This window comes from Malurus melanocephalus, unplaced genomic scaffold, assembly GCF_030028575.1.
Source record: "Malurus melanocephalus ecotype Western Australia unplaced genomic scaffold, MMel_1.1 scaffold_308, whole genome shotgun sequence".
In the NCBI taxonomy this organism is placed as follows: Eukaryota; Metazoa; Chordata; class Aves; order Passeriformes; family Maluridae; genus Malurus; species Malurus melanocephalus.
In genome coordinates this window covers 863,863-926,980 of record NW_026623540.1, presented here as the reverse complement: position 1 = coordinate 926,980, position 63,118 = coordinate 863,863, and the positions used below count along the sequence as shown (strand labels likewise).

Here is a 63,118-nt window from a genome sequence, read left to right as displayed (position 1 = left end):
CACCCAGTGCCATTCTTAGTAGTGTGTAGTAATAAATCTATCTTGCAACTTAAGTTATGCAGCCTGTCTGACTCTTTGTGGAGTACATAGGTATCTTTCTTCCAATTATGTTTRTCTCAAAGCCATAAATTTTTGTGTTAATTGGGTTTTTTTGCTCTCCCTTCTCCCTCTTCGGTGGGGGGGGAAAGGAGGGAACGTCGTGGGCACAGTTCAAACCACGACATCAGTATACAAAGAAAGGAATAAAACTATTCTTGAAAGTGGAAGTACAGCCACAGTCAATGATTTGGGAAGGAAGAAGTGTCTCTACCTATCAAGCCCCAGTGTCTCCAACAAAAAGCAATTGAGGCCAAAGACTCAATAGCCTTGGTTATGCACTGGAACTTTAAGCCAAGCTTGAAATTGTACTGATGGACAGCAGTAAAATGACTTCTGGATGGGAGAGCTTGGAGGAGTACAACAGTGCTGTCTGTCAGTGAGCTGCTTTTCTGTTTCATGAGAGTGGTATGAGCATGCCCTCATCTATGAGGGAACAGAGTCTCCAGGTTTCAAAATCTTCAATTCCATTTTATGTCAGGGTAACTTCTGTCACTTCTACTCCCCTGTCCACCAGGACAGGCGACAGTAGGGTTGTAATAGAACCCACGCCGTTGCTCCAGATCAAAGAGCCAGGAATAGTCACTGCTGCTTGTGCTGCAGTGACCAGGCTCAGGCACATGGGGGATCATCTGTCCCAGCGCAATGCTGGCTTGGAGTAGAACAGGTCAGCTGTCCATCAGACAAGATGCCTGTTCATAATTTTGAAGGAATCTGATGAATCGGTAAGAGAATTCCATCTTGCACCGTGAGCAAAGTGCTGGTATTTTTTACTTGCTTTGAACAAAACTCTGCCACCAGAGTTTACAAAGCTGCAGGATGGTATCCATACAGAATCTTCATCTCAGTGCAGGGGTTATTTATGTCTAAGATTCTGAAGGCTAAATCTCTGTGTGAAAGAGAAACAGTAAGAAGTGAGACAGTGTTTATATTATATAGATGGCACTGCCAAATCTACTTTCACTGGTCATGTCTCACTGATGACCCTAAAACAGCAACAAACAAAATAAATTAATATTGGAAATCTTTACCTAGGAATTATCTGGAGTTTTCATTCTAATAGTTAAGTTAAGTTCTGTGACTCTAGGTAGAACCTAAAATACTCTAAAATGTAGAAAAGAGAGAACACAGAACCAACCCCTGCTGATTATAACTAGGTACCTCATGTTCTGCTGAAACTGTGTTCAGGAGAGTATAATTGAAATAAAAGCAATGGCCTGATGACCTTGACTTACACCGTTTACAAAGAAAAGTAGAAAAGCATATTTTTCCTGGTTACAATAATGTAGAAGGGGAAACAACCAAAACAAGAAGAGTTAATTAAGCAAGAAAGCAGCATAGAATATAAATTGACTGGGACTGTAATGCAGCCTGGAAATGAATAATAGTCTTGAAAACTGCATCTACTCGAATGTGTGACTTTTAAATAATACATGTCTTCATGAATGAATTAACAGTTTTTTGAAAGGAATATTTGATTTTCTTGACATGTTAAGCCAGTGAGTATAGAAAGATGGAGAATTTCACAGAAGGCTGCCAGCATGAGGGGGTACAGGGTTTTATTTCTCCTCAATTACAAAGGAGTTTGGAGTGGAAAGTGTCAGATGTGCCTCCACTCTGGGGAAACTGAGACAGTTGTGAGCTGGGATGAGATTCCCAGATGGGGACAAAGGTACAACACTGGGTGTCACTATGCTTAGTCTCACCACAATTCTTTAAAGTTACTCTGCTCTTGAGGATTGAATGCAATGTATTTTTCCAAAGCACTAATATATCCTTTTGATATTGATTTATAGTCCTACTGTCCCAGCACTCTCTAAATAAACAATTTAGAGTATCTGTGTAGAGAAAAATTTAATGTATTATTTATAGGTAGGGGATCTTTATCACTTTCTTTGACTTTTCACTGAGGGATATAAACATATTGCCTAATATTAGGCATCTAATATTAGTTTCTGATATCAGAAGCTCCGTCAGAGAATGAGAGCACTTAGATTTGTCCTGATTTGCCCTTTGGAAGGATCTCTGTTGCCACACTGACTGTACTGAGATTTAAGATGACTGACCTCCTCACTGGGACACCCAAATGCCAAAAGTTAGGTAAATGTATGCAGAGATCATTGAGGTTTCGTAGCTTTGATAAYATAAGGAAATTTGTGGGTTTTGACACAGGCCTGATGATCCATCAGAAGCAAAAGCCAGAAGGTTTAGTTAGCCTTGCAGGGCTCTTCTAGTAAATTTATAAGGTCCAAAATGCATTTGCTTCTCCTAATTGTCCCATCTTAACACAAATCAAGCATTTGGTTTCCATCTGAAAGCAAATTTCAGCAGCTTTCATATTTTCAGCTTATATTTATAGGTAATGATCTTACATTCCTTTGTTCCTTTTTATCAGTTCTATAGCTTCAGTAGGTCCTTTCCTTCCTGCTATTTATCCCTTTAGTTCACTTATGGATAGCAAAAGGTACTCTTCTTTTTTTCATTTGCCAAACTGACTAGCAGTTACATTTTTACTTGTTCTGATACAGGCAAACATAAAGTATGTATGTTGATTTCTGAAGTAAAGAGAATTTGCCTAACTGTGGAAGGTAAGTTGGAGAGAACACTGTAGTGTTATGAGCTGAGATGCAGCAACATGCTGATGCAGATCAGCCAGCCAGCTAAGGTGAATTTTACTTGTATTTTGTATACCTGTCTGTGGATGTGAGTGCTAGCAAGAGATGGAGAAAGAGTAGATACCAAAAGGTGTAGTTATATTTTCATAGATTTTGAGTAGCCATAGTCAATCATGAGCTATAGTCTCTAGGCTGTTTAATTTAAATGGAAGCATCTTAATACACTGGGTTTTTCATTAAAAATTTAAGTGTCAGATAGAGTATATTGGTTCAAGTGTATTTTAAGTGCTTTGCAACTTTGTGAAAACAAAGTTTTCATCAAATATAGATTTCTGAAGGTTTCAATCACTAGAAAAGACCATATTCAATCTTCACTATTTACATAATTTGTTACTGGTACTTTTGTAACTTTCTAATTTTCCTAGTTGTCATCTTTCTTGATCTTCTAAAGTAAAGGCACACAGTAGCCATATTCATATCATTTATGAATGCAGGCATTGTCTGATCCTATTCAAGGTACTGTCATTATTTTTTCCATTCCCATTGTACATTCTAATTCAACTTCAAAAAGAATATTTAGTTTAACCTCTGCTTGAAGGAATGAAACAGAGATCACCTTGATATCAAAACAAAGGAGGTCATATTCAAACAGACTTCAACGGGACCTGCCTGGAAGTTTAAAGTACTCGAGTGGCAGGTGCTGGATAATGAGTCCAGAAACAAAGCACAGTAACTTCCCCAGGGAGCCTGTTAATTTCCTCCTTAATTAAATCTGTTTACCAGATTGAATAAGTTAATTGCAAACCATTCTAAAGCATTATCAAACTGTTGACTTCCTTGAGCATGCCTTTCCTCCATAGATTTCAACAGACTCGCCGAGTATTCTAAGTTGGAAGGGACCCATAAGAATAATTTTAAGTGAATGGCCTCGATTACGGGCACGTGGGTCGGACAGAGTGCTCACCCACGCTCAGGTCTCAGTGACAATTGTTTGATGTGACAAAGGGTGCGTCTTGTCCCCGTTAGATGGACAGAAGCCTGTGCCCAAAGTGACAGGAGTCCCCCTAAGCGGGTGAACTGAGCGTTAGGAGGCTGAGTGTGGCAGCCACCCCGTGCGCTGATTGCTCCCCTCATTTTTCCCTCAGCCTCTGGGCATTCCCTGACTCCCGCACTCCGGCGGTGTCGGGACGGAGCTGCAGCGGCGCGGAGCGAGCAGCAGATGGCGCCACCGCCGCCCGCCCGCCCCGCGGCCGCTCCGGCTCTCCCGGCCCCGGAAGCAGACTCGGCTCGGCTGCTCCCGGCCCGGAGATCCCTCCCTCGGCTTGGCCTGGGCGGGGAGTGCCGGGGCACAGCGGCCTGGGCCGGCTCTGCGGCTCCGCTGGCCTCACCATGGCGGCGGCGGCTGCAGCGGCAGCGCCCTCGGCCCCGCCGAAGAAGATCGTGGCGCCCACCGTGTCGCAGATCAACGCGGAGTATGTGACACAGGTAGGGTCGGCGGGGCCGGCGGGGAGCCGGGGCTCGAAGGTGTTTAAATAGCCTTCGTAGGCTCTGGGTGATGGGGAAAGGGTCTTGTTTGGTCGTAATTGAAGAGAGAGGTAATGCTTCTGTAATGTACGAGAGAGCATTCCCCCACGCTTCCGGGCCGGCGAGCTTTGAAAATCTGCGCTCCAGAATGCATCGGCGCAATACGCGGTGCACTGCTACAAGGCGTGCTKGAACGTGTGAAAAGCTGCCGAGAGTTCCTTGTTGCTGAAAGTTTTAACTGATTTTCTACACGTTGTCTTTTTTTCCCCCCTCCTTTCTTCTTGGAAATCTGCTTTCCCTCCTTTCCAGAGCATGAAGAAGTTTGAATAAAGTTGCCATAGGAAGCTCTTGTCATCATCACCCAGGAGTTTTGGTGAAGTGATCGCTGCAAAAAAGCCTTAAAATGCTACACTTTTATATATTGGTTCTAGTTACTTGCAGATTTCTCAAAGAAGCATAATCACTTGCCATTTGGGATTTGCAGTTCCTTGAAAGATAATACTTTGTTTTTGATGGATTTCTTGGACATAATTTAAGAATAGAAAATGTTTGTTATATAGTCTGTACATCTGAAATTTTTTCCAGAGGATTTAATTTCTGTTGGAGGAGCTTTAGGGGTAAAAACTTTAAATGGTTTATAAGCCTTTCTGTTAGAAAACAGTTTTGTTACTTGTAGTTAGCATGGATGGAAATTGAGCAAGATTCTAATGACATAAAGTTTGAGGATGGACTGTACAGGAGAGCTCTTGTATAATTACATAAAAATGTATGTATTTACCCTTTCTTTCTTTTTTCTTGTGCAGTTGGCAAATAAATACTGGGCTCCACATGTGAAGAAAACATTGTCTTTTGATGTAAAGGTAATTACTTCAGCAATTTTGTTGGGATGTAARTGAGGRTGTAAATGATGATTTCTYGATGTGCCAATGTTCGGTGTTGCTTATTTTATATGAGAACATAGGAGACAGCTTGGAAGGTCTACMGTTCCTTGAGACACTGTAATTTATTATGTATTTGTAGTTTATAAATGTGGGTACCTTTGAGAAGGTGTGCTGTAGCAGTGCAGTTATTTTGTATGCTATTTGTTCACTTTATTTTGGTCAAGAATTTACGAGGGCAGAAGACTTTTGAGCATCTCCTTTGAGGTTAAAAGATGGCCAAAAGATGCCAGTATTACTGTGTCCTTTCTAAAATTTTCTTTGGTGAGCTTTGATCAGACAACTTTATGGCCATTTTGGTCGATATTTGCATTTTGTATGTTTAAAATTTGGCATGGTGTGTTTGCTCTTGTGTGCTGCAGGGTACGTAAATGTTACGTTTCTTTTCCTTGTGGATGTTTGCCTAAATATCCCTGTTTGGCCTCAGTTTATTCAGTCTTTTTGTATTATTTGTGATAGAATTCGTCTTTCATTGTTAGAACTAGGATGTACATAAACAGCTGAACGACAACCCTGTGACATGATGTCAGTGTGCCTATTGCAACTGAAAGTGCACATTCTTTCATTCTCTTGGAGAAACTTGTTAAAAGTATTTTAATAGCAGTTAGCAGAGAGTAATTAATTCAGAGTAAGATGTCTTAATGCATCGTAATAACTTCAGTGGGTATGTAAAATTCTCTTAAAATTTTTTTCAATAGGTCATTGAAGATGTATATACAAAAGAAATTGTCAGGTCAAAGTAAGTATACCAGTTGCTTTCTCTTATTTACCACCTTTCCAACATTATCCTTATTTGAATTGTTTCTGATATTTGTTAGAATGCTTTAGAACTCATCTATATGTTGGAAGCAGATGAAAATTACACAAATGCATTTAAGTAATTAATGATTATGGTATTTCAAAGTCTGAATGTGGTAACAAGAGAGTTCCTAAATCCATAACCTGAAATATGACAGTTGGGCTTAATATTGTTCAGTTTCTTTATCTGGTGGTCTGCTGAGTTTTGTGTTGGTTTTGTTGTGATGGTTATAGAAGGCTGATCCCTTCTTTTATCACTAAGAAATGTAAAGGAAAAAAACTGTTGAGGAATGTGCTGCCTCTAGCTTTCTTCTCTTTTCTGGTTGCTGTTACCAGGTTCATGAAGGGAAAGTCTAGTTTCARTAAGTTGTACTGTCAAATGGGGAAGTCAGAGAATCTAAGATGAACTGCATTCTGCAGCTCTGTATACAGAAGTGTTGTAACTGTAGCGGAGCGTTTTGGAGAAGTTTGAGCTCTGCAGAGAATTCTCTGTATTTTTCCTGTATGAAAGCAATCTAAGAATTTGTCTTATGGAAACAAAACAAACTTCCATTTCCAGTCACTAAGAAAAAATACCACTGTGAACAGATTAAATATATAATTGTAGTTTTCCAAGAGTTTTCACTCTCAGCTTCTAGCAGTTTGTATCTTCAAGGCTATTGGAAGTGATGTCTTCATATTTAAAAGATCTACATAAATYGTTTAAAAATGTGATTTTAATTGCTTTTAATTGCTCTAGAACTTTAGCTTCCACAGTGTTACAACAGTTGCTTCTGCATTCAAGTGGTTGCTATTGCGAGGAAATGTCAGGACAGAAATATTCCTGGGTGTTTGTATAAGTTTCCTTATATAATGAAATAAGGAAAAATGTAGTCATTTTCCTGCAACTCAGATGTGTGTGGGAGGCTTTCTTTCTTGTGTTAATTGATTACTTTTTCCTTTTTAGGTTTGCGATTAGAAAGATAATGCTTCTTGAATTCAGGTAAGCTAATGGGAGGGAAATTTGGAGTTATTTTTCATAGAAACCCGTAAGGATGAAAATCAAATGCAGGGCAGTAAGACAGTTTGARGGTAGTGTCTTTGTTCATACTTTGTAAGGGCTTGAAATGTGTACTGAGGAAAATTAAGTGAGGAGAGTTTAATTTAAAGAGGAAATAATTCCATAAACGAAAGTATCATCTCAGGGTGTCTTGGTTTATAATTCTCAGTTTYTAGTCTATGTGGAGCACTGAGAAAAAGGGTGGTTGAAATAAGTRAAAAACGTGGGTCTGTAATTTGAAATGTGTCATTAAGCCTTAAATGAGAACTCACAGAAATTGGTGAAGTTTTTGGATTAAATYTCTTACTATGGGGTTAAAAATTAATTGTGCTTCAGCAGCATTGTTAACATTTTATTCTAATGAGACAAATGGAAATCTGCTTAAACAGTAATTTACCACTTCTTCAGACTTCCCTGGAAGAGCTTAGAGTAGTCTAAAGTTATGTAAATTAAATGTTTGCAATATGTAATTGCACAAACCCACAATATTTAATGTTCTGTTTAGTTCCTTTGTCTCTCAAATCTGAAGGAAGTACAAGGAGATTTTCTTTTTTTGAGGTAGATTCTTCGTTTCAAAAAGGCTCAAGTACATAAGTTAGTACCAGTAGTACAAAAGTAGGACAGACTTCCCTCAATTTTTTTCTTCTTAATTAGAAAAAGCTTCGACGAGATAATGTAAATTATGTAGATTATGGTTTAGGGTCTGACACTAACAAATGGCATGCAGTGGACTTGTGGAATTTGTATGTCAGCAAGAGCACAGGAGTTAGAGGTTCCTTTCCTTTCTGTGAACATTTAGAATATCATCAGCCTCTAATGTAACTGTAGTCCTTTCTGATCTGTAGCCTCATCTACAGCCATTTGTCCTGTAAGTAATTTTCTTTTCTTCCTTTGCCCTTCACCCCCAACTTCCCCCACTTTATCTCTTAAGCTCTTCTGTCTTGACCTTACTGAGTTTTTCCTGTCCTTCATTCTTTTATGTATGTTTACCTCTCTTGGGGACATAATAGTATTAAAACATATTGAAGTCTGTTGAAATTCCTATGTTGTATGGARTTCTATGGATTTTTGGGGGGTATTTCTCCTTCCATTGGCAAATCCAAGCTGTTGCGTAGCAGTATGTATTTCATCTTGTATATGCTTATGAATTTGGCTCAGCTCCATCTAAAGGTGTGCATTCTGGCTGAGCCCCTGGAAAGGGTAAATCCCACTCTGTTACTGAGCCTTTAGCTCCTGGTTACATACAAGTTCTCCCTGCCTTTTTGTTCCATCCTCTCTGGYACTTGTCTTTTTTGAAAGTATTGAATTAGCTTACTGTGAGACATCACAAGAGTTAGCTGGAAAAAATAAATAGGTAAAACTAAGCTGTCTCATGAAGTCTAAAAGAGAGTTAGAGCAAACATTGAGAGGAAGGAATGGATGAGCAGTTTGTTCAGGAAGAAACRAAATGTTTCTGCTTTCTGGTGGCAGTTGATAAAATAATATGCAGTGCAAGATTGGATTTAGAGGTTGCCTGCTCAGATGTAACTGTCTYGCATAGGAAATTAGAGAGGGACTGTCCAAATAGCCTCTCATCTCTTAAGGTCTAGTATATAGGTTATTCAGTAATACAGATACAGTTTTACAGTGGTGTCATTTACATCTTATACTTGGAAATGTTGAATATGACATTCTTTGGACATGTGAAGTTTTTTCTTTTTCGTTGTTTTGGAAAATCCATATGAGTTGTGTTGTGACATTGTATCGAGCTGTGGCTGCTTCTTGCAATTGAAAACCTGCTGCAGAATGTGTCTTCCTGATAAAAAACCGCATCTGTCTCTTGTAGCAGCTAGTGAGTCTAACAAGTTTTGCTTCAGTGACCTAGATGAGAGGTAACTTGAGGAACTACTCACAAACTATGAAGATGGCTTTAAGAGAAGGAGGAAAAAAAACAACCCTGTGAATAACTGCTCTTTTAAATGAGTGACAGATTATGTGGGTGGCTGCAACTAATGAAATACTCTTTGTCTCTTCACAGTCAGTACCTTGAAAATTACCTATGGATGAATTATTCTCCAGAGGTGTCCAGTAAGGCATATTTAATGTCAATCTGCTGTATGGTGAATGAGAAGTTCAGAGAGAATGTCCCTGCGTGGGAGGTAACTGATTTCAATTACAGCTAGAATTGACTTTGATCTGCAAGTTGCAGCTTTTACAGTATGCTCACTTACAGTGACAGAAGGTAGAGGAGCCTGTAGTGTTAAAAGGAAATGGTGCCTCAACTGGAATATCTCATATGGTGTATTAAACTTTGTGTTCTCTTTTGGAGAAAGGAATGGATAGGTGAAAATTACTTGGTTCCTTCTGGTGGGGAAGGCCTTGGTTCTGCTGTGAGATACTGAACATTATCACCAGCATTTGTTTTTTTGGTACTTGACTTTTTTGGCACTAAATACTTAGGTATTTACAGAGAAGCTCTTGCTCCGATATTGAAAGGAAAAAAAGGATTTATTTATCTGTATATAAAAGAAGGCACTACTGGAAGTCTAACTTATTATCCTGTAGTGTCTTAAAATATGTGCATATAATTTTCTACCTTTTTTGCTTTATATACTAAAATATTGTCTTACTTTTCTTTTTGTGTGTACTGTTTGGTTGGGTTTTTTGTTTGGGGTTTTTGTTGTTTTTTTGGTAATAATACGTTTAGAAATTATTTAATATTTCTACAGACARTGCAGGTTTCACAGGCTGTCTCCACAAGGTGGTACACCTCCCTTATTTCGGGAGCACACTTATTTTGATGTGGGTGCCATTACTTGAGTGCTGACAAAGCACAAAKGATTAATAACTTGCTCGTATTATGTCTGTGTGTTTTTCTCCCAGCATATGTACTAGATGTAATGAGAGGTGCATGTTACGTTCCATTCAGCTTAGTAAATTATTTGGTACATGAGTGCCTCTTAAAAGGAGCTATTTGATGAACATTTAGTTTATATTTTTCCTGTTGAGGTAGCTGAATGGAAGTTCCAGGACTATATTTAATCTCTGGTGTTTTTTACCTGGTCATTTTTTGCAGATCACTTGTAGCTGTCATAGTTTATCTTCTGCGTGGGACATTTTACAGTATTTTTGTGCAGTCACCAGTTGAACATTCCCACAACACTTCACTCATGCTTCTTGTTCAGTTTGTCCTGTGCATCACCTATTAGACTAGACAGAAGGTATAGTGGGAGGATCCCTTGTTAGGAGGATATCATTAGTCTGTTTTCACTTGTGCTGTCTGGTCAGAATAAATGAAAATGAAAAAAACTAATCCCTTCTTTTATAGATTTAAATGGATTTAGAGAACTTAAGCTATGTTAYGTGAACGAAGATTATTTGCATCAACCTGACTCAAAATTACCTTCCTCTTCTACTTCTAGACATTCAAAAAAAGGCCAGAACATTTTCCTTTCTTTTTCAAACGCATACTGGAAGCATTGCTGGTTGAAAATGAGAGTGAGTACTCTCTGCATGAACAGACAGTCCTGCTGCTTTTCCTTGATCACTGCTTCAACAGTTTGGTATGTTAAAAGTAATTGTTAGAAGTAAAATATTTCCAATGTGTTTATGCTGTTCTGTGTTAATAGCAGTTTAGTTTGAGCAWTTTTTTCTTATGAGGCAGATGAAGCAAAATTTTGATTTAAGGAGAAGACAATACTTGAGGGCTTTTACTCTCTGTTTAGGCTCTTTTGTTTTTCTCATCACGGTTGCTTTTCTCTGACACAAAAACTTGAAATTGGAGGATTGGCTCTTAGRCAATTTAAAGACAAGATTTAATATAAATTATGTATTAAAAATAGYACTTTAAAAAGTATGTATTTATATTTGAAAAAGTGCTTTTTATTTAAAAGCAGATTAGTTACTACTGTGCTCTTTTTAGTTTGCCTAGGAAATAAGACAAAAATTATTTCCATTAATTATTGAGRAAGACAGTGGGGCTTTTTTCACTTTCGAAACCAGCTTTAGATACAGTTTCTATCTGCAGTCCTCCTGAGTTAGTTTTAAGAAAGCATTGGACCGATTTGTGTTCTCAGTCTATAGTTAAAAYAGAGTTAAAGATCCTAAATAGCAAGCAGAAGGATTTACAATTATCTGTTACATGAAGCAGTGCTCTCTAACCGGTCTTGCCTCTGGGCTTTTTCCTTACTTACATTGCACATGGGATGTATTATTCAGAATCAGGGTCTGCACAAATAATAAAAATTGTCTTTCAGACAAAATAAATTTGAAAGTGTATTATTTGRTTTTGGAATTAGGAATGATTTTGAGAGCCAGTAACCAGTAACCATCTTGAACTTTATGTGTATAGTTTATTGAGATAGTGCTTTTCTGTAGTGGCCATGGTACAAATGCATCTTCATTTAAAATATTTTGATGGTGACTATGGAATCCTTCTTGTGGAGCACATTTCTAATGTAACATGAAGGGGAAGCTGGTGAAAATGTGCCTGTAAAAGCACACTGTTATTAGAAGTTATTAGATTCTTTGTGAAAAGCTGAATGGAATAGTCACAGTAGTGTTTTAAGTGAAGAGCACTTGTCTCAAGAGTGCTTAGAATGGAGTATTTGTCCATGAAGACATACTTAAGATATTAATGGAAATTTTTCAGTAGTTCAGGAAAGAAGGAAAACTTCGTGGGTCCGGATCACAGGCAGAGTTGGAGAGAGCATATTTGAGCCAACATGGAGAAAATTATTTATTTCAGTAATGGGAAGAGTGTAGATGGAGTGAGAGAGATTAAAAACAAGTAGAGAAAGCACAGTAGGGAACATGGGTTCAAGAATAGGAACTAACTGAAGAAGGAACATCAGTTCTCAACAGCTTTTGTGCTAAAAATACTTGCATGGATGGGGCCCATGGTGAAGTATTCAGAACTGACAGACTCCATGAAAAGAACCTAAAATACAAAGGTGTTGCTATAGTGCAATTTCCAGTTAGGAAAGTGAGAAATCTAGTAGAACAATATAGATACTTTTGTCAGATGGGAATGTACATTGATGTATTTTGTAAGACAGGCATGTCAGAAAACATAAGAATTCTTATAAAATTTTTTTCATCTGTAACTTTCTAACAGGAAGTGGATTTGATCAGAGGTCAGGTGCAGCAGCTCATTTCCTTACCGATGTGGATGGCTCTACAACCTGTGAGTGTAACACTGGGAGAGCAATTTTCTAGGCATTATCCAAGTCATGTAAATTCTTAAGTAATACTGTTAAGGAAATCTAATATTTGCAGCCTTGCTGTGGGATTATATTTTTGTGTGCTTTGCTTTGTTAAATTCTTCCTTGTGTGTTGCAAATGTCTATGTAATAGTGATTTTAATGTAATTTTTCATAAAACTGAGCTTTGTTGTTTATAGCTTCTTCAAGCTATAATTTGTAGACAAGGCCATAAGCCCACAGGGAGCAATGGAGCTGACATCTAGTCATGGCTGGACTCTCTCTAGCATTATAATGTTTTTATTTTACAGTGATGCTTACTGAGAATAGACAGAGACAGCTCTTTATTTCAGTTTGTTATATATTTTAATAAACCTTAAATAAATTAATTAAAATACCTTTTAATAAAAATACTAGACTGTGGTTTTATCTTATGGAAACAAGGCTCCTTGGTGACTGAATWACATTCTAACATTTCAGAATCGACTGGAGCAAGAGCTGAAAAAGACACCGAAACTAAGAAAGTTCTGGAATCTAATTAAGAAAAATGATGCAAAAATGGATGAAGAGTCAAGAATGCAGTATGTTACAGAAATACTTTCCTTATAGCATTCMTTGGGGTTCAGCTAAAGTAAATAATTTCAATTAAACAAGTGTTTTTTAGAAAACCTATGGTAGGTAAGGATTGTTCATATATGATTTCCTGAAAACTGTTTCAGTTTTCAGTAGTCATGCAAAATACTGAYAGAGAATTTCGTATTTTGATACTGCATTTGTGATATCAAATCTTAGACCTATAGGATGAAAGCATAAAAGTATATTCGTGTAGCTACTCACTTTTTTTCATGACCTTTAGCAAATGTTTAGCTCTTAGGCATATAGCTTATGCAAATATTTGAATAAATCTGTGTCTATCTCACCAAAATTAAATATTCCAATACCTTTGTGTTGAAAAGTGGTAAGGTGTAGCAGAGACACATTTCTCTTTGATACAATAAGAAGCATGGGTTGTTAATAAGTTTCTGTGCMCAAAAATGTTGCCTGCTAATCTGTCTGCCTGAGTGCAGAAAGAAAAGTTATCATCTAAACWGTTTAGGTGTGTTTCAAAGCAACCTACTACCACTGTATAAACTTTCAAACAGCTAGCTTTGTATTAGTGAAAGCTACAATATACTTCTAGTCTGCATTTAAGGAGTAATAATTCCTTTGTCATATGTCCAATTTTAGAGCATATCGAGAGAGAAGATTTCTTTCACAGCTCATTCAGAAATTCATTTCTGTTCTAAAGTCAATACCTGTCTCAGGTAATTGTGATTCTTATGTTACTTTGTTATCTGGTAATCTGTGTTGAAATCTTTTCTGTTGCTGAAGCAGCTAGTCCTTAAGGTATCAGCCTGGGGTTGGGGCTTTTCGTGAAACCTGTGCCTGTCTGCATGGATTTCATATCAAAATTAKTACTCAAATCTGTATATGCTTTAAAAATGAAACAGTAAAAAGCTACTTTAAATCTCCTTCTGTTCAGTATGTACTTAGTAAAAACAGTATTTCTGGGAACTGATRTTCTTTGTGTGCTTAGAGCCTTAAAGCATTAAAGAATTTCATACATACTTAGATGGTTTGTTAAATAGGTGGTATAAATGCATACCATAAGGCTCTGTCTGTTCATAGTGTTGATTTACAGTAAGAACAAAAGCCTAAGTGAAGTAAAATTCTCTAAGATTTGACTGCTTTTGATTTATATGCCATTGTGACAAGCAAAATTATCTGCTTGCCTGATTTAGAAGGGAAAAGTGTTTGTACAGGAAGGTGTTAGCCTTTTAACAGAAAAGGGTTATTATGCTCTAAGCACAGCACGATTTGGGTGAAATCACTTCCCAGAGTTCTGCATTTGCTGTTACACTCTTGGCAAACTTCAACTCTTACCTAAGGGCTCTAAGGGTAAATTTTGTGTAATGTGACTTCCTCAGAAGGGATGCCTATCCCCTCTGTTTTCCTAATGATGCTAGACCTACTTTAATAAGAATTACTTAAACAGTTCTTTGGAGTCTGTAAGAATTAGAGAGTCATTAAAGGAGACTTAGTGTGTTTTTTGACATGATTCTGACGGCCCCTTAGTAGTCACCACTGAGTACCTTTGAATATGGTCAAGGCCTTTTGCACACTTCTTAATTATAGCTTTTAAAAATGTATTTTTTGAGTACCTGGCATTAAAAGTTCATAAGAAACTTAATGGGCCATTGATATCTCATGGAAGTGAGCATATTTGCGTGTTACATTCCAGGTTTTTCAAAGTTGATAAAATCACTCTTGAAATTCTGGTTCTGTTACTCTTTCRTTGCTAATCTGAAGAATTTTGGATGTAAGAAAGGATTGTTTCAGAAAGAGAAGAATGTTTTAATTAGCTTTTAAGAAGATTAATACTATTCGATTTGTAGCATTTATTTAATTTTTAAAGAATTGTTCAAGTGTAAATATATTGTGATGTGGACGAATTAATTTTTTTTTTTTTAATCTAGGTCCTATTTCTATGGACAAAGTTCATTATTGCGAGAGATTTATTGAACTCATGCTAGATCTTGAGGTAAGTTATTATTCAGCCAGTTTTCAGGTGTACTTTTCTAGGTTTTAAGTGCATAAAGTAATTATTACAGCCTTATGCCAAATAGGAGGTGGTTATGTCACAGCTGTGCATGTGATTGCTTAATAGTGGTTTTTTGTAGCAGTGCATCTATATTGGGAACTGACCAGCAATGTTGACAAGCCAGGTGAATTCTTAGACAAAGCTAGGATCCTAAAGTGCTCAKTGAAGGGGATTTAACATTTAATAGTGGCAGTTGGTGAAAATGTATGATGCTTTAATCTGGTAGGAGTAATTCAGAATTATTCTTCCYAGTACATAACAGGTCACTTGTATCTTTCATGTTACAGGGTTAAGTCCCAGAAAGCAGCAGTAGTTTTGAAATGCAAGCTATTCCTGTTGATTGGAATTCATTATTTAGAAATACCAGGTCTGTTAYAGAGTAATGAGAGGTGGAGCAAGATTTTCTGAAATTTTTAAGCATATGCCGAGGAAGTGAGACAATTGTAGTCCCTACAGTACCAGTATTAAAAGTAAAAGRCATTAATGTAAAATTTCTTGCATGAGTTGATACTTATTTAGAGTAACTTCAGATTCAGAAAGCATTCTGAAATAAAACAGAGTTTTCTGAAACAGTATCACAGGGAACTTTAAAATGGCTTCATGTTGAATTTCTGCAGGCTAATTCTGTTAAATCACATAAGTAGTGTGTGTAGTTGCTTGTAGTTGCAGAAGAATGAATAATTTAAATAAGAGCTTGCTTTCTCATGTGCGTGATACACTCTTGCAAGAGAAGATATGTTGGAAGGTGAACTAAAGTCTGACTTAGAAGGCCGAGAAGCAGTATATGTTTAATATTGGTTCTCTGTAGGTATTACAGAAAGGTTAGAATTCAGACAGGTAATAAAGCCTGTTTAAGTGACTGGAACAAGCAAATAAGAAATWAGCTGTAAATCCAAGTCTTTTTGCCTTTGTAGCATGTACTGTGTTAATGGGTTCTTTTTACTTGTGTTGAAGACTTTTTTAGAATATTACTGTTTCATATTACAGTGCTAYGCTGCCATCAAAACTGGTGATTTGGTAATTGGAAAGTAATGATTCCATGGAGAGKTCTTACAATTTTATGAGTTTGTTTTTGTAATTATTGTGCAAAGCAATCAACGTTTTCTACTACAGATTATTTTATTTTCTTCATCTTAGTTCTAAACACCATGCTGATGTTTTTTTGGCTTTCTAAATTCAGTCTGTAGAGAGCAACTAATTTTTCTCTTAARTTGTTGTGGTGTATTACCATATGCTGTTCAAAAGTTGCTTCGTACATTAGGTTAAGCTATTTACATTGAGAAGAAAGATCTCTGTTTTGTTGTTATTGAGGATTTGGAAAACACTTAAGTCTTTCACAAAGAGAAGATGCCATATCATATTTAGAAGAAACAGTTGGCAAGTTTGAGGAAGACAAGCTTAAAATTAGTGAAATCAGTGTACAGAACAGACATTTAAAGCARTGCTGAAGCAGTTTGACATGTCATTTGTAGCACACAGTCATTATGTAGACATTAAGTAGCAGCATAATTGCTTTATTTAATTTATTATTTTACTGGCAGGATGAATTGTTGCTAATGGCAAGTTTGTACCATGCTCTCAGTTACATAAAAGACTTTAGTTCATAGCAGCTTACCTGCATAAACCTAGTGTCTTGGCATACATAAATGTTGCTTTAATACCTCTGTTAGGGTATTAGATGTGCAAATAACTGCAGAAGTTTATCTTAATATGCCTTCTTGAAATGGAAAAGTCTAAGAGGCCAGGATTTCTTAAATTTTGAAGAGTTGCTTGTATTAACATGAGGTTATKTACCACAGGCTTTGCTTCCCACACGGCGCTGGTTTAATACAGTGTTGGATGACTCCCATCTTGTTGTTCACTGTTACCTGTCTAGTCTTGCTAAAAGAGAGAAGGAGGGTCATCTCTTCTGCCAGGTGAGATACAAAGTTCTTGAAAATAACTTTTTTGTTCCCTTTGTTTCTGACTGCTGCACTTGTGTTGTTTTATATTTGTTTAAGATAGGCTTTTCTTTGGATGCAAACTAGATTTTGATTTAAATCTTTCACGCAATAGTTCTTTCTTTACCTATGTTTATGACTGCTSTTACATTTCATGGAATCATAGGATGGCTTAGGTTGGAAGGGACCTTAAAGAATATCCAATTTCACCCCTTCTGCTGYGGACAGAGGTACCTTTGACTAGACCAGGTTATTCAGAGTCTCCAGTTACTGTGCCTCACAAACCTCAAAGTAAAAAAATTCATCCTAATGTCTAACCTAAACATGCTGTCCTTCAGTTTAAGGCCATTCCCGCTTCTTCTGTCACTACATGTCCTATGAAAAGTTCTTCTCCAGCTTTCTTGTGCTCCCTGTAAGTACTGTAAATGCTGCTGTAACCTCTCTCTGGAGCCTTCTCTTCTCCAAGCTGAACAGTCCTGACTCTCAGCCTGTTTTTGCCAAAGAGGTGTTTCAGACCTGTAGTCAACTTCTCTGGACTTGTTCCAACAAGTCTATGGGGWTTTTTGTGTTGGAGACCYCAGAGCTGGACACAGCACTCCAGGTGGGGTCTCACAAGAGCAGAGTAGTATTTCTGTTTCTGTTTTTGGRAAGCTCTTAAAAGTAAAAGCTAGAAAGCAGTGCAGCTTCTGGCACTCTTTACCACACACATAGTAGAAGTTGTCACCAGTACATTCTTCTCATGTTTACTTTGACTTCAGTCTATCCTGCWGTGCAGCTATTTTTCACTCCTGTCCTTCAGTTTACTCACTTRTAGCTAGTGTATTGTTTTCTTATGGCAGGATCTGAAGATCTGTCCCCTTTCCTTCATCTCAACTGCTTTTCCTGCTGCTTACTATCTCCCCTCTCTGGCACTTGCTCATTTTCTCTGAGGGTTAGTATTGATGGAACACAAAGCCAGCAGCACATCTGAATAGTTTTCTTTCTCCAAGTTAAATAATCCCATTTAAAGGTAGGATGAATTTCAGAGCTGCCATCAGAGAGGTAGAAGGGTGCGACACCTCTCCCCTTTGTTAGTATGCCAAGCCATAAATTGGGTTCAGTGACCCAACCTTTGGCTAGATCACCTTACTGTGATTAGTTTCAGTTTCAAGTGCTGGTGTATAAAGGAACCATAGTTTGTGGTCCATAGTGTAATTTCAATGGCTTGTGGATCAGAAACCTAAAAACTGTTCTATGCTGCGTATAAACTTTAGATACCGCTCCTTAGTCCATTTCTTTTAGAACTTTGAGGAGTTCTCGTTTGTGCATTTGACCTCTATAATTGTGGTTTTGTTTGTAGTGTCTCTTACTGTTAATCCACTAATTTATGTTGATAATGCCTCAGCTTTTAGATATGCTCAAATTCTACACTGGGTTTGAAATCAATGATCAGACTGGAAATGCTTTGACAGAGAATGAGATGACCACAATTCACTATGATAGAATTACGTCTCTACAGGTAAGCAGATGATGAAGTGCTTATGGGAGACAGAGGATTTGCGTCTGGAAKAGGTGTGAAGTTATTTCCCAAATCAAACCCCTTATTTTCCCTATTGAGTTACAGGAATAGTTTTAGCTTGACTGGCTGTATCGTTTTGAAGACATGTAAAGCTTCTGTGTGGTGGGTGTAKCTATGACTGAATAATATGCTCCAGCAAAACATCAGGACTTGAAGTTACCAAAATGAGCTGTTCCTGTTAAGTCTGTTGATAAGGGAAAGCAGAATTCTTAGAGAGCCTGTGATGWTGCAGTAGGTGGCAGCATTTCCTCAAGATTAGTGTGCTTGTGTGCCAGCAGTGGTCCCTTGAATGAAAGAGACAAAGTAAATTCACACACGTTTTTCAGAGTTGTTCCAATCAGTTTCAACAGAACAATTCAAGGAAGCATAGTTAAATTAAACTTGTTCCTTGCTTTTCTCAGTTGCCTGCAGAGTTACATATCTGCTCTCTTATGTTTTATGTTAATGACAGCAAATGCTGATAGAAGGCTCTGTAAGAAAGATACTGTGTCAGAAATCCAGRAGTAAGCAATAGATGTTAAGAAAAATGGAGATTTAATCTGTTGTATTTCTTGTATTTCTGTTCTGGTAGGGTCTGTAGAGTGGTATGTGTTACGAATTGTAAGAAGCTATGCCTTTGTTTAAATATTTAAGCTGTTATGAAATTGTTCCATTATTACGCTCACATCTTGTTTTCATGCGTGGGTCTTTTGTAGAGAGCAGCATTTGCACATTTTCCAGRGTTATATGACTTTGCACTCTCAAATGTAGCTGCAGTAGACACTCGTGAAGCACTGGTGAAGTTATTTGGACCCCTTAGGTAAGTTATCAAATTGAATTCATTTGTTCTCCATATGATTTAATTTAACAAATTTCCAGCCTTTTTTTTTCTTTCTGAGCTCTCGTATGTGTTCTCACATGACTTACCAGTTTCTTCTAACTTATGGTGCCTTTACATATGCTAAAATAGGGAGACAGGGAGAGTTTGGGTCCACCAGTAGTGAAAAATAACTATGTTTTTCTTTTATTCTAATGAATGTGAGAAGGTACTAGTTTTTTGGAAAATAAGCTAGCTGCTTAAAGTCGTAGCAGTAATTAACTTGCAGTGGTTGACCCTTAACTTGTTTAGTTTATGGTTTTCCAGTCTTTCTGTAGAATTACAAGATAAATCATGGAAGCATGCCACTGTATTACTGTATGTATTGTAAATGCTGTGAATAAAAAGAATCTGCAGCAAGTGCTCGCTTTCGGGTTGTCAGTGTGATTGAGGCTTCCCCTTTCGCTGTGCAGCTCCAACGTTCTCCACCAGGTGGCGTCGTACCTGTGCCTGCTCCCGCCCCTGGCCGAGGGGGAGGACACGAGCCACGAAAAGGAGTTTCTGCTGGAATTACTGGTAAAAACATGGTTAATGCTGCTTGTACTCTTTCTGTTGAAAACTCAAGGCATAGCCACATTCAGCAACTACACTGCAGTAAAGTAGCCATTTAAGACATTTTGCTGAACCACCTGTGAACYATAGCAGTGTTATAGCAGTCGATGGCATATTAAGATGGGGCTTAAATCCATATAGATTAAGTATTTGAAAATGCCTGTTCATAAATATAGTTTCTCTGAGAAGCTACTGTTTGGTGTAATTGTAAAGGTCAGTAAGAAGAGTCTTGGCAATAGTTTTGAGTTCTTTTCAAAAAGAAGCTTTTTGCTCTTTATTTAGTCACCTTTTTGTCCCATTTAAAACAAAAAAAATCTACAGAAATAGCTCTAGATATTCAGTACTTATTTGGGCCTCAAACCAATTGAAATACTATTTGATGCACATCATGTTTTTTGGGATAGTCAAGGTATACCAATATCACTGAAGGCTTCTAATGTGATATCAGTATTCGAATAGCATAGCTGATTTTTAATAGCTCTTTCATAAGCTTGTTTTGTGGTTGTCAAATTCTTAAAAAATTGTTCATCCAATTTTCTGTGGTTTAGAGGGTAGYGATATGATGCCATATGGATGCCATGGTCAAAACAGACAGTTGGAATTTTCTGTCAGGAGAAAGAAGCTTGTTCAGATAACATATTATAGTACTGGRTAGATTTTTTTGTGTCCCAAAGAGGGAATTAAGAGTAACTGTTATTGAATGACTGAATATTTTCTGTTCTGTTGTGCCATTTTTGGTGTGCTGAATAGCCAAATGATTGTTTGATTTGATCACTAGTGTTGGACTATGACTATGACCMCTAGCTGGACGATGTATTTGTTCATCTTCATATTCACTGTGTGTATTTAGTCATACTAAAATATTTAGTTAAAAAATATTGATGGAGAAAATGCAAGTGACCACTAATAGTCTCGTGAATTAATTTGTATGTTTCAAAAATAGTTGTATTGTTCCTTTTTGTTGTAGAGAAGTTTGAAATGCCTCCTTTCCTTAGGTTTCCCGTCATGAGCGACGAATATCTCAAATTCAGCAACTCAACCAGATGCCCCTCTATCCCACTGAGAAGATTATTTGGGATGAAAACATTGTACCAACTGAATATTACTCTGGAGAAGGTATGATTAGTAGTTCAGTAAAGGCTGAACAGAGCAGTAAATGCTGCAATAAAAAAAAGGCATTCTGATGTATTATCTTTATTCTGTCCTAGAAACTTGCACACTGTACTTCGGCATCTTCCAGTATCTTAGAGTAAGATCGAGGGAGTTTTTTGAGTTATGAATCAGGAACTCTTGAGGTTAAGTTGTTAGCAGATATACGGTGGACTTAAAGAAAAACCCAAAAATCTATTTTTATACAAAGGTGTTTATTTGCTTCTGGAAAACAGATGTGCTGTACTACCAGCCGAGGCACAGGTAGGTTGGAAAAAAGTGAAAAAAGCTGGAAACAGTAACAGAAAAGCTTTTGTCTGTGCTTTGCACTAAAGGATGTTCAAGAAGGCCTTTCTAAAAAGGGCRGGGAAAGAGTGTTAAGAGAAGGAAATTACTAAATTGAGAACCTAATGTGCTCATGATCAAGGAAGCAAACTGCTGGTATTRCAAACAGGAATCATGTGGTTTTAAAGTTTGCAATATACAGCACATGTATTTTTGTCTAGCTACTTTTTTAAACTGTTGCTTTAATGTAGATCATGAGAAATTTTATTAGGAATGGGAAAAATTTAATTTGGAATGTGGAATTATCAAATAACAGTATGTATCTTCAGAGGCTGGTATAAAGTTTTTTCAGGTTTTAGCAGTGAGTATTCCTTACCCTTCTCCATGTGGTTTTGATTTAGAGGGTTTGGTTTGCATGGGTGTAGGCTTAAAGGTCATCTGCTTAGCATAAATTATTCTTTTTGGATAAATTCTCTGTGAAATAAGTATTAATGAGAAGAAAGAGAAAAGCAAGATGCTTTCACAGGTCTTAAACACAGGTGTCAAACTCGAATAATAGTCCAGTAATGTTAAATGAGTAACTTACAGGAATATTAATTATGCTTCTAAGTCGATCCTAAAATGATGGAAGCTTTGGGACCTGTCTAGGAGTTCTAATACTCCTTGTGTAGTGTGATCTAATCTTCCTACTTTTTTCATTCTGATTTAAAAAACAAACCAGTTCAGAAACTTCAGAGCTGTGTATTAAAATTTGATTTCTTGACTTAGTCTTTTTACTACATTTATGGTTTCAGTGGCATCTAATAAACATAAAGCATGGGAATTGGAGAATTGCTGGATATTGCATCGTTTTTATTAGTTTATGAGTCTTTTTCATCATTATTTAATGCTAGCTTAATTGTTGCATTTCCAAAGACCGTTACTTTGCCCTGCATTTCATTTCATAAAATCAATTCTGTTATAATCTGAATACRTGGATGGATTTAATATTTAAGTAGTTCACCGTTTTACTGCTAAAAGGATGAAAATTCCTTCAATCTTGTGCCAGTTCATTTAGAGGGAACCTGAAAAATACATGGTTTTTAGAGGTGCATATTGATAAAAGGGGTACTTTTTAGAATCTCCAAGGATAACAAGTGTGGCAGTTGGACAGTGAAGTGTGTATATATGTATGAATTAATAGAAACAGTGTATTAATTCATCTTTTTGTTTATCCTTCAAATRCCTCTTCCCTTCTACCCCTAAACCCTTAGGCTGTCTTGCACTTCCCAAGTTGAATCTACAGTTTCTGACTCTCCATGACTACCTGCTGAGGAACTTCAATCTTTTCCGCTTGGAGTCTACCTATGAGATCAGACAGGACATCGAAGACAGTGTCAGTAGGATGAAACCATGGTAATACTTGTTAACTGGCACAAACCAGTCTGTTGACTTCTAATCAAAGTATATTTAAGAAGAAATAATGATACTGTGTGGATACTAAATACATAGTAACACAGTAACAATATTACACAGATACTGTGTTTTATACTTACTCCTTCCATAAGGTGTTGCCACCCTAAGAGGTGATRTTTTGAGGGTTTGTGGATATTACAAATACATGCTGTGGATGTGTTAAAGGCAATATGGTGGATTCTAACAACCAGCCTTCATTGTGTTAAGATGGATGAGTTAGTTTTCCATGAGTACTAAGCCTTGGCTGACGTTAGGAAATATGGAGACTTACAATCAACTCCTCTGGTTTGTGAGAGGTGTTGCTGAGTATTCTTGAATTTACCATCTGCCACATTTTAGTCCTTTTTAGATTTAGGTTTATTTGGTGTGATACCTTCTTTACTCAGTAGTTGTTTTTTGTTGTCTTYCCTTTTTCTTTTTGCTCTGTGAGGTTTTTTTGTACAATGCTAGCAGAAGTTGCCTTTGTTTTTTGATATAAATCATGTTATGCTTTGATTCTAAAAAGCAGGATTGCATGGATCTAATTTAGTAGTACGTAAAGTTAAGAATTTTGCTTTTGTCTTTAAACTGTGTAGTAGATTGTTACATRGTCTAAAAACAGATTTAAAAYGTTTAATTAGATAATGACTAACAAAACTTTGGGGTTTATTTCATAGGTTATCAGAATATGGAGGTGTGGTCTTTGGTGGATGGGCTAGGATGGCACAGCCCATTGTCTCTTTCACTGTGGTGGAGGTGGCCAAGCCAAACATTGGTGAAAACTGGCCCATGCGAGTAAGAGCAGATGTTACAATTAATTTGAATGTCCGAGATAACATCAAAGATGAATGGGAAGGTACTTAACATTCTTTGAAATAAAGTGCTTAAAATAGGTGCTCATCAAAATGCATTTTGATGTAATCTTATTTGTAAGAAATTGGGGTTTTAATCCAAGATACAGATATGTCAGTCCTAATACACTGTTTAGAAGTCAGTTACTAAAATTCCAAGTTCAGCAGTTTATAGTTTACTCAAATGAAGATTGAAATTATTAAAATACTTAGACATTCATTGGCAACAGAATGTTTATTACTTCAGACTGATGTCATTCAGGGATCTACTGTAAAATTCTGTCCTTTATAGGACAGAACTTTATAGTGGAAAGTTAACTTAGCATTTTAAATAATGTGAGTGCTAAAAATGTCATATAGAAAAGTATGGGAAGTATGGTATCTGTGTCATACTCAAGTGGAGAGGGCAGATTTTTATTTCATTCAAATCAGTGCATTTTAGTAGTTTTTGGTATGTTTGAATGTTATGAAGTGCTGACTGTACCAAATACCATTTCTTATAAGTATCCACAGGCAACACTTCTTTTGCTTGGGGCTTTGAACTTTAGTTGACCGTGTTGGCAAGTGACATAGAAGCATGCACTTGTACTTGTATTATCAGTAAATGTCACTCCTTTCTCTTTTGTTAGAAAAACCTGATAAATGTGCTGGAGCTGCGTAGTGTGATTACAGGTCACGTAGCACAAATGCTAAAGCTGGACTGTGTGATAAATGAGCAGATACAAGTTTGGTACTTTAGATTTCTGTTAAAGTAGAAAATCTGGGAGGATGGCAGAGAATTCACGATACTGAAGGTATCTATATAGGGGTGCACCTAGCTTTTTAAATGCTAAAACAGCCTCTGTGATTTTAAAAAAATGTTTTAACTTAATCAAAACTGAGATGAAGAAGTCATGAATCATTGCCTGACATAACAGGATCCTGATGAAACTTCCTTCTGGTGGAGGGTATCTGGTGCATAACGAGCAATTATTTGTCTCATGAAAAATGCACCATGTTTTCTGAATTTTGAAGGTGTCTTAGATCTCTGAGAATCTGGAGGTGTACTGGGGAAAAGGCTTAGTGCTCAGAATTATGTTAGTGAACTGGAGAAGCAGCATTTTAGAAGTAGGATTTAGTTCAACAGGGATGATTATTAAGCAAGAATAAGTTGCTGCACAAATGCGTGTTAGGGGAATAACTTATCAGGCAGTACCTCTGCAGAATGGAAACATCAGAGATCATTGCTCACAAGTAAATGTGACTCCCCAACATTGTGTTAGTGCTGAGGGAAAAAGAAAAATACCTCAAGTCACGTTCGATTTATAAACTGGATTGTAACACAGTAAACTAGTAACTTGGTTAAGTGACCTTTTACCTTATTAAATAGATAACTAAAGTAACTTGGTAGGATTTTGTGCCCAGTTCTAGGCACTGCACTTGAATTTTGTAAAAAAAAAAAAAAAAAAAAAAAAACAAAGAAGAAATTAATTGAAGGTTTGTCCAGAAGAAGGCAATGAGAATAAGAGATCGTTGACACACTTGCTTTAGAGATGATTGAAAATAGCCAGGTTGTGTAACTGGAGTAAAGTTATTTGAGAAGAATAATCTTGAAAGAAATGTTTGTTCTTATGAAAAAAGCATTCAATTTCTACTTTTAAATCTGTTATTATGTCACAATACCCTATGGTTTTATATTCTCTAAGTTCAAGGCATATTTTGAAACAAAATAAATTATACTCTCTGCAGGTGGGGCTTTATTTAAAAGAAAATTTAGTACATTCTATTATATATATGTTAAGGAATTGTTAAGGCCAGTGCGATTCAATCAAATCATTGACTGTTCTATTTTGGGGACCAGGTCTGCGTAAGCACGACGTCTGCTTTTTGATCACGGTGCGTCCCATGCAACCTTATGGCACCAAGTTTGACCGACGACAGCCTTTTGTTGAGCAGACTGGCCTGGTGTATGTCAGAGGCTGTGAAATTCAGGGCATGTTGGATGAGAAAGGACGTGTTATTGAAGAAGGTATGATATACCAAAATGTCTTCAAAACATTTTATCTTTTTTTCTCTCTCTGTTTTTTAACAGCCTAATTGATAATTTTCCTCTCTTTTAAGGAATGCTCACTGAATTAGTTACATACTTGAAAAGAAACAAGCCAGTTCCATAAGCAGCATGAGGAAGGTTAACTAGTTTCCTCTCGTAAAATCTAATGTAACTACATTAAGTAAATAATGGGTTGATAAATTAAATAGATTCTATTCAGAAACTATTAGAATAATGCAAGGAAGATGTTTCTGTTGCTATGCAGAAATTAGTTTTCATCACATGAATTTCATTTGAGGAACAATTAAGGATCACTGATTTGAATTGTAATTAGCTTTTAGCACCGAGTCAAATTCTGATCTTACTGTTTTGTTATGGTCAGGCCCCGAACCCAAACCAAGACTTAAAGGTGATTGCAGAACATACAGAGTATTTCTGGATCCAAACCAGTATCAGCAAGACATGACGAATACAATCCAAAATGGAGCAGAAGATGTTTATGAGACATTTAATATAATAATGAGAAGAAAACCAAAAGAAAACAATTTTAAGGTAAGGTACTTGCTCCACTTAAGTAAGAGTTTGTCTGAATATACTGTCAGAACTCAGATATATTTATTTTAGATCCATGTATTTAGGATTTTTAAGTGGCAAAGTTTAGGCTTTCCCTTCAGGAAACTGGAGCATGTCAGCTGGTGATAACTTTCCTCTGCAGATAAACCTTTAACTGAAAATCAGAACACTTCTACTTTGCTTGAGTATATAATAAAACATCAGTTTATAATTTCATTTTTCTAACGGGAAGCCTACAGATTGAGCCTTTTGGGTTAAGGGAGTATGTGGAATATTTTTGTTACCTAATGTAATAGTGAACTGTAAGAAAAGGAGTAACCAGTCAAAATGTGAAAATTGAAGGAATCTGTTATTTTGGGAGGGTCACTGAATCAATTTTATGTTGCGCATTGGAGTGTGTCAGATTAAGGGCAGCCCTGATAGGAAGCATTTGGAGGTACTGGTTGGTGACAAGCTTGTCATGAGCCAACAGTATGCACTCACAGCCAGAAATTCAGCTGCATCCTGGTCTGCATCAAAGGGAGGGCAGCCAGCTGGTCACAGGAGATGCTTCTTCCCCTCTGCTTTGCTCTGGTAAGATCTCACCTGGAGCTGTGTCCAGCTCTGGGGTCTCCTACACAAGAAGGACCTGTTACAGTGGATCCAGAGGAGGGACATGAAGATGATCAGAGAGATGGAGCACCTCTCCTGTGAGGAAAGCTTGAGAGAGTTGGAGTTCTTTAGCCTGGAGAAGGCTCCAGGGAGATCTGACTGCATCCTTTCAATAACAGGGCTTATAAGAAAGATGAGGACAAACTTTCTAATAGGGAGAGTACAGGTGTAATGTTTATAAACTGAAAGATGATAGATGCAGACTAGATACAAAAAAGAAATATTTTATGATGAGGGTGGTGAAATGCTGGAACAGGTTGCCGAGAGAGGTGGTAGATGCCCCATCCCTGGAAATTTTCAAGGTCAGGTTGAACAGGGCTCTTAGAAACCAGGTCTGGTTGAAAATGGCCCTGCTTGTTGCAGGGGAGGTGGACTAGATGAGCTTTAAAGGTTCCTTTCAACCAAAACCATTCTGTGATTTAGCCTCAACAGTGCTGAGCAGGAAGGAAAGAGCCACTTCCCTAGACCTGCTGGGTAAATTCCTAATGTAATACAAGGTGCTGTTGGCCTTTTTCACTGTGAGGGTGTATAATTTTGTACACCTAAAAAGTATTTCTTACTCAGTTTGCTCTTTAGATCTCTGAATCTTTAATATTCCTTGAGTTTTCCACTACAAAAATGCTACATGAATGAAAAGCTACCTTTCTTTTGGTGCCTTAAAATCATGCATTGCATAATTGAAGTGGTTTTCATTTTGAAGGATTCTGTAGCAAGTTCTGTGTAARTGGATAAAGAAGCAGGCAGGAAGACTTGGATGTTTTTCTTTCCAAATCTGGAAAGATAACTCTGGTGTGAAGCAGTAGCTTGCAGCCTGCATAGACCATTGTGGTGTCATCCACCTGGGAATTGGTATATTGAAAGGATTTCGTAGAGAATCCTTTATAAATACATTAAAAAGAACCACCAGGACTGATTGTTTATTGGGTGTATGTGGCAGGTTCCTTTCACATTATAGATACAAATGCCCTCTGCCCAGGCCTCCTGGTGTACAAGAATGCAGACATGTTTTTTCATTCAAATATATATGCACTTCTGTGTAGCAAGAGGGAGAGTCCCRCAGTGAATACTTAAGTGTGCTCAGCATCGCAGTTGAATGTGAGTGTGGCTTTCAAATTTGTACTGTGTTCTGTAGCTAATTTACAGGCAGTCCCAATGCAAACCATTCTATGCTGGCTTTTACATTCATTTTTCAAGATAAACTAGGGTATTTCCACATTTATCACATTGCTACCAGTTTAGGTGCATGCATTCCATATCATTTGCAAACCTTTCTAACTTCAGCTGGATAAAAGAAAACAAGATGATGCTGTGATTAGTGTAGACAGTGTATGGAGCAGACAAAAGGCAGCTTGAGGTATAAAGCTGAGCTTGTAGGAAGGAAGACAAGAAAACTCTTGTGCAGTCCTTGTAAATTAGGCAGATGAGACAGCAGAGAAAGTGCAAATGCAATGTGTTTGATGGAGGTGACACCACTGTCTCTACAATTGGTCAGCAGATTTAGTTCTTACAAGTATGACTCTTAGTATTTTTACATGCATAGAAATGACTTTTTGAAAAGCTGAAGCAAAGTTTTTGTAATGCAGAAGCAGCACACAAGCTGTTAGAGATGTATTTCTTATGCTTCCCTTAGAAACTGTTCACTAGATTTAGAAATACTACCTGAGAAAGCGGCATTATTTGATTTTTTTGTGCTTTTCTTAGCACAAGCATATTATGCTGTGCTTAATATATGTTAAACCAGAAGTGCTTGTTCTATATTTGCAACAAAAATATAAATATACTTAGTTAATATGGGACTTGTCCATCCTTATATCTTTGAAGTAATTGCAGGACCTTCAGAAGTGCTGCATTGCCTTCAACATGGTAAGTGCAATTTAGAAGTGCTACATTGCCTTCAACATGGTAACTGTACAGGGCTATCACAGAATCCACAGCATGATTGTGATTGGAAGGAACAAATTCAGAGAATGATTGAGCTTAGAGGGACCTTTGGAGATGATTTAGTCCAAGCCCTGTTTAAAGCAGTCAGCTAGAACAAGTTGCTCAAGATCTTCTGACTTTGTACAGTTGGAATTGGATATGTCCAGTGGTGGAGACTGCATAACCAGTCTAGACAACCTGTTCCAGTGTTCTATTACTGCTACAGTAAAAACTTTGGTGTATTTAGGTGGAATTTCCTGTATCTCAATTTGTGTCCATTGCCCCTTGGACAATCAGGGAATTGCTGAACAGACTCTCATTCCACTCCCCGTTACCTTTTTTTTCAATACAAACTGATAAAATCATCCACTGCCCCTTGAGTTTTGTCTTCTTGAGCCTAAACAATCTCAGCTTTCTCAGCCTCTCATACAATAGATTCTCCAATCCCTTAATCACCTTAGTGGCTCTTTGCTGGACTCATGTCTGTATCTCTTGTCCTGAGGAGCCCAGCACTGGGCACAGCACTCCAGATGTGGTTGCAYCCATGCTGAGGTGGGGAAGAATCAGGAACTTAACAGAGGTTGACTAAGCAGGGATAATCACATTATGTGATTCCGTGAGTGATACAACATAAGCAAGAAAAAGGCAGAGAAGCCCACCCTTTGGAGATGTCATATGTATATGTGGTTGTAGACTATCAGAATAAGATTCTTTATTTGGTTTGACTGACTATTCTTTTACAATACTGGCATTTGGAGGTTCTGGATTCTCATGTGGGCTGCTGATGCACTGTTTGCCAGCCATTTCTATCCATGCATGGTGGCATGGTAAGTTGGAAGGTCTGGAAATCTGTGGAGATCTGGTGTCGTGTGTACCTGCTGCTGCTGCTGAAGAGCAGATACGTGGTATCCGAGTGAGGGGGTTGTTGAAGACTTGTCCCTAAAGTAGCCCTTGAACACGAAGGCTAAAGCTCAGCTACCTCCTAGTCAAAAAGAATACCCTCTTGGAAGTCCAGGATCTGGAGCATTGGTGTTTTCAGGAGGGGAAAAGACAAAAACTGACATAACCACAGGTTAATAGATAAATTAATTTGTGTGTGAAAAGCAAATGTTTGAAGGGAAGCCTAAATTGACTGCCAGGGTGAAAGTTTCCTCTTATTTCCTATTTCCTCTTACAGGCATGTAAGAGGAAACCTTAAGCTGCATGAGGGTCTTCTATGCATTCTTCCCCTGTTGTCAGTGTGCTGGAATACAAACTTTACTGATGATTATAGTCATCTTTACTAGCTCTTAGTTTAAGAATTCTGTGCTTTGCTACTGGTGTTTTGTTGCATATGTACACTGTGTGTATAGTACCTCAATCTAATCAAACTGTCAATTAAAGACTTACATTCTGTCATCTTAGAACAGATTTGATTGGACTTCAGTATGATTTTTACTTGGAAAAAAGTCTTTTCAATCCTATTTTTTTTCTGTTTTTTTTTTTCATTTACAGGCTCTTCTGGAGACTATTAGGAATTTGATGAACACAGATTGTGTGGTTCCTGACTGGCTGCATGACATCATTCTAGGATATGGAGACCCAAGTAGTGCACACTATTCAAAAATGCCAAATCAGATTGCAACTCTGGATTTTAATGACACTTTCCTGTCCATTGATCACTTAAAAGCAAGCTTTCCTGGGTACAATGTTAAAGTCACTGTTGACAATCCAGCTCTACATGTACCCCCCTTCAGGTGATCTCAATATTTTAAGTACTTCTGTTCTGGTATTCTTGCTGAAATATGTTTTCAGGTGGAGTTATGTTTAGGGGTTGAAGGGAGATACTCTTTCTTTTAAGAAAAGATGGAAATATGTTAAGGTTTAGATGGTTACATGACAGAGTTAACTACTACAGTTAGACCCAGTACCAGTTTCTGTTCTGTTCTGTATAAAAAAAGCATCAGAGCATTGATTGAACATAAAYGTATGGAATATATGGAAAAACAAAACTATGAGATAGAATCAAGACCCACAGTATTATGGTTTCTAACCTCCTCAAGATCAGCCTAGAAAATTTTAATTATATCGTTTCCTTACGTGTCTCTGTAAAACAAGAACAGCGATTTCAACATCAGTTAAAGTTTGAGCTTTTGGAAACACCATTCAATCAACACAAAGGATTAAGTCTGAAATCCCACATTGCTTATTTTTAGAAATGATTTCTGAAATAGGATGCCTACCTGTGTGGCAGCTAAATGAGATTTACTCATTTTTCACCACTTCAGTGGTTCTGTTGTTCAACATTTTTAGACTTGGCAGTCTAAATATTCTGTTCCTCCTGGTGCACTTCCTTGAGCTTTGACAACTGAGTGTCACAGTGCATAGTACTGGAGAACAGTTTTTTCAGCTGAAGAAAAAACATCTTTTCCTTTTGAAGGAATAAATCTGTGGAGGAAAAAGATGGCTTTCCCCTGCACCAGTCAGGTTTTGTCATCGCAAAATTGAATCTTGAAAAGCAGGGAGGTAATCTCCCAAGCTTTTTTTGGAAACACTACACGGAGCATTTGTGTGGAGAAGGCACTAACACTATATAATGATATAAAAATAGTCTGAAGATATGAGGAATAGATCTCACACAGAATTTTCCTTGATGACCTATTGTTCATTTTCAGTTCATATATTAAAGAGAGATACTGCTCTTCATAAAGAGCTGTTGCTCTCCCTACAGCTACATTTGTCCTGTAAGATGTTATTACTGTTACAGGTATCTGCACTTTTGTCTCGAGGTATTTGGATAGGCATTGGAATTCCTTCACCTGTGATCTGTTTCTGAATTAGAGAAGCTTGCCAATATATACAGAAGGCTGTAAAAAAGTTGAAATAGGAGGATAAAAGGCTCCATCTGTTGGAATAATTTAGAACACTGACATAGTTTATGTTCTGTGATAACTTTTCTCCTGTCCTTTCCATTTTCACTTACAAACTTCTTGTCTTCAGTGTTTTTCCAGCTGGCTCTCAGCATTGTTCCTGGCTTTTCCAGCTATGAAAAGAGTGCTTTTGACATACTTTTGTTTAATCACTTTCATCAATTTGTTTATCAATTTCTTTATCCTCTTTATTAAAACTGCCATTTGCAGCACTTGTTTCCCTATTGTGTGAAAGTTTGTCTTAATGGTGGGAAAAAATCTTTCTCTGTCACTTTCTAAATCAATCTCTTGTGAACTGTAACCTTAATTTACGTGTTACAGGATAACTTTCCCAACGAAGGCAGGTAAAGGAACGAAAAGGAAAGAGGATGGAAATGAAGAAAACCCTGAAGAAGCTAAAACACTGATTGTGGAGCCTCATGTTATTCCAAATAGGGGACCATATCCATATAATCAACCAAAACGGTAAAAARTGGATGGGGATTTATTTTAAAATGGTAACACATGCATAGCAGTTAATTTTAAGAAATGAGACTGCTTTGGTTTATATTTAAATCAAAATATTGTATTATTCCCTGCCTGTTCAAAAAGTGCCTTGAGGAACAGTGAGAAATACTGTCTTTTAGTGTTTTCTGTCTCAGGAATTTGAATATTAAGAAAGTAATACATAAATAGTTTTACAGCATTTTCTGCAAATAATATCCAGAGACAAACAGTCTTTTAGATGGGATGAGTTTGTTGTCACATGGACAACATGATTTACTGTCTTGCTTAGAAATTACAAAACTTTTGTGTCTATAAAAAAGGTAGTTGTAAGTAATGCTGATTTAATTTATACAAAAGTTTGCAAGTGTGTAGTCTGGGAAAGATATAGTCTGTTAATTGGAATAAAACTTGTTAAAACAATTGCTTTTATCAAAACTGTTGTCAAAATCTATCAATTATCTGATCTTGTTTTGCTTTGTTACAGCAATACTATTCAATTTACCCATACTCAGATTGAAGCCATCCGTGCAGGAATGCAGCCTGGACTAACTATGGTAAGAATATTTTTAAGTATAGTAAGAATGTTTTAATGGATTCTATACTCTTATTTATTTAATTCTGGCTTTAGGTACGTTCAGTGAAATACTAGTAATGCCCCCTTCTGTAGCCTTGCTGACATAATTTGTATTAATAGTTTAAAGATACAGAAAGTTAAAAAACATTCGAAGGTTCAACATCCTCCCATCTTCACAAAATCATATGGCGTCACATATCTCTGTATCTGTTTCAGTGGCTGAAGGCTTTCCACAGCTACTGAATTTACTTTTGCAGTGATTGGAGAGTCTTTAAGCAAAGCAAGAATGATTTCATAGCAATTTGCAATTTATGTGTAGATCCTTATGAAAACTGCTATTCTGTGCTTCTTAATCCTGAACGAATTATTTTGAGATGCTTTATAATACTTGGATACCTTTAAAATGTCTGAGGTGTCAATTTTGGAGTGTTTGTGGAATTGAGCATATGAAAACATCAGCTGTTATTGTATGTCTGATCAGTTGTAGATTTCTGAGTAAATAAAAGGAATGAACTCTTTTTTTYCTGTTCCTTATGTCTGTCCACCTTACTCTTTTTCAGTTGTGTGTCTTGATTATCTTTTCACTGTTTCCCCCATGTTTAGCCTGTTCTGAGTCGTAGCTAGCTTTTGTCTCTGAGGAGATCTGTTTTCAAGGGTTGTGAAATCTATTAGTATTTCATGTGCTGGATTACTATATTCCTTTTAGTCAGTAATCTGCCAAAATAGTCTGAAGGAGTCATTCATGATAACTTTGTATTTGGTCTGGAAGCTCACCAAAGCCAGAAAACTATGTATAATGTCTGTGTCTTGTGAGATTGTTCTGGATTTTTTCTTCCACAGCTGACTATTTTTTTTTTGTTGTGCAATATTCTGATAAATTGTATATTGATTTTTGTTTGGTTTTAAATTTGATTTTAGGTAGTGGGTCCACCTGGTACTGGAAAAACTGATGTAGCAGTCCAGATAATATCCAATCTTTATCATAATTTCCCAGAACAGCGAACTCTTATAGTTACCCACTCTAATCAGGTAAAGTGTCAACTGTGTGAAATTTTTCTGTAATTACAATCTAGAAGAACAGTAGGTATTGAGATCAGTAATTTGGGAACTGCATTTGTCTTTTAACAATGGAAACTTGAGTCAGCTTGTGTGCAGTTTTGCCAGTTTCATCATGTGAAATTAAATTTTTGAATTTCAGGTATGTGGTTGTGAACTATTTACCATAGAATATCAATGTGTTTAACTGATTGGAAGTAAAAATTAGAAAGTATTTTGAAAAAGTTTCTGCTTTGTTCTTACAGTTGCACATTCATTGCATGCGTGCCAGATTTTTGCTAATCAGCTTTCTCAGACACTGGTTGCTCTGTGCTTCATGCTTCTAAGGGAAGGCCTCTTCAGCTGAATGTTTGCTTCCCATTTATGAGAGATGGAGTCTAACTGCTAACTCTTAAGCATGTATGAAATAAAATGTTTAAAGTCTTAAAGAGTCTTAATTTTCCCACTCTACTCTGTACCGGTGCAGCCTCACATTGAGTCCTGTGTGCAGTTTTGGGTGCCACAATGTGAAAAGGACATTAAGCTGTTAAGAGTGTCCAAAGGAGGGTAACAAAGATGGTAAAGAGCCTTGAGAGGCAGCTGTATGAGGAGCAGCTGAGGTCAGTTGGTTTGTTCAGCCTGGAGTAGACTTAGGAGAGACCTCAGTGCAGTTACAACTTCTTTGTGAGGGGAGGAAGAGGGGCAGAAACTGATCTATTCTCTGTGGTGATCAGTGATAGGASCCGAAGGAATGCCATGAAGCTGAGTCAGGGGAGGTTTAGGTTTGATATTAGAAAAATGTTCTTCACTCAGAGGGTGGCTGGGCACTGGAACAGGGTCCCCAGGGAAGTGGTCACAGATCAGCCTGGCAGAGTTCAAGAAGTGTTTGGACAATGCTCTCAGGCACATGGTGTGACCCTTGGGGTGTCCTGTGCAGGGCTAGGAGTTGGACTTCTATGATCCTTGTGGTTCCATCCAACTCAGCATATTCTATGATTCTATGAAATCTGCATCTGATTTGGAATGATTTCTTTGGAAAACCAGGTCAGCTGTTTCCTGATCTCCCTGATTAGCCTGTCCTGTCTCTGTTATGAGTTACTTTAACTGAACATACCATTGGAAAACATTTCCTCAGGTTTTCCCTGCAAGAGCCTCTGAACTTCTAAAAACTACCTTTTCTCCTGTTCTTGTCAATCTTTAGGCTTTAAACCAGCTGTTCGAAAAAATCATGGCTCTAGACATTGATGAGCGTCACCTTCTGCGTCTGGGTCATGGAGAAGAGGAATTAGAGACAGAAAAAGATTTCAGCAGGTGAGAAAGGAGATGTTAATGATAAACTCACTTACATAAACATGGCAGCAAGATGTCTCTGTTGAATTCACTCTACTTCCCATACAAATGAACTGTGTTTGACAAGTTTTACCTTTCTCATACTGAAGCCAGCAGTGCAGAGTGCACTAGTTTTCAATACAAGGTGTGGTAATTTTGGTTCTTACTCTGTACAGAAACTGGTTCCTTGAGCATCTAAAGGCAGGATCAGGGAGTTGCTTATTCACAAACTCAACTGCTCGAATAATAGTAAATTCACTTTTTTGGGCCCTTATAGCTTTTGTAGAATTAATCTGTGAGAGAAATTAGTATAATAAGGAAAATATTTGGAGTTACAGTTGTTTTGTACAAGTATGATATCACTTCTACTGTCATGGTGATTTTTGCATCAATAAACATGTGACTAAACTTTCTGCTTTGAATTCATCTAATACTGCTTAACCTCACAGTTCCTTATTTAATTAATAGCACATTTTGAAGTATACATTCATAAGGAAAGCTATCAACTCTATATCAGTACAAAGACTTAAGAACCTGTTCTTCTAAATATTTGTGTGTTTGTCATGTGTTAGTCCGATTGACGTCAGTAGGATTACACACATTCATAAATGTAAGCGGGGTATAATGGTCGTGCACTGGAAATATCTGAGCCGTCCAGTACTGGATTATCATAGCAATACTTTGACTTCAAAAGCTGTAGTAAAAATTATATATAGTCACTAGAAGCTACCCACATATACATAGTTCAGTATTTAGCAAAATAAGTGCCTTGTGTTTTTTTTCTTTTAAATTGAATGCTTTGATATAGTCAAATTATTCCAGAAATTTGATAGCAAAAAACTTAGTGAAATGATGCCATAGCAGATAATTATTTTGCAATATCCATAGCTTAGTATATTCCTTGGTCTGTAAAGTTCATTCATTAGAAGGAGTTTTCTTTAACACACTCTATGTTGTCGATTTTCATACCTTCTCAAGGTGACTCCAGACCTGTGGGGTATTTCTGCAAGCAGTGTGGGTTCTGGCAGTTTGGGAGGGAGGGGTAAAGGTTGAGGAATATATTTGAAGGTAGACTGCACTACTGTGAGAACTTTATTTCTCATAAGCTTGGCTTTGTGAATTGTTAGGGCTCAACTGATAGAAATAGTCAGCATGTATCAAATTCTCAGGTTTTGGAATAGGGTTGTAGTTCTGGGGTTTTTTTTTTTGCGCGGTGCTGGCATCTTTGAGTTCTCTCATTGTGATATTCAAATACTGTTTTGAGTTAAATAAAAATTCTATTTAATCCATTTTGTAGGTATGGAAGAGTTAATTATGTGCTGGCTCGAAGACTTGAACTTCTACGAGAAGTCGGGCGATTACAGGAGAGTCTTGGAGTCCCAGGAGATGTTTCTTACACTTGTGAAACAGCTGGCCACTTTTTCTTATACCAAGTAAGGACTGAAATACTTTTGCAGAGACTGTATGACCTGAATATGTTACAAAACACTTCGTAAAAATTGCAGTGAATTTTTCAGAGTTGAGTGTAAAAACAAAAAGCATTTTCCTTGGTGATTCACTGTACAATAACAGCTAAAGTTCAAATTGCAACATGACTTGCTTGTGTTGCTATTGTTTTAAATCCTGTGCTGACTTGCCAAGTCATTGCTGCCCTTCATGAATCCTGGCAAAGATTCTAACCTGAAGCTTCTCCTTCAGATAGGAAAATCCGTGGGCTGCTCTGTATTTTTGACAAGCGTTAGTGCTACTTGGTGGTCCTGACAGGAGGCTTTTGCAGCATTAGATGTCAATGTGAAATCAAATGTACAGTGTATAAAATAGTGATTCCCTTTGTATGTTGCATATCTCTCATTTCGTCTCTGTGTATTTTTTCACTGATGTGGTCTACATTTGCAGTCAGTGTTGCATAAGGAGACTTAGAGTGGTACTTAGGGTTGAATGCACGCTGCTGTATATGTTTTTACAGAAGTTACTCTGGGCTAGCTTTGGTGTGGACCTTAACATTAAATGGACATTAGGTGTTGAAGAGTGGTAGGAGCACTGCTAGAGCTCATCTTGTGGTTCAGAGTCCTCCTGAATGAATCCCTCTTGGTATTTAAATCAAGATAGTGTAAGTAGAAATAAAAAAGTTTACTTCTGTGTTGGGTTTATGTGGCAAGGTTGTGGTAGCAGGTGGCTGTGGGAATGACCTATGAGAAGAGGCCAGGGACTGCCCTGTGCTGGACAGCCAGCTCCAACAGACCCACTGGTGACCAAAGCTTAGTCCACCAGCAACACTGGTGCTGCCTCTGTGAAAACCTCTTTGAGAAGAGGTCAAAAACCACTCTGCAGCAACTGAGGGCAGAGAGAGGAGTGTGAGGAACAACCCCATACACCCAGGTCAGAAGGAAATGAAGGGACAGGAGGTGCTCCAGGCACCAGAGCATAGTTCTCCCATGACTTACGGAGAAAACCATGGTAAAGCAGGTTTTCCAGCTGCAGCCCATGGAGAGGCTGTGTCAGAGCAGATACCTCCACTGCAGCCTGTTGAGTACCCCATGCTGAGCAGGTGGATATATCCTGAGGAAAGCGGCAGCCTGAGGAAGTTTGAGGAAGAAGGGATAGTGGAGATGTGGTGTGAACTTGAATGACATCACCATTATTTCTGCACTACTCAGGGTGAGGAAGATGTAAAAAAATTGACCACGAAATTAAGCCTGGGAAGAAAGAGGGAGTGGAGAAGAAAGATGGTTTTGGTTTTGTCTTTGTTGCTCACCATCTTACTCTATTTTTAATTAACAATAAATGAAATTAATTTTCCCCAAGTCTAATTTACTTGTGATGCTACTTGTTAAGTGATTTCCCTGTCTTTATCTCAACCCATAAGCTTTTCCATCTTACTTTCTCTCACTATCCTGTTGAAGAGGGAGAGTAGGAGAAACTTGGTGGGAGTCTGGCAACCAGCCAAGCTCAACCCACCACAACTTCAAAAATGTCATCCTGACACAAGGTCAAATGCTAACTAAGATACGAGTTACTTTTGTGGCAGTTTTTCTTAATGCTGTGTATGCAAGCCTACACGTTGCCAAAAATCTTATAAAACCACTCTGCTTTGTCACAGGTAATGTCTCGCTGGGAGGAGTATATCAGCAAAGTAAAAGTTAAAGGTGGAAAATTGCCGGATGTTGCAGATGTCTCCAGTTTCTTTCCTTTTCATCAGTATTTTGCAAATGCTCCTCAACCAGTTTTCAAAGGCAAATCATATGAAGAAGATATGGAAATTGCTGAAGGATGTTTTAGACATATTAAGAAAATATTCACTCAGCTTGAGGTAAGACATGTAACAAAGGCAAGCTACAGGATCTGGCTAGTCCTGTAGAAAAACTTTATATAGTTCCAAAAKTCTCATTTTTCCTACATCCTAGAAGAAATATGTATGTCTAGGCAGCTTCATTAGCTTGCAAGGTTAGAATTTCCACCTTTGAGTAATGTAGGGATGTTTCACAATAGGGACATGGCTCTAGTCTATTTTAGTTGGATCTTGGGAAGCAGCTGTTCTGCATGTTCCATTTTCACTGATGATGTTACACTGAGCTTTGATACACCTATCAGTGCTCCTCTGATCCTCACAGGGTCATTGTATTTACAGTGAATTGCCTTTAATCAGATAACCTAGAAGTAATTTTACAGATTATCTTCTGGTTTTGCCAGAATTGCTTGAGAGGCCTTTAAAAGTTAGGGTAATGGTGATGTGATTATTAAATGTAATGGTCTTTCTAATATGGAATTTGATGTGATATTATGATGCAATAAAGTAGGAAACAAGAAGATATAGTAAACCAAATTTATGTGGGATTCTGAGAGGGTTCCTCAAAATTAACTGAATAATTGTCTGCAAATTTATATATTCATATTAGTTGGAAGAATTCTTTAATAGCTTTTTAAAAGATTGTTTTGCAAAATATGCTAAACCTGGAAACCACAATAAGTTAYTCAGATAGGATTGTTAACAGCAGATACTTTCATAACTTTCTTGTTTAATTCTATTAAGAAGGTGGTCAGATAGTTTAAGTGGATTTTATAAGCCGCATTTTTTTATATTCTGACTTTCAAGATTTTTCTTTCATCCTCCATAGGAATTCAGAGCATTTGAACTTCTCCGCAGTGGCCTGGATAGATCCAAATATCTGTTGGTGAAAGAAGCAAAAATCATAGCCATGACTTGTACTCATGCTGCTCTGAAAAGACGTGACCTGGTTGAATTAGGTTTCAAAGTAATGTTTATACTAGTGTTACTGTACCACTTGATTTTGGTGTTGGTTCTCCCCTGTCCTTCACCCCATATGAACCTTTTTTTCTGCCCCAAATCTAGGCAGCTAGATTATTGTACCAGTATGTTCCATTTTTTAAATTTTACTGAGGAAGAATATAACTTCTGTAAGTTTAAATCACTTTTATGTTATGGTATATACAAAAAATGCTTAATAGTCCATTTTAAAAAAAAAGTTGGTTTAGCCATATTACATGTTAAACAGCAGTGATAGGATTAATAAAATARAGGCAGAACTAAATAGAAAAACACGGCCTTTAGAATTTTTCATACCTAAGAAGTTTACAGTTTGAGGAAAAAGAGATATGATGCAATGCTTTGTTCACTCTGCAGTGATAACTGTGACTATTAATTTAGTGAAGTCTTTTTTTCTGATAAAAACCAGCCACCAGTGATTCTTTCAGTATTATTTTTCACTGATCATACACTGTATTGGATCACAAAATGGCTCCTCTTCAGCATCCATGCGAAGATACCAAATTTGTTTCACTGCACAAAGCTTTTCTCTTGTGATTATGCCTTATAGGAACCATGTAATGTAGATCAGTGATGGATTCATTCGAGGTTTAAGCCCTCACTGGTGCACAGATATCTGCCTCTTCCTATTTGGTAATTGATATTTTGCCTATAAGGTGAAATCCTGCTGTAACTGTCCCACCAGCAAAAACTGAATGAGTAGTAGATGCTTTCTTTTGGTAGGCTGGATAAATGCGTTAATTTGTATTACTGTGTTTATGGACATCTCTTTACGTTTTTTTTCCTCAGTATGACAACATCTTAATGGAAGAGTCTGCTCAGATTCTGGAGATAGAAACCTTTATACCGCTCCTGTTGCAGGTTAGACTTGAAACAAAAGATATTTTAAAAAACCCAATTATTAAGACTCTATTCTTGAATAATACTGTGTATCAAAATGAAAAATATTGTGTGCAGAAAGCAACCCAGAACTGATATTTGCTACTTTAGTGGGCAATACAAACTTTCACTTGATTGATTATTAAATTATTTTATTTGGTGATGTGAACACCTTACAATTTGAAAAAAAAACTTTTGAATSAGCATTGAATAACCAGATGCATGTAGCAGGTGAAGAAGAAGGTTTATATGAGAAATGCAGAACCTGAGGAGTTTGTGTAACTAAAGTAGACCATTTCATAGAGGGATGTTCTGGGGGCTATTCCATGACTTTATTTCATAAGCCATCCAAATAATCTTTGAAAATCAAGTGGGTCTTTATTTTAAGAAAACTAAGGATCTAGGCTTCCAGAGAAGCTGTACTTGATTTCTTCACTTGAAGTGCAGTAAGAAATTTTTAAAAACTGCATTTTTGGGGGAGCTCAGTGTCCAAGATTAAAATGGCTGATAACTACAAAATGACTGTATAGAATGCTTGGTTTTCTCATTCAGAGTTCAGTTTTCTTTCCTTGCTGTCTGACCAGAGACAGCTTCAGAGCTCTTCCTTTTTAAGTGGCAGGAAAAGGAACTTTACATTCTGTCTTAGTGTTCATTGGCAAGGGGAATTATCACAGGAGTGTGTAATGAGGATCTGACAGCTGGAAGTCTCCAGGATGCTAATTCTGAAGAGCATTCAGTCCATGAGCCAAGATGGGAATTAGTTAGGGGCTCATCCTGGTCATGGAAGAGGCTATTTGAGAATTACAGAAGTGAACAGGTGAAGCACATGAACTACAGAGGCACAGGATTCAGTTTGTGCCTCAGACATCTGAACACTAAAAACTGTTTCAGATGCTTCATATTTACTACCTCAGAATCCAAAAAATTAAAATTCAAAGGACGTTATTACACAGACATTACTATGCAGCAATCACTTTTTTTAGTACTGTAGCATCTATAATTGTGCTTCTTCCTTTTATTCTGTGACAATGTTTTACTTTTGCCTTTTGAAGCAATATAATACAATATTTATTCCAATATTTCTCTACTAATTTTAGTAGGTAAAAGTATTATTTTATAAGAAAAGAGACTTTCTTTACAACTCTACACTCTGATTTGACGGAAGCCAATAGTCTTTAAAAAAAAGCTGCACTTCAATATAGCTTAAAAACTAATGTTGAARGGCTTAGGCAAGACAGACCATTTAACTGTTACTGTGTTTCAATTGAGGGCCTTGATTATATTGTAACAGTTGCAATAGTGAAATTGTTCGATTGTAGAACCCCCAGGATGGATTCAGTCGTTTGAAGCGATGGATTATGATTGGTGACCATCATCAGTTGCCACCAGTCATTAAGAACATGGCTTTTCAAAAATACTCCAACATGGAACAGTCTCTTTTCACACGGTTTGTTCGTGTTGGAGTGCCAACTGTTGATTTGGATGCACAAGGAAGAGCAAGAGCAAGGTAAGACAGAAAATCACTTGTCTAGCTTGTAAGAAAGTAGCAGCATAAAAATGGGACAAGGGCACATGCAGTTTTGGAAACTTTTCTTGTCAGGACAGGAGTTTGCAAAAGTGGAATTTAGTTGTTTTGTTCCATTTGTTTCAGCTTAGACTAGGAAGGCAGATTTTGCTTTGCTGAAATGCAGTCAGATGAATTTCTTCATTGTTATTTTTATATAGTAGTACTCTGCTGCTGCATGAGTGCTGTAATGAAAATTACATTTCAAGGAATTTACTCCTTCTAAGTATTTAGGGCTTTCCTACAACTGAGACTATGCRAAGCTTTCTTTTCTAAACTGGCATATAATATATTCAAAGTTAAATATATTTAAAGTTAGAGGTTTGGTTTATTTAGTGTTGAATATATAATAATTCCCTTAAAGTCTGCAAAAAGGTGCTTTTTTGTAGCATTTCAGCAAAGATGCATCCAGAGATCGAATACATTCAAGTTGTCTGCACAAGAACATAAAGCATGTTTTATATTAAAGGATATATTGCATCTCTGTAGTAAAACAGCTTTTTTTTTATCTGTGTATTTGTTATTTCACTGTGGTAATTTAAATGCCTTATTTGTGGTGTCATGTTAAGAGGAAAAATAAAACCAAATAAGATAAAATTGCTCCATATAAAATCTTTCCAGTCTAGGTTTAGTTTTAAATTTTTATTTTAGATATAAAATGTAATGAACAGTAAGAAGGATAACGTCATTTTTTTCATGTAGGAAATGTTGGGAACCTAGAATATAATTTTCCAGTCTTAGGGATGACAGTTCAGTATGATTTTTAAAATGAAAATTTTATCAGAATATGATGGTAAATAAAGTTTATTTTGCAAAATCATAGTGAGCTTCTTAGTGATAAGAGAGCAGAAGTCCTTCATTTTGCAAGTAATTTCTTGACCAAGGATTTTTTGTCTATACCTTCCTATGCTTTGTCGTTTTTGATCACAGGTGATCATTAACTATCTGCTATTTAATCTGGTCTAGATTACTGCTGTACATTTATGAATGAGGCATTTTTTTGTAATACTATCCCTATAAATACCAGAGATCATTCAGAATTTGGTAGTTTTTGTTGGTTTCTGTTCATGTCTTGTGTTAATAATTGGCACTACACAAAACAAATAAGGAAATCAATTTCTTTTTGCTGTAGGACGCTTTACTACAGTCAATACAGAAAATACTTTTTTCCTTATTCCTTCTGTTTTGTGAAGAAATATTAATATTCCTTAAGTTTTGTTACCCATGAACATTTCCGCTAGAATTCTTGCAAAATTTGTACCTTGATCAAGTGGAACAGACAAAGTTGAGTGTGCCACGCTGATGTGTCTGAAGTTTTCTGTGAGAGAGAACAAAACAAAATCACAACCTAAAAATAATATTGCTGGATAGATYGTTCAAGTATGTTCATTTATATCAGTACAGGCTGCCTAGCAAAATTATTCTTTTCACTGAGGACCTACAGAGGGTCTAATCTTGTATGTATCTGAACCATTTTGAATTTGAGTTCAAGAACCTGCTGTAACTAACTCACTCTTTGGGGTTTGTGTCTGTGTGGTTTTGAACAGTTTGTGTAACCTCTACAACTGGCGTTACAAGAACYTGGGTAACCTGCCTCACGTGCAGCTTCTGCCAGAGTTCAGGACAGCCAATGCTGGCTTTTTGTATGACTTCCAGCTTATAAATGTTGAAGACTTCAATGGTGTAGGAGAGTCTGAACCCAATCCTTATTTCTATCAGGTAAGGGAAATACTATGTGCGTAATTTATTAATGTCAATTTGGCTTATTAGATCTGCAGTGAAGACAGACTGTCAAAATACAGTAAACTGACATTTCAGTCATGTTCTCAATTAATTGAGTCATCTGTATGATTTTTTCCTCATTTTAATGGGCTTTGAATTTTGAAAATGAAAACATATTATGTTGGGGTTTTTGCTTAGTGAATGACTTTGATATCTATTTTCTCATTGTTATGGGAGGGATGAGACTTGGTTTAATTCATTACAAAATGTCGTTTTGACCTAAGACAAATTAAATTCCATTGTAATCCAGCTGTACTGCCATGGTAGTGAAATAAACACTGGAACTTCCCCGGAATATGAAGAATGGAGGTTTGCTGAGTAGCACACACTTCAACTTGAAGAGACACTGTGTTGATTTGATCTATTTTTAGGAATTCTAAAAGGCCCATTAAAAAAAAAAACAAAACAGTACTGCTACTAATATACCTAAAATATACAGAGACATTGAGGTTGAAGTAAATTGCTGAAAAACCTTGGAGTTTCTCAACTAAATTTTCAAACTGTCAACTAAATTTTGAAAATTAGCCATCCACAACAGCCTCTATCTATTTCTCTTATATTAGGAAAACATTTTACACTCGCAATGATTTCAGTCTTTTTATTTTTCTTGTTTTAAAAGCAGTGGAGAAACAAACTGTGGTGCCTAAAATACCAGACTTGGGCTTTGGAAAAATTAAAGCTGGATCAATATGCAAGTTAAGGAGTTTAATTAAAACATGGAATTAACAGCTTATATTTTCTTAATATTATGGAAAGCAAACTATATACTTTATGATGATAATATCCATGTTCATTTTTCCCTCTGAAGATCACTGAGACTTATGCTAATCTATGTTTTTAAAAAGGTATGAAATATATTCATAGGTTTTGCTTGTCATCCTCTCAATACTTTTTCAATACAAATTAGTGTGCTGTTAGAGAAGAAAGCAATAGTGAGTCATAATCCACTTTATGCCATGCCTGTTACTGAGGACAGAATTGTTTAAAGTTTCTTTCGATTTTGTTTTCGAAACTGTCACACACAGGTAGTAAGAAGTTGTCCAGTGGAGTACAAACAGCTGAAAGGAGGGTCTGATAATTGAGAGTGTGAGCAGTGCTTTAGACCACTCTTTGGCTAAAGAGGATTAAGGGCACACTTCCATTATACCASTACTTTAATGTGCAAACTCTTCTAATATTTCCTACCATTACTTGCTGCCATTTATCTTTGTGAATTTGGGCTTTTCTTTCTAGAGTTAGAGGGGATTAAAATTTGTAGAATAGCTTTCCACCCACAGGTGTTTGATTTGCCTGGCAACTGCATTTTCCAAGTAATGCAGAGCCCACTTAGTACGAAAAAATAAATGAGGCTGGTATGTCCAGCCTATTCAAGCATACGCCAAGTGGGGATAAAATTCCTTGTATAAATAGAGCAGGAGTAAATGTCAGCATTTGAGAACAACTTTTTAACCTGAAAGATAATTTTTGTTGACAGAAAATGGGTTTAAACAGGCTATGAATAACTTCAGTCTGTAAACAGAACAAAGCTTCATGTAGCCATGAGAGTGGTACTTTGGGACAGACTTACAAAGTAATGACAGACAGAGAAAGTTACAATATACAAAATAACAGCTGATAATTTGTAATTGAATAGTATGGCCTGCAGTGGAAATAACTGCACTTATAATCCAGATGTCTGTCTCCTAATTAATACTTGAAAGGACTTTATTTATTCTAATTCTTTCTTTCAGTTTACTGTAGAGTGAGTCATTGCAGCTTTTTGGGGTGACTATTTGGTACTCTTGAGTAAATATTGCAAAGTTTCAATCAATGCCTGACAATAATATTGATGTAGATATTTTCAGTAGTTAACTGAAAAGGAGTCAGAATGAAGATAATAAACCTATTTCTGGTTTTTCTATTCTTTCAAAATGTCTTTTGTGAAGTGAGCAAAGAATCATCAGATCTAACATTTTTCTCAGCACTAAAATATTGTTCTAAATACATGACAATATCACAGGTGTTATTCTTTCTAACCTTAAAAGTTGAGTAACACTTTTTGTCTTTTCCTGTCTTTTTGTCTCATTTTAAACCTTAGAATCTTGGCGAAGCAGAGTATGTTGTGGCAGTCTTCATGTATATGTGCCTGCTTGGTTATCCTGCAGACAGGATAAGTATCCTGACAACATATAATGGACAGAAGCACCTGATCCGTGATGTCATTAATCAGCGATGTGGAAATAATCCACTGATTGGACGGCCAAACAAGGTGACTTTGGAAATATATCAGTCATTGGAGTAGTTCTGGTTTCTGTGTTTTTAAATTGCCATATTTTTTTAAATCAGGCTAATTTAAGCTATACTTAAAGAGCAATCTGTGGAAGTATTCCCTATTTAACTACATATTTATGAATCTGCATTCTGTGGAATTGCATAAATTAGTGCCCTTGTGTTTGCATGATAATTTAACAGAATGAATTTGGTGAAGGTGAAAAGGCTATAGGCTATGTGGGACAGAATAATTCTTTTTTTGTCATTTATTTTGTCCTCAATAAAAACATCAATCCTCAAAATCTCATCTTTGGAAAGATCCACCCAGAGTGGAAATTATTTGATAGAATGCATGATCAGAAATCTGAAGAAACAAATAAAGAATATAGTTGTGTATTTCTGATGCTAATTCTGCTGGTTAAAACCGAATTACAAAGCTAATGGCTTTCCATAATCTTTTGGTATTAGCATCCTACAGCTAACTGTCTGAACTTAAAAAAAAAAAAAGTAAAAGAAACAGTATCCAGTCAAACAAAAGCTCCTCCCATCATTTTCCAGAAAAAAAACCCAGGCTTTTTGTTAGACACCAACTAGACCTGTTAATTAATTTTCTTTTCTCTTTGTGTGTACACCAATCCCAGMCCAAAGTTGATGTTAAAATTTTGATGTCATGCCATTTCAATTGAAATGACAAAGATTAACCTGTGGGGTTTTTTTGTTATTTTTTACTTCTCTAGGTAACAACTGTGGACAGATTTCAAGGTCAACAAAACGATTATATTCTCCTTTCCTTAGTGCGTACCAAAGCTGTAGGCCACCTTAGGTAAGAATGTCTTGTAGTGCTGTAGAAGTGCTTGTACTCTGTATCAGATATAGAAATGTTTATAATACATTATAGAAAAGTGTTCTGTTATTTGAGTATGTAGCATGAAGTTCAATGCTATGTATATGATGTACGTACTTCCTTTTATAACTGTCTGGTACTCTCTTCACGGCCACTTTATCCTTTTGTGATRGCTCTTACCCTTTAATTAGTTTGTATTATTGCAGATAGGCTGAACTTGGTTTCACCCTAGTAGAATGATACAACTGTAATATTTGTTGAGCAAATGCAGGCTTAAATTTTCTCATAGATCCTTCCCTGTACATGAGATTTTTATTTATTTTGTATCAGAAGTGTTTGATCATTGCATAAGTTCGATTATTATGTGTGATTATAAATGTTTGCACTTTTGATTTGGGATGTGATGGAGGAAGACTTGTCTCATGTTAGGTAGATAGATGAGTTATCAAATTTGTCTTTACTCATTCAGGTGCAGAAATACTACTAGGATGTTTACTCTTTATTTCTGAGGTGTAGGAAAATAGTAGAGGGTGGTTTGTCATGGTGTTACTGGTACAGTGAACCAATGTATTTCTGGTTCTATATAATGGTACTAGGATTTGATAGTTATTGAAACAATATGTAGGGGGAAAATATAAAGACAAGATAGTGTTTTGGGAGATTATTTTGTATTTCCTGTAATGAAATTAATTGCAAAAGTGTCATCACTGAAAAAAAACATGATTSGTTGATTTTGTTTTCYAAAGGGATGTCCGACGATTAGTTGTTGCCATGTCAAGAGCCAGACTTGGACTTTATATCTTTGCAAGGGTGTCACTATTTCAGAACTGTTTTGAACTAACTCCAGCTTTCAGCCAACTCACAGCTCGACCACTTCACCTTCATATCGTTCCCACAGAATGTTTTCCAACAACAAGACAGGTAGGAACAGCTGCACTGGATTTTGGTATCTGTAATGGGTGTTTGTTTCGGCTCACTTTTTTTAGAGTGGGCTATAAGAGGTGGAACTGTTTCCTTTGCTAAACTGGTGCATCTGCTTCTTGGCATTGGACCAGGAATCCCAGGGAAATGATGGAATCATCATCCCTGGAAGTATTTTAAAAAATACGTGGATGTGCCACTTGAGGGTATAATTTAATGGTGAACTCAACAGTGCCACTTGGTTGGATTTTGTAGATCTTAGAGGTCTTTTCTAACCTTAACAATTCTAGGATTTTACAAATAACTCCTTAGAGTTATCTTTTATCATCATACACACCAGCTGGCTTTAACTGATGTTTCCACAAAACTTAATTATCAGTATAACTGTTGTGCTTACTTTTTCCTGAGTTCTGCCTGTGTACATGATGCAATATTTTTCTGCTGTGATCAAGAGATAAATTTTTAGTGTGTACATATTTTTGGTCTTGCTGTGAATCAAAATGATGTTATTTCTCAAAACTACATAAGGCTACCCATTTCTCATTTAAAGAGGTAAGGTTACATGTAACTGAGTAATTCAGGATTGCAAATTATTTTTTTTTCTCTTTTAATTGGTTCCAATATCCAAGAGTTTTACTGCTGAGTGAGCTAGGTTCATAAGTACAAAAACCTAATTTTTAATACTGCACTAGACCTTTAGRGAAAGGTTTGTGTTGAGAATCCATGTGCAGGCACACAGAGCTGGATGCTGAATGAAGAAACAAAGGAGCATATCTGCTCTGCTTTCTGAAGCTTTGAGAAGGGATGYCTGCAGGCACCCAAAATTCAGTTACAGATCTGTCCCTGCTCTTAAATRCTCTTGCCAAGTTTGGGAGGGAGCCCTTTCAGTTGAAGCTTTCAGATCAACTATGCAACAAGACTGCAACAAGCATGGTTAGTGAGTGTGAGCAARGAGCTGGGCTGCGGTGGGCAAGTAGGCTAAATTCTAATCTCATAATAAAYTGTTTGTGCCCTTAATATGTTAAATTACTGAATTCCAAAATGTACTTCATGGAGTAAGAATCAGAACCCAGCCTCTCCTTTTGAAATTTTTTCTTTGGGCTGCAGTATCATGATTAATCCAGTTACCCAAAATGTAAGACCTTTGCTTCCTAACTCTCCAAAGAATGCACTTCGCTTTTTATTTTGAAAAGCATTGCTTAATTTCTTGGGGCTTATGACTTCTAATATARATAAATAACCTTTGAATAATGGTTGTTTTGCTTTGTTTGCTCAATGTCAATTTTTTTCCCCTTACTTAGAATGGAGAAAGACCAGCTCACCAAATACATGTTATTAAGAACATGCCTCARATGGCTAACTTTGTGTACAATATGTATATGCACATGATACAGAGTACACGCCACCATCAACAGGTAAGAACCTTCTAACTTYTGGAGTGCATGTAAAATAAAATAACTTCATAGTAAATGGCATGAGAAGCTGTTGAGATTTGAGTCTGTTCCTGTTATGTTTAAAATTCAAGAAGTGTTTGTGACTGAGAATCAGAACATTGAGATCTTGTAAAATGTTGCAGTAGCAAAAGCTGTATCTTCTAGTGATTTGAGCCCAAATTTAAGGCCCCAGACCTATCAGCAATTGATGGGAAATGCTAGACATGGCTCTGTCTGGGCCAAAAAYACTGTTCATTAATGCCAAAGAACTAGCTTGTCCAGTATTAATTTGAAGGAAACTTGTGTTATGTTTCAGGTAAGTATGGGATTTCAGTTYGTGGGATTATAATACCACTGCATGATGCAGTAATGTTTTCTAATAGAAAGTTCAGATATGTCTTAAAACCATTTAAACCCTGTCAAATCATCCTATTATCCAGGCTGGTTTGCAGCTGTAATGTTTTTTTGTTCTGGAGCAATATTGTTCAGCACTAATTCAGCACCAAGCAAAATTGCATAGGGTTGGAAGCAGTTGTAGACACTTTTGTACCTAGATTTGCCRGTGTTTAATCTTTGAAGCAGAATTCAGAACCCAGGATAAACCCTTTGCAGTCTTAGGAAACTGAATGAGGCATTATGGTAGTTTAGGTAGTATACTGAACAGAGAGCTGCTCTTACTCAGCATACTTGGATCTGTAAAGCCTAGAGGTAGTTAAACCAAAAGCGAGTGGTCTTTAATGCCACCCTGAACTGCATCAGCTTTCACTCCATGTCTGGGGTCTGTCATATTTATATTAACTGTAACTTATTCTTTTATGGTACTCTGAAGTTCCCTTACTGGTTTTTGCTCTTCTGAAGGATTTCCAAAAGTGGACAAAGTTGATGTAAAAGGACAGTGCTCACTCAGTATTAGCTGGCTGTGGGAAGAGAATGTGAGCCTCAGTCTGTCCTTGAACAGATAGTCTAAGGCACTATCTGTGAGATCTAGGTTCTGTTCTTCATTGCAAGGATGTCTCTGTCGCATCCTCTTCCTTTTTTCTTCTGCTTCCATGTTTCATCTAATATGGAACAGTGTAATGAGTGGAGATCAGAATCCAACACTACTTCTTTAACTGAATGTCAGACTTCACATAGAAAATTTATTTTTCACTGCAGTTCTTCCCAGTGACTCAGGGATTTTATTTTTATTTCTGAGAGCAAGCATCAGCCAAATTTGAAACATTTTGTTACCCAGAAAAAGCCTTTGCAAGGCTGTCCTGACAGACAGGATACTTTCTCACTGTTTTGGAGAAATGCTGTAATTATCTGTGTGCTATAAAGAAAAGATGATATAGAAAGAGGGCACTACTAGAATTTCTTCTTACTGTAATTTTTAGTAGTAGTGAAGGAAGCTCACACTTTTTTTAGAAACCCAGTCCTATAAGCACATGACAATACTTGCTTTGAAGCCATTTTGTCTAATGTAGTTGGAGATCTGTCAACCATGCAAAATGTTTCATGGTGAAGACATAGTAGATTGTGCAGTTGGCCACATTTAGGTATAAATGAATAGCCCTGTCAAAGGAGAGAAGTGTATATATATCCTGAAAAGCAGATGGCAGCATGTAMATTTTACCAAAAACTGTTTCCTTGACACCCTAATCAAATATGGACCCGAACCTTCTGCTGATACCTGTTATTCTTTTTGGCATCCTGATCTTCTCCATTGGTAGCTAAAATTAGTTACGAAACTGCTGATTTCCTACTGTGACAATGAATCACGTTCTCCTTGCAGGAGAAGCAAAGAAGTGAACTACTGAAAAAAAAAGCAAAGTGGGCATTGAATTTCTTTTATTCTATTTAGTATAACATCCTATTTTTCATTTTCTTTTACACTRGTCTTTACAGTACTCATAAAGCACAACATGCATCTAACTGGATCACAGAAGTCTTGAGTTTGTCTCGTGCATTAAGAATGTAATTTTGTAATGAAAAGATCTCTGGTTTGTAAATACACTTTCCTGTGCACAAAGGGATTATAGAGACCAATCTGATAACTTCAAAGTCTATAGAAAATGTTTTTCGTATCTCTTTTGGTAATCATAATTGATTCATAGATTTGCCTATGCACATTTGTAATATTAGTGTTGTCTAATTGAAGGTAAGACTTCACTGTAATTAAACATCTCATTTGCCATGTGAATCAAAGTTGCCTTTTGAGCAAAACAAAACTGAACAATCATCAAGTTTTTCAAGATTGCATTTCATTAAAATGATCCCGCATATTTTAAAGAAATATCCATCACGTCATTAAATAATATCAGGCTGCAAGAAGTATGAGTGTTTCTGTACAGCCTGGAATTGTATAGCATTCATCCATACTCTTCAACTCAACGCATTCCTGGTATTCTTTTTTCCAGTTGTGTCATTTGGCTACCATTCCTGCTTATAATGTTTTGCACGCTGCTTTTTTTGTTGCAAGCAGAACATTTGGAATATGCTAATTTGCTTTTTCAGAAGTATTACGTGAACACAGACATTGTTATACCTGTTAGTGAGACTTGCATTGTTCTGCATTTACAGCTGTGCATGAAACTTGTCTAAGTACAGATAACATTCACGTATTTTAAAGGACTTGCAAGGGAAAATTATGATATGAGTTTTTGAAGACAAGCTTGTTACAGGCCTCAAAAAGCAAGTTAAACACATCCAGGAGTTTGAAATGAAAACATGAGATTTGGGTAGAAATATGCATATTGCTCCTAGTAGGGATTTACTATAAACCTATTACTTGTCTTGACTGTTTGGGATAATGAAATGTGTTTGCTATCCTTGAATTGGAAGTCCYGAGTTTTTCAGGAAAGATGTATCTAAGATGACCACTGTGTTACATTGTTCTGATTTTTTTTATATAGGAATGAAGAGCTTAAAAATCATTAAGGCTTCTAAATTTTAAGTCTTTGTTGTTAACTTGTTCTCTAATGCAAAGTTCTAAATATAAGGTGAACAGTTCCAGCTAAAATGTAAAAACTTAAAATCCTTCCTTTTTTAATCATCCAGCATTTACTGCCCCCACCTGCCATGATTGAAGAGCCAGAACCAGCTCAAACTGAAGAGACTGAAGTAGAAAGTGAAGGTCAGGGCATGCAGGAAGATGCAGAAGAAAATGAAGTAGTGGAAGACATGATGAAGGAAGGAGAATTGAATGTGGATGAAGTGGATGAACATCGAAAAATGCCAGAACACCCTGGAAGAGACAGTGATAGTGGAGACAGTGAACCTGAGAATGAGACTGAAAAGTGATTGATGGAATCCTTGTCCTTAATGCATTTTGGAAAATTGACGGAAAAGAGCAGTTAGAAGAATAATCGCCATTTTTACATTGGCTTTCATTGAATGGTTGCCTGYGTAATGTGGCCAGTTTGATGTATTTTTCACTGAATACTTTGTGGACAAGATGTCTGGCAAACATTCTATGAGTTCTTGTCACTATTGYTCTTTCCTTTTTATAAGTTGTTCAGTAAAGATGCTTTTTATACCAGTTTGGAGTATTTGACCCTTAATTCAGTCACCCATAAACCTCACTAAGTACATTCAATATTGGTCAGACATGCTTTATAGTTTCCTTAGTATTTTGCCATGGAGAATTTCCTTTGGAGAGCTGYGCTTGTATACACTGAGATGGCATAGGCTGAAGTTTATTAGGATACTTGATTGATTTTAAGTCTGAGAAACGTGAATTGTCATGGGACTTTGAAGTGTTCAGAAGCTTTATTGAAACCTTAGTGGGTTCTTAGGATTTCAAAGGCCTAGGTAATGTAGCAGTTTCTCATCGTTGACTTCTGATGCTGTTTTTAATGTTTTATTCTTTGCAGAAGTAAGGATACATCTTTTCAACAGCACTGAATTCTAAATTTGAATTCTAAATTCTTCTTTGCTTGAAGAAGACATAGTAATTGCCCAGGCTAAAGCCACACGAGGAAGAAAAGTGAAAGTAGTTCCCTGAAGTCAGGATATGCAAAACATACAGTAGTGATATTGATGACATAATGGTTGAGTGGGGCTTTTTAAGGTAACTTCTGAGTGTACACATTTCATAAAGTGGTCAGAGAAAGGATTTTTCCCTGATTCATTATGAATTCTTGCCATCTTAGCAAATTAGTCAGTGTTTTAATGAGACTTGGGAATTTCCAAGTAGATTTTCAAACACAGCAATTGCCTTAGGAACACATTATTTTGCTGGCAGAGGGAAAGTTCTTGGATTTCAAGTTGTGAAGCTGCCAGATGGACTTGCTAGAATGACTAGAGAATAATTAACTTCCAAGCTTTTTTAACAGCATTGAATTTTTTTGTTTTTCTTAGTATTTTTAAAGTATAATACAGAAAAAATATAATATCAAGTTAAATATATGCCAAGCTCTGTGAAGTGCATCTATTGCATACAAAYCTGTCCATGCTGGGATCTCATCTGCTCCCCCCTCATCCCCCAAAATGGTTGTCTCCACATCAGTTAGAGGGGAGCTCMGGAGCAGCAAGTCTTAAGTACTTGCCTTCAGTGTTCTCATATGTTTTTCCTTTGCTGAAATGGTGTTTCCTCAAACAGGAAACTAACTATTTTTGCAGAATTTGTGTTCTATCCTTCCGTGTTTTGATTTAAGGGAGTGCACTGTGTATTACTGAATTGCCTGCCTTGGAAGAAKGAATTGTGTTGAATATTTGGATATTAAGTTTCCTGCAGTAACAATTATATGTTCATGCAGAACTGAATAATACTCAGCCTTCAGGCTACAAGCAGCTAGCTCAGCTGAGAGTTGTCATCTTTGTTTTCCAGCTGATTTTCTATAAATMCTGAGTCTGACAATCATTTACTTGCTTTAGTAATTTAGGAATTTGAAAAGAATTCTCAAGTTGGTTTTGTTTTTTTCTAAAATGGATAATTTACCTGACAGAGATTCAATCAATAATTGGGAGAGAATGACGCTTAACAAGCACCTGAAGCTGCAGGCAAGGGCTGCAGACACCTTTCTGATTTGTTCAGTTTGCACAAATAAACAAAGACGTTGTTTAAATAGCATTTAAAAATTATCTTCCATTATGGCAAAGAGTTATTATAGCATGAAAACCTAGTGAACAAAATTAAAATAATTCTGAACGCAAGATGCTCTAAGGGTATGAACTGGAGGAAAGTAGAGAAAATTTGATTATTTTATTGTTCCAAAGCTGTGTAATAAGAAATCCATTAAGGACATTTGAATGCAACTAAAAAACTATYAGTGGTTTTTCTTTATGTTTATTTAGCCAACTCTTACATGAATTGCCTCATTTTTCTCTTACACTGAACCTGTAAAATAACTTACTTTCTACTTTTCAGACTTATTTAGCAGCTAGTTTAGAAATGGCTCAACCCCTGGATGCTGATGTAGTTCTAATGTAAAAACGATACTGTGAGGCAATATCCTGTTCATTTCTGTAATAGCCAGAAAAAGAAAGGTAAAGAGCAATTTACTTTGGGTTCTGTCGTCCATATATAGCTGAGATAATGCTATATAAATACAGGCCATTTCCCRTCTGTGACTGAAATAATGCAGTAAGTGCAGGTTTTGGTATTGTCAAAGCAAATGTCTTGGTAACACTCAGCATGGTTTGCATTTGCTTTGGTCTGTATGGACTTGGAAAGGGCTTGGCAAAGGTGGTGGGTGTAAGCCAGGTCTCATATGCTCAGGAACAATTTTGCCAAGAGGAAACAAAGGGACAAGCTAGAGGTCACAATAAAGAGTTTACATTTATCCATACAATATCTATAATCTATAATACATAATAAACTTCTAAAGATACAGCTGTTACCTTTTGCTAACCTACACTGTATTTGCTTTGGTCATGGATAGCAAGAACTGCTCTGTGTGTTCCTATAAGGTAGGACCTAACTTTCTTTGGAGAGGAAGCAAGCACTGGCAGTTTCCCTTCCCTCTTGGAATGGATCTTGCCATTTCTTCAGATGTAAAAGGCTATGGATCCCCAAGAAAAGTATTCTCAMGAGGAGTAGAAGTCAAGTTGTTTTTAACATAATGGCTTTGGTGACAGGAGAAAAGAGACCAGTTTTTTGAAATTGCTGAATCCTTTTAAAAGGAGACCTAAAGGTGGTGATGATCACATGCTGGATAAACATAGTGACATACAATTCTATTGAAAGTAAGAAGGTAACACTTGAAATCCTGTAGCAAGCAGGCAAAAGTGAATGTCCTGGTCAACAAATGAATCATAGCCCACTGCAGTCAAGAAGCTATGAGTGCTGTTAAGATACATGACAGCATCGTTTCCCTTGCCAGACATGGTGATCCTCTCAGGAGAGACAGTTGGGAATGAATGCATTTGTGGGAGTTTGGGAGGCTGTTTTTATGGCCCTTAGTGCTTCCTTTGTGGTTTCTCCAGTGTAGTTCCTTTACAATTCTTTTTGTCAGGGTATTGGTTGCTTAGGTACCTGTCAGAAAAAGSCCAATAACAGTGTAATATTCATATGCTATAATATTTTCAAAGAATGCTGTTTCCATTGCAAATTGGAAAAGAAAGTTCTTGAAAGGCTTTCAGCTAAGTGTCCTCTGTAAGTCCATGTGTTTTCCTAAGTTCTGGGAGGTATCTAAAAAAATTACAATATTCAAACTTCCGTAAGTTGCAAACATGAGCATCTACAAAATTGCTATGTTGAAGAGAATAAAGGAGAGAAACAATATTTGCAATTACTCCCTCTCAGTTTCTAAATAGTAGTATTTCAAACTAAGCACTACTACAGTAATGAGAAAGTGATTTTTTTTCCCCCCCACTCTTACAGTAGGTAACAAGGACAGATCATCTCTATGGTCTTTGCTCTGGCAGGGCTTTGGCTTAATCTATCCAATATGAAGGATAACATAATATGTTGCTATTAAGAAGATAGCATTTAACTTCCATAATGATTTTCACTCACCTTGAAAAAGGAGAAAGGAGAAGGACATTTGAATCAAGTAATAGCTTTAATTAAACATAATACAGAGTAGTCTGTTGCTGTAATGCTGCATCTGGAAAACAAGATTCAAAAAGAAGCTGAAGAAGGGTTGTGTCAGCTCTAGGTATGAAACTTTCCAGAGTTTAGTTGTTATCTTTCTGCTTCAGAAACACTATCAGAGCAGGGTATTTTTCTGTACATGTTTTGAGAAAATGTAGACCGAAACAAAAAGTTGAACCAGGTGCTGACATCTGTAGATGTCAGTGAAAAAATKATATACAATAACAGTGCATGTTTGCCTAATCAAACATTAGAAATTTTGTGATTCCAGAGAAGAGCATAAGAGAAGAAAGGTGGATTGCCAAATAAGGGTCAGGAATACATCAGTCCTGGCACCATTTGCAAGAGATAAAAAAGAAGCCGCGCTTATTGCATTTATCAAGTGTGAATTCCTAAATTGCTGCAACCCCCTGTAAGAGAAGCCCTGCTACGCATCTAGAGACGCTTCAGCATCCTGCTGTGCTGGTCTGACATCTCTTGTGTGTCAAGAGCACTTATTTTTAGATGGGACAGTCGTTAGGGACAGAACGTATCTTAACTACTGTAAAAGAAGAAAAGAAGTAGTTCAGGGGCAGCAGAAGTGGGAGGGAGAAGCTCAGTACAGAGGCAAAAAGATTCTGTTTCTGACCACAAGCCACAGCAGTTTAGGCTTGCCCTATTTTTTCAGAGTGATTTTTGGCAGCAGCAGTCATGTCCTATTGGGCAATACCCTGTTTTCTAAAATGAGACCATGTTTTGCAAGCTGAGTCAGAGAGGGGAGGAATCGACCCATCGAAAATCCTCCTCTGCTCAGGACACATACAAGAACATTGAAACAGGACTAACTGGGTTGAAGAAAAGCCCAGCTGTGGAAAGGTTGTCTTGCTGTCTGTCACTGATAACCTCTGGAAATATCATCAGAGTAAAATAAAAAAAAACTGCTGTATTGTAACATATGCAATGTAAAGTATGATCTAAGTTTGAAGGCAAGTCATGCAAATCCAAATATTGCCTCTCTATAGCTCTGAATCAAACCTTATGATGACTACATTTAAGATAAGAGATAATGGTTTTGCACATGAGAAAGTGAAAGCTATTCTTTTATGGATTAAAATATTTACTGAAATCAAATTGTCTATTAACAGATTTACACTTTCATACAGATTCTGGAGGAGAATGCTACATATTCACCTTCAAGAAAGTGTTCTTATTTTTCAGGCTGTTTTTTTACTGATAACCTACTGTGTATTGATCTGGATTTTCTTATCTCTGTTGGTGTGTAGTGGTGCAAAATCTTGTGGAGAGCAAGGCCAGAAYCCATGGCATCCAGAGCAATTCTGTTGTATAACTTTGTATCTAAACTGTTGCAAAGAATGTCCTTTATATAAACTTTAAGTKATCTGTGGTGAAAACAATGGGTTTTCAAACAGAAAATAAATTACATTATTTGGAAACTCGTGTGGCATATTGTTTTAGGAAACAGTGTGATTCTAGATCTGATGGCAGTTTTCCCAAAGCAATGCTTTTCCCAAAATGTTACATTAATGTTGCAATTTGTTTGTTGCTTATTTTAAAAAAAATTATTCAACTACTTGTCTTTAGTAATGTACTTTTCCATTACACGAATTATACCAGTCAAGGAATGAAACAGAAAGTAAAAGGTACGATATTAAAAAAAAAACAAAAAAAAACCCCAAAAAAACCCCCAAAAACCAACAAAAATAAACCCCACAAACAAAGAAAAACAAGAAATCAAACAAAAAACTCCACCCACACCAAAAACACATCGCAACATATTTGATTGAAATTTCTGGATTGTTTTGTTTGGTTTGTTGATCCAATTAGCACTGAGAGGAATTTAAAATTTGGAGTTTCACAGAAAATTAAAATACAAAACTGTGACCAGCTCTGATCAAACATGTTTGGATGTGTAACTATTCCTCCACTATCACTTGAGTTCCAGTTGTGAAAACTAACCAACCTCTGTGCAAAAGTGGGTGATTCCCTGTGATCTTCATAAAGTTCAATCTATTAGAATTGTCCTCAATGCCTTGCTTTCCTGTCCTGGTTAAGATGTAGTACCATACTCTTTCTTTCCTTTCCAGGCTGTCCATGTTTCAGGCACCTGCTAGTTTTACTCAGAGCTAAGAAATGCTAAGAAATTTTCACAGGCTCAGTTCTTTATCTCATTTGATCTCTAATGTACTATGAACTAATCTTGCTCCTGCATACACAGATACTTCAGTGATGGGACAGTTGTCCTAGATTGCTCCCTGCTCCTGCAGTGTTCACCCACTGGCATTCTGTCAGTCTGAGCTGCGTAATGAGATGAGACACTGAGGACAGCTGCTGCTCCTGACTCATCTCGGTGCTCAGTACCTTCCTGTAACTCTGAGCTGAAACAATCATTATAAATTGGAAACAAATACTGGGCAAACACAGCAAGTATAATATTTTAAATTTCATCTACTAAAACACAAATATCAGTGGAAGCACACATGCATACCTTGTGTAGTGGTACATTTATATCAAGCTGATTCTGAAGAGAATCTCTTACTATAATCACAAATGTGCTTAGTTTTGTCAGTATGAAGCCTGAGATTTTATATAAATATAAGCTAAARCCTATTTGATAAATTATTAGTTTAAACCAGGTTTTTCATATTATTTCATCATAAGGAACTATAAGTAAATATGTACCCATGCTTTCTCTCTATGCAAATATGCAAAAAGTCTTTCAATTTAAACAACATAAAAGGGTTTGTCCCACAAATTTAAAGTTATTCTATTTGAAATTATTTTATTACATTTAGAAATGATGCCTTACAGTGTTCTAAAATGAATACAGTAGAATAAAAAGCCAATACAAGATATTGTCATAGCTAATGTGCCTGTACCATGGAGGAGGAGGTGTGGAGAAGACAATCTCTCTCTTATTCTGAATTGTTGTCTTAGGACATCATATAAAGTTGTTCTAAGAACTGCTACCCAAACTTTTGTGTAAGGGATTGCATGACAGCGAATAACTGGGTCCTGGAAGGCAAGAGGTAGAAACTGGTGGGGCCATTRGATCAGAGGTGCATAATATGCCATGAGCACAGCATGAGGAGATGCCCAGAAGTGTGTAGCAGTAAGCTAAATATATACCCCAGTCATTTAGCTTTAATTTATGAATGTAAGAACAGCTCCATGTTTCTTCTGGCAAGATCTTTTAAATGAGCTATAAATACATCTGCTTTGATAAAATATTTTTCCGGTTGGCACCTGTCTCCACCTCAGGCTACTTTTCTCCTTTGAGAAGCAAGGGAGGCAGCTGTATTTGTGACTCTTCTCACACTGATGCCTGCAGAGTCAAGCTCTCTTCCTCAAGTCAACTAGAAAAGCCTTTGTGGGAATCTTCCCCTACCTTSTGCCTTCTATCTCATTTTGCTGTTGATTATTTTGCTTCTTTTTCTCAGCTTGGAAACTTTGCTGAATGAGTTTTGCAGCTTTCAGCAGTCTAGATATGGCCACATTCAGCACACAGTGGAAGAAAAAGACATAAACCTGGCTTGCATTTGGGAGAGCAAAGTGAGCYTCTGAGACATTAATGTGAAAAAGAGGGGATGTGCTCCTAAGTAGGAATCTGTACAAGGGTAATTGCCTAAAGTGTCAAACTGCCACTGCCCGACTGTGTTGGCCACGCACATCAAAGTCACTCTTGAGGCACTCAGCCCTGGGGCATTAGGTAGGAGAKATGTGCAGATTCTCAGGTTATGGTTTTAGATATTGATGTTTAAATGTTGTTGTATTCACCAAAGGTGTGGTTTGGGTAGGGCTCTTTCATTTCARGTCTAGCTCTAGGCTGTATGGATATCAATATCTTTTCAAATCAGCAATCTTGGAGACAAGGAACATAACAATTCACAGTATTCATTCATTCATAACAATCTTTTGGGTAATTTGAGAAAATACTTGAATGTGTTCATAATATTTTCATTACATTTTTTCAACTATTGCTGTTTAAGATAAGTAAAATCTGCTTATAAAAGGGAAGTCTCTCACCCAATGGAACAAGAAAAACTACACTTTGTTGTCTTGTTCTATCTTGAATCTACAGTTAGAACATCTTGAATATTTTCATAACTGAGATGTTTGAAGACAGATTTAATTAGCTATTTAACTAGTTTTTTTTAGGAAAGACAATCAGGAATTAAGCACTAATTTGCAGTATTATTTCTGTGGGTACATGTTCAGAGTGAAGGTTTTATTTGTTTTCTATTGGAGGAAACAACTCTATCTCCAACTCAATGTTAAAGGCCTGTTCAACAAATACAAAACTGAAGATACAGTTTCACTGTTTTGCAAGGTCCTATGCAGTTTCTTTATCTGAATTTGTTCTTTTGCTGAAGTTATCTGTGGGTTTAAAATTTCAGCTGTCAAGTTGTCAGGCTTGCCAGCAGTATTCTAACTGTGAATATCATGACATTTGTATATTTCCATTTTCAACCAAAATATTTGTTTAACAAATCCAGTGATGAAATATATTTGTGAAAAAAAACCCCACTTCTTCATATACACTGTGAAAAAAACCCCATTGACATAGYTCAAATCAACATATATTTGCATTGACTATTAAATATTTTGTTAAACTAAATGCTCTACTCATTTTGTGGCAGAGACTTTCTTTGTGATATCTCCACAAGAAGAAAGTTACTTAGAATATCTTACAGCATTTCACTCTGATGTGATTTAATATAGTCTAAGTGATTTTTATTAACATAGTTAAATTACAAAAATCTGCCTATACAATAGCATTTTAAAATGCCTTTTAAAAATTACCAAATGCACTAACAGAAATACACACTGAACATTCCCTGCAARTCATCGAATGCTCTTGTTATCTAGCAAAATGATGGCAAAGACAAAATAAAGGAAATTGGAATGTTTGAGGAAATTCTTGTACAATGAATGTAAGCAGAAACTTTTGCATAGAGGTTTTGGGACATGTTTACCTCCCTCTTTGGTTGTTTCCTGTTTCTTTGGTATGCCTGTACCAAAAATACAGAATCACAGAATATTATGGATTGAAAGGGTCCCACAAGAACCATCAAAATCCATCTCCTGGTCCTGCATAGGACACCCCCAGGGTCACACCACTGTACAAAAGCTTCTTGAACTGTCAGATTGGTGCTGTGACTGCTTCCCTGGGGAGACTGTTCCAGTGCCCAGCAACCCTCTGGGTGAAGAGCCTTTTCCTGATGTCCAATCTAAACTTTCTTTGACTCAGCTTCATGCCATATGAATTACACTCTTTCCCACTGGTCACAGTGGAGTTTTCTGTAAGATAACTGCAGAAGTCTTCTAGCTCTCCTTATTTTTCTATTCCTGTCATGGAAGGAATGGAGATACTCATTTTTAATATCTCCAGGTGTGTCATATCTCTGCTCCAAAAGTTTTCACTAATCAAAGCATGCAATAGCATCTGTCTTTAATTTCCCAGCCTCATGTTTTTTTTGTAGTTGAGACAAGAAGAAACTTCCTGTATCCACTAAAATGCATCCRCCAAACTATAGCTGAGGCTGTGTTCAAGTTGTTCATGTTCAGGTGATGGAAGAGGAGATGGGCACATGTCAAACATTGTATTCACCTCTGTTTCCTGCTTTGGTGAGGGCCTGCTGGAGAAAGTCTGATCATTTAGAAAGCCATAAAGATGTGTTGTAAAAGTGAGGAAGGCTGTTTTCCATATATTTTTCTGCTTTTACTCATAATTGATAAATTTTTGTACCTTACGATATATCATAAAGCAATAAAAATTCAGCTAGTTAGTCCACACCTTTCTTCCCTTGAGCCCTTCTCTGGTCTATTTTCATTAACAGGAGTGGTGAAAGCAGGATTAGTATGTTAGTATGAGACTTTGGTATGATTGCTATGAAATTAGTCCATGAGCAGCACTCTCTAGGTAAAGATCCTGTTCAAGAAAGTATTCTTTCTGGTCATATTTTAAATGCTTTGTAAACAGAACTTGTCTGAAGAAATGGAACTGTGTGTATTGCCCATACATATTGCCCATACATACCCAGAATTACTGTTATTTTTCATGTCATTTTTTACTCTGTCATGATTTTGAATCACAAGTGCCATCCAGTTGTTCATATATTTCATCAACATTTGAATTAGGGTAATCTGTTTGGCTCAATAATACTATACCACATTCAGTGATCTATCATTAGGCTAAGTTACATGGCTTTTTTACCCCAACTTCTGCCTCTCTTTCTCTCTCCTTGATGCTTAGCCCTGTTATCACCTGTATATATAACCAGTTAACAGCAATCATCTGATAACCAAGAGTGCATGGAGTTCTTGGGTTCTAATTTTAAAAGAATATCCTGAGCAGTTTGTATTTTGACCATGAAATCTCAATTGTGAATTATTAAAAATGAAACATTGAGAAATGTCTCAGCATTTCAGACATGATTAATTTTTTTTGCCATTGCATCCTTTTTCTAGGTTTATTTAGTAGCTGGACATCTCACAAGACCATCAGAAAAGGGCAGGTTATGTTTTTGATTGTGTGGTGCTATCATACTTATAAATACATCCGCAGTTTTCCAGACTGCTTGAAAGAATGAGCAAGGCAGAAATAAAATTCTCTGACAGCTCACAACACATCTCAGTCATTGGGGAGATAGCTGTTAATAGTCTTGGTGGATAATAGGCTTGATGGATCTGTTAAATAAAGCACATAGTCTCAAAGCTCATCACAGGGAGAAGGTGATAATGGAAAGARCCAGCAGATATGTAAACTCAATTAACCAGCTACTGGCAGTGTGCAACCTGTTCCTCWTTAAGCCAGAAAATAAGTGATGTTGACAACCTAAGATGTTCTGCAGATTTATGGACTAGCCATAGTCTAATTCTTGGGATTTTGTTAATGGATTATATTTCAGAAGTATTATTTTCCAAACATTAATTTTATTCTTCATCTGTAGCCATATTTTACCACTTGCATTGAAGGGACATTGTTCTAGTCTAGAATGTACTCATTAAAGTGAACCTGGTGGTTTTTTCCTTCCCCAGGAAGTTTTCCCAGAAGGCATAGTGACTTGGTATTTATTAAATAAGACTTTTGTTAAACAGAGGACACAAGTATTTCTTGGCTAAAAATATCTTTCCCCCCTCTCCATAAAAAAAAAAAAAAAAAAAAAAAAAAAAAAAAAAA

The 63,118-nt window shown here is 36.8% G+C and overlaps 1 protein-coding gene across 1 annotated transcript; it reads left to right on the top strand.

Annotated features, from left to right (window-relative positions):
- Positions 1-4,028: 4,028 nt before the first annotated feature.
- Positions 4,029-52,440, top strand: AQR (aquarius intron-binding spliceosomal factor). The gene is made up of 35 exons (XM_057377239.1): positions 4,029-4,196; positions 5,039-5,095; positions 5,872-5,912; positions 6,918-6,953; positions 9,028-9,148; positions 10,412-10,552; positions 12,106-12,174; positions 12,671-12,771; positions 13,418-13,494; positions 14,707-14,771; positions 16,631-16,747; positions 18,156-18,269; positions 19,025-19,128; positions 19,599-19,701; positions 20,733-20,853; positions 22,425-22,566; positions 23,283-23,461; positions 25,297-25,464; positions 25,868-26,037; positions 30,124-30,365; positions 31,860-32,003; positions 32,509-32,578; positions 33,517-33,627; positions 34,835-34,944; positions 36,260-36,395; positions 38,063-38,272; positions 39,078-39,215; positions 40,037-40,108; positions 41,446-41,633; positions 43,238-43,409; positions 45,550-45,720; positions 46,460-46,545; positions 47,313-47,487; positions 48,789-48,902; positions 51,960-52,440. The coding sequence occupies exons 1-35, from the start codon at positions 4,101-4,103 to the stop codon at positions 52,200-52,202; spliced, it is 4,404 nt and encodes a 1,467-aa protein (XP_057233222.1). The 5' UTR covers positions 4,029-4,100; the 3' UTR covers positions 52,203-52,440.
- The last annotated feature ends 10,678 nt before the right edge of the window (positions 52,441-63,118 follow it).